The sequence below is a fragment of the Lactuca serriola genome, chromosome 1 (assembly GCF_051521515.1).
Source record: "Lactuca serriola cultivar US96UC23 chromosome 1, Lser_US96UC23_V15, whole genome shotgun sequence".
Classification (NCBI taxonomy): domain Eukaryota; kingdom Viridiplantae; phylum Streptophyta; class Magnoliopsida; order Asterales; family Asteraceae; genus Lactuca; species Lactuca serriola.
Genome location: NC_136408.1, coordinates 38,855,571 through 38,927,659, shown reverse-complemented (window position 1 = coordinate 38,927,659; position 72,089 = coordinate 38,855,571). Strand labels below are relative to the sequence as shown.

The 72,089-nt window shown below is 33.3% G+C and overlaps 5 protein-coding genes and 1 pseudogene across 9 annotated transcripts in view; all 6 read right to left on the bottom strand.

The window, feature by feature from the left end:
• LOC145084091 (early nodulin-like protein 17) overlaps nucleotides 1-5,510 on the bottom strand; it is a 5,925-nt gene extending 415 nt beyond the window's left edge. Inside the window, exons 1-3 of one of the 4 annotated variants that reach the window (XR_013698559.1) lie at nucleotides 5,291-5,510; nucleotides 4,832-5,213; nucleotides 3,028-3,340 (exon numbers count right to left, since the gene is read on the bottom strand). Coding sequence is in view for 1 of the 4 variants with exons in the window: in XM_079023424.1 (XP_078879550.1) it covers nucleotides 4,900-5,213; nucleotides 5,291-5,456 (480 nt within the window). In the remaining 3 variants the exon portion in view is untranslated. Of the gene's footprint in view, nucleotides 1-3,027; nucleotides 3,341-3,465; nucleotides 4,522-4,671; nucleotides 5,214-5,290 lie in introns of those variants that run through there. The other 3 variants (XR_013698571.1, XR_013698565.1, XM_079023424.1) reach the window with 3 other exon arrangements.
• A 1,033-nt stretch (nucleotides 5,511-6,543) lies between these two features.
• Nucleotides 6,544-9,753, bottom strand: LOC145084123 (magnesium transporter MRS2-1-like). 2 transcript variants are annotated; one of them, XM_079023425.1, is made up of 8 exons: nucleotides 9,515-9,753; nucleotides 9,313-9,402; nucleotides 9,033-9,146; nucleotides 8,024-8,636; nucleotides 7,795-7,923; nucleotides 7,204-7,545; nucleotides 7,054-7,101; nucleotides 6,544-6,921 (listed from the first exon to the last, which is right to left on the bottom strand). In XM_079023425.1, the coding sequence occupies exons 4-8, from the start codon at nucleotides 8,621-8,623 to the stop codon at nucleotides 6,691-6,693; spliced, it is 1,350 nt and encodes a 449-aa protein (XP_078879551.1). In that variant the 5' UTR covers nucleotides 8,624-8,636; nucleotides 9,033-9,146; nucleotides 9,313-9,402; nucleotides 9,515-9,753; the 3' UTR covers nucleotides 6,544-6,690. The 2 variants fall into 2 exon arrangements, with proteins under 2 accessions (XP_078879551.1, XP_078879552.1); XM_079023426.1 differs by lacking the exon at nucleotides 9,033-9,146.
• Nucleotides 9,754-39,883: 30,130 nt separating this feature from the next.
• LOC145084075 (chaperone protein dnaJ 8, chloroplastic-like) lies at nucleotides 39,884-42,916 on the bottom strand. Its single transcript, XM_079023423.1, has 4 exons — nucleotides 42,793-42,916; nucleotides 42,374-42,648; nucleotides 42,030-42,098; nucleotides 39,884-40,201 (listed from the first exon to the last, which is right to left on the bottom strand). The coding sequence occupies exons 2-4, from the start codon at nucleotides 42,614-42,616 to the stop codon at nucleotides 40,028-40,030; spliced, it is 486 nt and encodes a 161-aa protein (XP_078879549.1). The 5' UTR covers nucleotides 42,617-42,648; nucleotides 42,793-42,916; the 3' UTR covers nucleotides 39,884-40,027.
• Nucleotides 42,917-46,737: 3,821 nt separating this feature from the next.
• LOC145084059 (putative protein phosphatase 2C 60) lies at nucleotides 46,738-50,364 on the bottom strand. Its single transcript, XM_079023422.1, has 11 exons — nucleotides 50,248-50,364; nucleotides 49,456-49,585; nucleotides 49,187-49,250; nucleotides 48,914-49,022; nucleotides 48,667-48,820; nucleotides 48,399-48,524; nucleotides 48,189-48,312; nucleotides 48,003-48,079; nucleotides 47,850-47,902; nucleotides 47,458-47,512; nucleotides 46,738-47,092 (listed from the first exon to the last, which is right to left on the bottom strand). The coding sequence occupies exons 2-11, from the start codon at nucleotides 49,570-49,572 to the stop codon at nucleotides 46,883-46,885; spliced, it is 1,089 nt and encodes a 362-aa protein (XP_078879548.1). The 5' UTR covers nucleotides 49,573-49,585; nucleotides 50,248-50,364; the 3' UTR covers nucleotides 46,738-46,882.
• A 5,635-nt stretch (nucleotides 50,365-55,999) lies between these two features.
• LOC145053892 (tubby-like F-box protein 7) lies at nucleotides 56,000-57,928 on the bottom strand (annotated as a pseudogene).
• Nucleotides 57,929-62,115: 4,187 nt separating this feature from the next.
• On the bottom strand, nucleotides 62,116-63,740 carry LOC145084043 (uncharacterized). The gene is made up of 3 exons (XM_079023421.1): nucleotides 63,584-63,740; nucleotides 63,023-63,472; nucleotides 62,116-62,913 (listed from the first exon to the last, which is right to left on the bottom strand). The coding sequence occupies exons 1-3, from the start codon at nucleotides 63,684-63,686 to the stop codon at nucleotides 62,522-62,524; spliced, it is 945 nt and encodes a 314-aa protein (XP_078879547.1). The 5' UTR covers nucleotides 63,687-63,740; the 3' UTR covers nucleotides 62,116-62,521.
• Nucleotides 63,741-72,089: the final 8,349 nt, after the last annotated feature.

The window sequence follows — 72,089 nt, the reverse complement described above, 5'->3', positions numbered from 1 at the left end:
CTAATTATATATGACTAATATCGAACGGACAGTCAATTGGGTGATTCTGCCCTAAGCCCACAACCAAACAAGGAACAAGAAGTAAGGCAGAAATCACACATTCCACTGCCTATCGGATATTATTTATATATAACTCTAATGTATATGCTAAAGAATCATAGAATTAACAAGCAGGGTTCCTTTATGTTATACTAGTTTGTAAATAAGTGTTGAATCTTTCATAAAAACGCTCTTAGTTCTGCCTTTTCTATTGTAAAGCATTGTTTTTTGTAAGTAATTGTATCTGTTTTCAGGAAGTCAAATTGTAAACTGTTTACTTGTAAAATAATGATGTTTATCCTGTAAAATCTTGTATTTTTCCATGAAACCGGTTTGTAGTCATAAACGTTCCAAAACCGAAATGTACAAGTATAATTACCATACTTAATTTAATGATACCTAGTTTATTCATAAGTAAAACTAGTTGAAGTTGGGTTTTGTCATGAAATCTGAATGTAAAGTTAATATTCAAATAAAATTATTTGAAAATATATTATTCGTAAACAAGTCGTTGTTTTCTCCTTGTGAGTTCTTATAACCATACTAACACAGTCGGTTTGATCGCGACGTTTTTCAAACGTCAGAATGTTAACGACATTTGTCACCCCAGGTTTGTAGGCATGATTGTAGCTAAGAGTCGGGATGTGGGATTGTCAGTCTCAAATAGATCTATACACAAATATATCGCTCTCCCTACAAGAGACTCTGGTTATAAGTCAGGACTTTTACCAGTACTTAGATAAGTATACACATACATCTCACAAATTGCTTCAACGTTTTACGTGTAATAACTGAAAACCCTTTTTGTTTATATGTTAACTGAAAACCCTTTTTGTTTATATGTTAACTAAAAACCATTTTTGTTTATATGTTAACATTTACTTTGTAGAATAATATATTTATTCCATAAACTATACCTATTATAGTTTATAAGTTTGTTTCCGTGTTGTTGTAAAAATCGTTGCATCTTAACATGTTTTGTAAGTCATTTGTAAATTCAATAGTAACAATATTTTTCATATATAGTAAATTTCACGTTTAATTTCTTATTAAAGGTAAGAAAATATAAAAAGAAATTTATATTTTTAAACACAGGATTTCTTGTGTTTTACTTGTATCCCCCCCCCCCCCCCTAAAACAAATTTAAAAATTTTAAAAACGTTGGGGTATGAACTCACCTTTTTTGTAGTCGCGGTTTAGATGTTAAGATAGTAACGGTGACTTCGAGCCAGAACACGTATAATTTCCGAAATCCTGGTAATATTTAAACACATAATATTGTGTTCCAATTAGTTAATCTAATAATTTAAAGTGTTAAGTAACACTAGTTTTATAAATAAAACTTACCAAAACTTGTAAGAATTTGGAAACACAATGCCTCTTGAAGTAGTTTTTGTTCTTGAAATGAAAGGAATTTGAGAGAGCAATGTATGAAAATTTGTTTACTCGAAGTGTAAAAGTGTAGGATATTTTCGAAATGTGACTTAAATATGAAGGAAAAGGAGTTAGTTTTGGAGATTTCGGCAATGAAGTAGCTGATTTCGGCCGAGAACTCTACCCGAGAAGAGAGTATTCGGTCCAAGCTGTTTGCGGTCTAAGAGGATTGCGACCTCGCACGTTTGCGGCCGAGAACTCGTTTTTGGTCCGAGGCTAGTGGACCTGCGAGATTTCTCGGATCCAAAGTAAAGTATTTTCAGTATGGACTATTTGATTTCCTTAAATTTTACCCTAACGATGCAATAGAAAACCGCTTCCAAATAAACATGAATTCTTGTTTATTTGCTATTTCGCAACCAACGTTGGGTTTTATTTTTGATAATATTGTTTCTCAATCATTTTTATGGTGTAATGTTAGGGCTAGAAAAGTTATCAATTGGGTCGGGTGGCTTCAAAACCCAGAACTAGCTATTATGTGAGTCTTTGTTTTGTTGTCTAGCTTGTTGCTAGCTTTTTTATAATATTTTTCATTCGAAGTTATAAAAAAAATATTTAGATTAAAGGAAAAACTACACAAAAGATACTAAGTTTTCAACAAAATTCGATTTTGACACCACGCAATTTTTCTTACAATTAAGACACTAAGTTTTCACAATCCGACTTGACACTACATTTTCTAATTTGTTTCATTGGTGACCATTTAACCGGTCAAACCAACTGACGGCTATCATGGTATGGTGTTGTGTTAATTTCTGACGATGTGACATTCTTTGGTGACATCATTTTTAGGTGTCAAAATTGAAAAAAAAAAGAACCTAATTACTTATTTGAAAAAAAAAACACAATATTAAAATTGAAATTTTCTGTAAACTTAGTGTCATTTATTAAATTTGCACTTGTTATAACGTAATAATCATGACTTGCTTGACGCTTGGAGACCCTTTGTGGGGAAGTTTTTTGAGCAAAACAACAAAACAAAATTGGTGTCTACACATGTAGTGCCATGATCTCAATGTCATTAGTTTGCATTTCAATCTCCAACATCCTTGATGTTGATGTGGGATGCCTAAAATTAGTGGACGAAATTAATTCAATTTTTATGTGTCTATCTATTGAACTAAAGAATTCAATGCATTGTGGATGTCCTAAACTTATTGGATGAAATGAAAGGTTGTTGTTTCAAGCCGTGGATTTTGTAACAAGTCGAATATTAAGACATGAAGTTCCAATGACCACCATTTGAGACTACAAATTTATGCATTAATTGTTATCATAAATATGTAACAAACGAATAATCATAACTTTTTATTTTGAAAAGAAATGCAATTACCAAACCATAACAGCGGATGGATAGGAAACTAGAAGAACTCGTTCATACTTACAAATGCTTCCACAAAAAAAAGTCATGCCAACATTGTTACACAACAATGAGAATTTGAAATAAAACATTATCAACATCAAATAGAACCAATTTGAGAAATTAAACGTCATAGCAGCAAGAACGTGATCTATCTTTAACTTGAAGATTAAACCCCAACAAACATGGAGAAAGAAATATAAAAATGAGTGAAGATTTTATGAGTAATGGCATAGCCAAGTTCTGTGATTGGAACAATCTAAGCAAAGGTTTGACAATTGCACTAGAAAACATAGATGAAACAGAGTATATATAGTATTTGCGAGCTTCATGCGATATCCAAGGGTTGTGGCTGAATTTTGTAGAGGAAAGTCCAAGAGATAGAGATTTGAATGCAAACTAATAGTAACGAGATTATGGCGGTGGATATGTAGATTCTAATTTTGTTTTGTTGTTTTAATCCAAAAGTTTTCCTCAGAAAAGGCTCTAACCCTCCAACAAGTCTTACTATATCGTAAAGAAAAATAACGTGTTAATCGTAAGAAAAATAACATCATATCAAAATCAAATCTTTATAAAAAATTAATGTTTTTTTGTGTAATTTGCGGTAGCATTACTTATCCAATATCAAATGACAACAACTCAATATGTTTAGGTAAATAAATATTTTTAGGGTAAATGGCACAAAAAACACTATTTTTACACAGAAATTCGATTTTGACACCGTGTTATTTTTTGTGTCAATTTTGACATTGTGTTTTCCAATTCGTTACAATTCTGACCACTTGACCGGTTAACCAGGTTACATGCTGACGTAGCATGATGACGTGTCAGTTTTGATGACGTGGAATACTGACATGATATGCTGACGTGTCAAAATTGATTTTTTTTTCCACAAAAAACACTAAGTTTTCACTTTTTTTCGATTTTGACACTAAGTTTAATTTTTTATTTCAATTTTGACACTATGTTTTTTTTTTGTTCCAATCGAACATCATTTATCAAATTTTGTTCAATTTTGTCTATTTTCCATTTGAAAACCGTATAAATATATATTTTTTTATTACATTTTAAACCATATAAACATATTTTTTTCGTTTAAAAACCACATTTTTATTTAAATACAAGGTGTTTTTTTTTTTTTTTTTACATTCAAAGTATTAGTTATATCATGAGAATCAAACTAACCATAAACTTCAAATAAGATGTAAAAATTTGATGGGTTGCAAACTTGATATCCAAATTTTGATCAACTACACGCCTATAAACCTTCAAACACATTTTAAAGTTGCATATTAATGTAAAATACAATTTTTATATAGCTAATACATATTTATACATAAAAATATGGTTTGAGTGTAAAAAAATGTATTTATACAAAACTATGGTTTTTAAATGAAAAAAAAAACATATTTATACGGTTTAAATGTATTAAAAAAATATTTATACGGTTTCAAATAGAAAATTGTCAACATTGAACAAAATTGGAAAAAATGATGTTCGATTTGGAACAAAAAAAACACAGTGTCAAAGTTGAAAGAAAAAATTAAACATAGTGTCAAAATCGAAAAAAATGAAAACTTAGTGTTTTTTGTGAGAAAAAAATTCAATTTTGACACGTCAGCATATCATGTCAACATGCCACGTCATCAAAACTGACACGTCATCATGCCACGTCAACATGCAACCTGGTTAACCGGTCAAGTGGTCAGAATTGTAACAAATTGAAAAACACAGTGTCAAAATTGACACAAAAAAAACACAATGTCAAAATCGAATTTCTGTATAAAAAGAGTGTTTTTTGTGTCATTTACCCATATTTTTAATATTTCTGAACATTAAAATAAATTATATATGATTTGCAATATCACAATCCAAATAGTTAAACACCAATCTTCATCCGAATCACGCATAAAAAATATATATAAAAAAAAATGAATCGATGTTATCTCAAACTAAAACGCCAAAGCACGAAGAATCGGAGTAAACAGTACACACCTGATTGCAGAATTTTCAATACGGCTTTCAAACAATTTAGAAGTATAATGCATCGCGCCAAATCCACACTAAAACAATGAGGCGAGAACCATAAAGAATACGCCGAAGATGGATCTACAGACAGCGGTGGAAGCGGAGGAGTGATTGGAAGCAGCCACCGTGGAAGAGGGAGGAGAAGGAAGCGGAAGGACACGAATCGTGACTTTCATACCGTTAAAACAACCGCCGGTACCGCAGATGAAGTAGTAGCGCTGCGATTCGTTGAGAAGAATGAAATCCTTTCCACTGCTCCAGTTCCCTATGGCGCCGTCGAGAGTGCAGTTGTCGTAACCGGTTTTGTTCACCTCAATCACATTGTACTGCGTCTTCTGGTACCTAAATGCTACAGTTGAAAGTATCATCCATTAAACAGGCACAAATTTCAAAAATTACAAGCATCACTAGAAAAGTAATACATACAGATGAAATCTCCAACATAGAAAGTATGGTTGTTGGCCCAGAGAGTGTAGTTGATGCCAGGATTCCAACCACGGTTGGCGCCTACAATATGATCGGTGGCGGAGACGGTGGTTGCAGCGGCGGCGATAAGGAGGAGATAAATGATAAGGCGTGAGATGGACATCATTGAGTAATGCACGCACTCAGTGGTACCACTGCCAGCTATCGATTAAATGTGTTTTCTGTTTCTTCAAATATAGCAAAGCTGAGGGGTCCATTTCATAAATCTATCTACTTATTTTTCGTTATCCGTTTCTTTAAAATTTTAACTTTTCGTTTTAACATTCTAGTTTTAAACTTTTCGTTATCCGTTTTTGTTTAAAACCTTAAAATGTAAAACTTTAAAAAAAAAAAAAAAAAAAAAAAAAAAAAAAAAAAAAAGTTGCTATCCGTTTTTTGTTTAAAACTTCAACATGTAAAAACTAAAAAAACTAAAAAGATGTTATCTAACCTAAAAAAAAAACAGACAGACTTATTGAACAAATATCATCTTCAAATTCTTGTTGAAAACCTTAAAATATACTTCATATGTTTTATTTTTTATATTTACTGAATTGTTTCTGATAGGTGCTAAACGCATAAATGCAACCATTAAAATGAAATATTGGTGACAGAAATTTACAATTACCACCAAAAAAAAATTAGGTTTAACTTTTGGGTACTTTGGTGCTTAAAAAAATACAAAAGTGTAGTTAACTTCCCAATTGTTAGATATGTGACATAGAAATTTACAATTAGTTTATGCAATTTATATTTGCTTACAGCATTTAGTTATAACAGAAGTTTTTTTTATTACATAAAAAAATTTAACTAAAATATGATACTATATAAATATAAATTAATTTAAAAGAGAAAAATAGGTGCTTAGGCTTTAATAAAGTCCAAAAGGATTAGAATAAATAAAACATTTAACATGTGTTTTTCATAAAAAGAAATTAGAACATTGTTTAATGCATCAGGAAAGCTCTTTCTTTTGCATAATTGCTCACCCCCCCACTTAAAAAAAATGGTTAATTTAACAAATAACAGTGTCCCACTTGGATTACTTTCCTTTTCAATCATAAATGATTGATGTAATTCAAAAAAATATGTTCCATTGAACTCATTTACTTAAAATATTTGACTTTCCAAACATTTTAGAATTATTTTAGTTAAAAATCGACAAATTACAACATTATTAAACTGCTTAAAATCCCCCAAAAGAAGTCACAACAGTCAAAAAGAGATATTATGCATTGCAAGCTCACCAAGCAGAATTTTCTTTACAAGAGAGCTTTAGTTTAACTTGAAAAGATGTTCACAACAATTACACTTATGTGAATATATATATTTTCTTGTTCATAATCCCATTCATCAATCTTCTACAATGGCATCAATCTTTTGTACCTGAAAAACCATAAAAATGAGCAGAATATAATGATTCCAGTAACCCCTGTAATTGACAACACCCATGTAAAAGCCGATGGGTTATCAAACAATGGAATCATAAAATTCATCCCAAATATCCCCGCCACCACCCCAAAGATTGCCACAACAAAAGTTGCAGTTGTCAACAACAGCTCAAACTGTATCAGCTGGTTCCGCACATTATCCTGCAAATCCAAGGGTAAAATGGTCATTTACTCATATATATATGGGTGTTTCTTTTTTACTTAAGACAGAAAGAACGACTTAATAGAGAAAATCAGGGAAATAAAGTTTTCCCCATAAAAGAGGAAATATACCAGTTGGATGTTGATGAAGTCTTCAGTGTCATCAATGTATTCCTTCAGCTGGTAGAAGACAAAATAATGTCAAATATTTTTCAAACATCATCATCCAGACAACACTGGATGAAGTTAAAAAAAAAAAAAAAAAGGTTAATTGAATATTACTGATGTCAACTTATTGAGACTGCTATCAATGACGACAAAATAAGCTTCTAGAAGCATCTCCAATTCTTCAATGTTTTCTGTGCCACTTTCTGAACTCCTCATACTACTCCTTGCAAGGCTTCTTGCAAGGCTAACAGTTTTTTCAAGTCTTCGACTTTCTGGAGGTGAAGAAACTGGAGAAACTGGAGCAGAGATGGATTGTGTCCCATCATTTGACCTGTATCCAATCACAGACTGATCTCCAACACTGAATAATGAATCCATTCGCCTTTTCTTCTCAGTTAGATACATCTCAGCCATATCCCCATCATCATCCATTAGCTGCTCTATTTCATCTCTTACCTATAATTAATTGTATTGCATTCGACATAGTGTCAAAATAATCCCAAAAAGGTCGGATTGTCACAGACTGATGTCAATGAGACAAAAAATTGTAATTTTGTGTTCAACCCAAAAAGGTGAAAAAAGGTAGGACCCACACTTGCTATGTGCAAAAGACATAAATGCCCTTTTCATCCTGGTCATCAAAATTAGCCTTCATAATGCAACCTAATAGAAAAAAAAAGGGAGACAAAGACTAATATATAGCACCTTCTGGACCCTTCGAGTCAATGCAACAAGTCTGCTTTTCAGTCTACGAACACGTTCCAAGTTTAAAGTACTAATCTTTGATGTAAGTTCATCTAGCAATGGATATGCTTCAATTTCTAATTCTGCTGCCTGATGAGTGATGAATTCAAAGAAAGATTGTATCTTTTAGTTCTGAAATGCTTAATACTTATAAAATGTAACAATTGTTGGTTATAATTATAAGACAAACCTGTGTATCCAAAAATGTACAAGCAGCCTCAAGAGCAACTTCTAGAGCCCTAAACTCAAAGGGTAAGTAGTCAGGTGAAGTGTTACCAAACATGTCCCCTAAGGATCTGTTTGAATTTCCCATCCGTCTGTTCAACTCTGCCCCTTCTGATTGCCAAACCTCACCACCCCCTGCAGCTTTTAATCGTCTTTGTAATTCCACCACATATTGTAACACATAGCTATCAAGAGAATTCAAAAGTAGAACTTCATCTGCTGTTATAATGCAACGAATCTGTTCCAAATTTACAACTATAGCCTTCTCTCTTCCAAGAATCGTTGAAGGGTAGACAAATAATGGATCGAGTAAGCGAAGATCACGTGCAGGAAGATCACAACGTCTCATTATTGTGAACTTGTCGACTTCAATGACTTGGGAATCACCAGTTGCAGCATCAACACGGATCCATGAACGAAGACCTTGACCACGTTTTTTTAGGCCTAAAACATCTACACCTTGAAAAGGCTGGCGACCTGATGCAGATGGCCTGTATGATGCATCTCTAAGGTTTATAGCTGATGCAGGTTTTGGTGGGAGGAGACGCTCTTTTAGGTCTGCCATTAGAGAAGTCTAACTGCAGAAACATGTGTTTATAGCATAAGAGACAAAAGTTATCCAAGAAAAATGTGAATTCAAAATGTTTGTTAGCTGCTATATAAGTCCCTGATGCCCATAGAATTGGTAGAGTATCGGGGAATTTGTTTTCTTTGATAGGTGCACAAGATGTAACCAATAAGCATTGATTACAAAAAAAACTTAATTTTGTCTCTTCCATAAGAAGCAAAGAAAAGGGAAAAATACAATCCAGATTGGCGGAATCATTCTTAGAAGGATTGGGAAATTATGTAGTTACAGCAGCAAAATTTGGCAGTATTGGTCCAATTTGAAATTGATGCGTCACGTCGACTTACTACAAGAAGTAATCATTAATCAAACATTTTTTTTTCAATTGATTTGCAATAAATTTTACCTGATTTTGACTATTTGTACATGCTCATATATTCACTCAAGTTTTCCCTTTACGATTGTAGTCCAAATGCAAAGAATAGGTGATGAAACTTGAAGTAATATTCACAAACAGAAACTGTAAGAGGACTAAGATTGCATTAGCAGTTCTCCATATGTTCGATTTTGATTAAGCAGATATATCTATTTCAAGCCACTCAATGAAATGAACGATAAATCAACTCGAATCGAGAACAGAGAACATCTAATAAGAAAAATTGAAAGGAGAAGAAGAGATCACTTACTTCCCCCACTTCCCCCAACGAATAATTAGGGTTTCAATAATCAGAAAACTCAATTACAACACTTCACGCAGTTCACGGTAATCAATCAATCTGAAAAAGGAACATACAAAGAATTCAAATCAGAAGTTCAATCCAAAGAGCAATACATCCTGACATATATATACATACACAAACAAAAAAACATCAGTATTAATGGACTTACAGATGCATGTATCATTGTATTGTATTGAATGCAAATAGTCTTCGCGTCAAAGCAATAATCAATGGTATACTGAGAAGTACAGAAGGTCTGTTGCCGACTATAAATACACCTACATATACAGACTTTAGTGTGTGTATCTATGTGCGGAAGAAAGCTATGGTTGGAAGCTCCAAGCCCATTAATTTGGAGCGTGATATGCTTCGAACCATAACCAAACAGATTGCCCCCCGGATTTTTCTAAATGATAGCATGCCTGATTGCGTGTGATGGGGTTTGTTAAACGCCGTCGTACTAACGGTTCCACCAACCTTTTAGAATCGCTGCCAAAATAATTATTAATATTACCTCTGTAAAATCGAAAAACATGGTACAAAATATTTTCAGTGCTTAACATATGTTATACTCATTTAATGTTTATCATGCGATATAAAATTTAGGGATAAGGATTTAAAAGGATAATATATTTTTTGTTTTATATATATTTGGTTATTGAAAAAAAAATTCGTTCATATTTGCCACTTCAACTTATTTAACCGTATACATTCAATCCTTATTAGGGATGAGCATATGGACCGGGGAACCGGCCGGAACCGGTACCCGGAACCGGAACCGGAACCGGGACCCGATGGAACCGGTCGGGCCGGGACCGGGACGTTATTTTTGTGAATTTTTGGAACCGGGAACCGGTAGGAATCGGAACTGATATAACCAGAACCGGTAGAACCGGCAAAAACCGGTACCGTATGATGCTATTTTTTTAATACAGGTTCCAACATTTGAAGACACGACAAGAACCGGTAGGAACCGGGAACCGGTAGAACCGCCGGGCCGGTTCGGTTCTTGATTTTGGCCGATGCCGGTTCCCGGTTCCGGTCCGGTTCGGTCCTTTTGCTCATCCCTAATCCTTATGACTGACTACTCTAGTCCTTACTATATATATATATATATATATATATATATATATATATATATATATATATATATATATATATATATATATATATACTAGGTAAACCGGAAAAAATGACTTAAAATGGTAATATATTTTTCACTTTTTATACATTTATTCCTTAATATTTTTTTTATATTTAGTCCTTAATATATGTTTTTTTGTTGCAAAATAAATTTGTGTTGTTTTTATACACATTCAGTAGTTATGAACGGTTTCTTTAAGTTTTTCTCATGACATTCTACGTGGGACAATCATTAACGAGGTATTCGGGGTTGTTCATGTTTATGGTCATCGCGATCTCAGCTGCTTAATTGCTTGGGTTATGTGTTCTAAACGTTGTAACTTCATATGATCTCGGATTTTTACGATCTTAATATCCACACATTCGTAATTATTGTGATTTGAACGTCATAACTTCATCATATGATCCCAGATTTAACGATATTTATATTTATGCGTTCGTATTTGAGTATACTACAACTTTCGTTTAGATTATTCCCGTTAAAAAGTATTTTTAACGGGAATAATCTAAATGAAAGTTGTAGTAGATTTAAATACAAACGTGTGGAAAAAAGGATCGTTAAAATTTGAGATCATATGAAGAAGTTATGACGTTCAGAATATAATAAATACGAATGTGTGGATATAAAGATAGTAAAAATCTGAGATCTTATGAAGTTACGAAGTTCAAAACACAAAACTTAAGCAACCAAGCAGTTGAGGCCGTGGTGGTTATAAGCATGAATAGTCCCAAATACCTCATTAATGATTGTTTCATAAGATATCGTGAGAAAAACCTAAACAAACTATTTATAAGTACTTAATGTGTACAAAAATAACAAAGAGTTATTTTGCAAAAAAAAAAATATTAAGGATTAAATGTGCAAAAAAAAATATTAAGAATTAAATGTGTACATAATGAAAAATATATTACTTTATTAAATCATTTTTTCCGTTTTCCTTGAATTAACCAGTCATAAGTACTGAACGTGTACGGTTAAACAAATTGAAGGGACAAATGTGAACGAAAAAAAAAAACTCAGTGACCAAATATGTACAAATCGAAAAAAATATATTACCCTTTTAAATCATTATTCCTAAAATTTATGTAGAATGATAGCAAGTGATATCGGATAAGTTTGTCAAATAATATACAAACTATTTAATCACACTAAACTATCTAATTGCAACTTTAAAATACCAAATAACATTTAACATTTTTTAGATTGTAAAACTAAATGTTTTAAAAATTATATCGATATTAAGATCATTATTACTAATACATGGCTCGGTAAAATCTAAAAAAAATATTTATGGTCTCTACTAAAAAACCATTTATTCCTATATAATATGATTTATGATTATAGTTTTAATTATACGTTTGGGCTTTTTAACTGAGCAATGATAAAAAAAAATGTATAATTTAGTTAGTAATATTAACTTTAACAGAGTAAATTAGTAATTATGACTTGTAAAAGAGAACGTATGTGAAAAGAATAATAAGTGATATATTTTATGAGTGATGTGAACTTAATTGAAGGAGAACATATGTGAAAAGAATAATAGATGATGTATTTATCACTAATATAGAATATAAAATTAAAGAGATACCATACATTGGATTTTTTTTTCAAGTTAACTCAATATTATAATTTTTTTTTGTTGTTTTTAATCATTTTTATTGATAAATGACATGTTTGGTCATGACAATACATAAGTATAAGTTAAGTCGTAGTTAGGTTTTTTTTTTTCACAGCTTGAGTTGGGTTACATGGTAAGACATGTAGAAGGTATGATGAATAACCAATTGATCAATATCCAAATTATGGCACTATTCAATCCATGTGGTCATAAAAGTTCTTCTACGGTAACTCCAGAACATAAGACATAGTTTTATATTTACAACGGGAATTAGTCGATGCGTAAAAGACAGTTTGGTACTTTCGTTAAAGAAGTTTCCTTTCCAAAAAAAAGTACATGTTGGGTCTCTTGGTATTGATTCATCTGGTATTTAAGACTATCATTGTGGATATTAGGTTTAATAAAAGGTTTAGTGAAAGGTCATTATTTATGTTTGAGATTGTTTACTTACTTCACATCTTAAATGTTTTCATTGGTTGATTATTTTTTGTTAGATAATGACAACCTCAAAGATACAAGGCAATCTTTGAGCTTGAAGGCAAATCCAAATCTTACATTAGACACATGGAAGAAATCGAGAGCCTGATAAAAGACTCGTGAGGAGATGTTTAGACCCATGCTTTTAATCAATGGTTGGATTTCTCGGCCCCTTGTGAAGACCTGCTCAGTATCCATCATATGCTCCAGACTCATTTCTAACACTTGTACTTGCACCGGGTTAGGAAGAATTTTGTATGTTGTTTAGTGCAATGGTCGCTTTATCAGCGTCTATTAGATTTTGTTTTGAAGTTTTTTTTATGTATTGACTATTAGATCTTTTGTGTTTTGAAAAATGGAATTCAAATTATTTCCTACTGATTTAACATGTTTGTTTTGTTTCTTTACGTGACACCATTTTGCAAACACTATGCAAAACACCCTTGATCGTTTTCTTTCAGGTAACAATATTCACATAAAGAATTAGAACGGCATATTGTTGTGAGTATGTTTCTTCCTTGTTGTCTCCTTTATAAGTGTTAAAAGGTTTAAAGTTTTATATAACAAACTTAACATTAATATAACTAATAACAATCTTTTGTATAAAAACTTATAAAAAGGATAAGAACTAATATATCAGTATTGTTGTGGTATAGTTTTGTTAATTCTCTTTTACATGTTCAGACTGACATGCGGGTGCGTCGCTCCATAGGTCATTCTTTGACCCAGCCATTTATTCTAGTTGACATGTGGGTGTGTCACTCCATGGGTCCTTTTTTGACCCAACCATTTATTCTAGTTGTACCTTTTATTCGGTATAGATTTACATACATTATCATACATATTTTCTCTAGTCTCCTTTATAGATTTAGATTAAGGTTTCATAGTTTGTGTAAGGGTTTGTTGTATCGTCCGCAAGATAGGACTAAATGATTAAGACAATAATAAGATAATTATTCTTCACGGGAAAAAATAGGCGTTTTCAATAGACGATTATTTAGAGAAAATATTCTAAATGAAAGTCGTAGTAGTCGTAAAAGCGAACTTGGGAAAATAGAGAACATCCAAATCTTACTTTAAAAGGGGAAGTTATGATTTTTCGAAAGTTTTAGCTAGGGGTGTTTACGGGACGGTTCGGCTCGGATAGTAATAAAATTGTAAACCGTGACCATAGGGGCGGGTACCTAAGATGCACTAACCAAAACCGAACCGAATTATAAAAAAAATCGAACCAAACCGAACCGTGTCAAAGCGGGTAACCACGGTTCGGTTCACAGGTACCCGCTAAATACAAAAAAATTGAAACCATTAATCAAAAAATACAAACTATCAATAAGTCATCAAGTAGAAAATTTGTTGAAGTTCAAATTATATATTATGATTTATATAATAACTATAATAATAAAATTAAACTGTGATAAAAGTTCTATATTATGGATTGAGTTTTGTTTGGGTCATTGGAGTGTATGCGTATGATGGATGAATTAAAAAACAATGTTGGGTGCTATGAGCGAGGAACACCAGAGCATGGAGAAACGAGATATATATATATATATATATATATATATATATATATATATATATATATATATATATATATATATATATATATATATATATATATATATATATATATATATATATATATATAGGGTTAGGTTATTCTGTTTTCACTATCTATTGTGTGCATGTATGATTGATTCTGGACCAATCATTTTATTTATTTTAAGAAAGTAATTAATGCATATTACATGTTGAAGATATAATGTGTATTAATTATATCTTCGGCATTTAATATGCACTAATTACTTTCTTAAAATAACTAAAATGATTGGTCCCGAATCAATCATACATGCACACAATAGATAGTGAAAACATTTGAACCTAACTCTCTCTCTCTCTCTCTCTCTCTCTCTCTCTATATATATATATATATATATATATATATATATATATATATATATATATATAACCTATATGTTCAAGAGTTGCGTTCATGTCCACGTCGATGTGCCGCTTTCGTCCTCCAATAAAAAAGCTTGGAGGCCATTTTTAACGTATACGACCATTTGCAACTGCTCATCACCGCCTCATCGTCATCTTTGTCATACTTTTCTCATGCTGGCGTCTACATACCACCGCCTCACCATCATCTTTCCTGGCCTCATACTTCGTTGGGTTTTCTTCCTTCCCGACATTTCCTCCAAAGCTACTCGCCAGCTCTTGCTTGGTTTCAGGCGCCAAGTCAAAAAACGTGTTGATTTCTCAATAAGGTTGGGTGGCGATTCTTAACATATACGGTGGGAAGCTCCTTGCCTGCGTGCTTCCTTCTCCGGTTATCCTGACCTCACGCTGAGCAGAAGACTTCTAAGTTTATCTCACTTGTCGGTGGCGTTTCCTCCAAAGCTACTTGCCACCTGCTTCCTATTAAAGCCCGCACCCTCTATTTTACCCTCCACATTTCCTCCATCTCTTCCCCTTACCGTTCTCCTTCTTCCACCTCCTCTTTACTCAATTTCAAACCTTTTGCTGACTCCGACTCCATCTTTATTACGTATTTAAGGTATGTATTATTTCATATCTTTTATTTACAGTTTCCAAAACTTAGGTTTTCTATTGATTAATTTTCGTTCTCACTGTGAACGCTGGAGACTGAATTTATTTCTGAAGCCCTAAATCAATTATGGAGCTTTAAATAAAAGCCTTTCATTTGCATATATATTGAATCTCGAAATGGATTTGTGATTTACATCTCCAATTAGAAGTCGTTGTTCCCTCCTTTCTCTGACCTGATTTCGGGGTAGCTGGCATCCTGTTCTCATTCAAGCTTCATGCTTCAGTGAGTTGTATGCTTAAAATACGTGTACACAAGTAATTGACGCTTGATTGGAGGCTGAATCATGGTTCAGCCTTTTTCTTTTGACGACACATATGCTTTGTTTCAAGTGCATGCGCCCTAAAGCTCTTAACTCTATGGGTTTATAAACCATATCCAATGTAAATTTTGTCACCTTTCTGCATTATTTTGCTAATTAAATTGAAGATTTAATGATCACAGGTCTGAAGTTAACCCAGGTAAAGGGCTTATACCCCAATTTAATTCCTTCCTACCATGTTTCTACCACCATCAATATCCCTTCTTTCCACTCATTCTCAATCAAAACGAATCCCTCTACAAAAGTGTTTTCTAAAAATAGTACAGATACTCCACTTGATTAACAATTCCCCCTATTGATTATCACCTATAATAAGTTTGATGAAAAAAATGAAAGAAAGGAAAGATAATAAGTTTTATTTATTTGTTGCAGGAATATGGCAGTGTACAACAATGCAAGACTCAAGTATTTGTTTCTGGAATCAAGGTACCACATGCACCCTATATTAGGTAATGGTTGTAAGTAGTAATTGAAGATGGAATAATATATGTTTCTGATGTGATAGATCTTATCGGTTCATGTGTTTGATTAACTTAAATGGTTTGGTAGTAAAACAGTTTTCATTTTTCCTGATTTTCTTAATGGAGTGCAATTCTGGGAGATGTAATGTGAATTACATATTTAGCTTGTTCTTGGTTTCTATATTTGATTATGGGTTGAACATTTTTCTTTTCGTGAAATTTGAGGACTTATTTGCTCTGGGGCATTTAGTGTAGGGGTTTGGCCATATTAACAACCTCAAGTTGAAATGCAAATGAAGTAAATCTAAAATTTTATGACAATTGGAATTTTTATTTGATCTGTTGTTTAATTGCATGATATAGGGCGTTTCTTATATACTTAGGGATCAATTGTTTGTTCTATAATTTGGAATTTGTGATTCAGCTTTTGTTTTTAATTAACTTTAAATGCCTAATTGTTATCCTCCATTTAATTCGCTTCTGTTAGAATTCAGGTTGACGTTATTGGATACCATCAGAATAATACCATGTCCCTGGATCAAAATGTAAACCTTCTTGTGATACAAGGAATGATGCAGTCATGGCCCACATGGTAGTCTTAAGGTAAACTAATGGGCATCAACTAACTTAATTTATTTGAACTTCCTACCATAATATCTCCATAAAGTAGGGAGTTTCAATAAGTATCATTTTATACATATTAAATAGGTAAGTAAGTTGTGTTTTAATTGAGTTTAATGGTTGTGGAGATCATCTCATTAAATAAGTTTGTTGGTTTTTGCGTATACTCACATGAAATATTCTCAACACTGGTGCAACAGAAAGGGTAACATAACTTGTTAGATGTGCCATCTGTTATGTTATCTTGACAAATAAATGAATTCTTTTTTAATCTATCTTCAATTATTCTTGAGTAATGAATTGATCTTGGATTATCATGTCAGATGTATCAATTACCTTAGGAGTACCGTTACAAGAGAAGTCAATATGTTAGTAATCTTATATTCAACTTTACCAACCTATATATGTTGCTCTACCTCCTCAACACTGTGTGGTAGAAACCACCATAAAAATTGGGTAAAATTTTCTTCCTTATTTTTATAACATTTTGTTTTGGATTAAATGCTTGTATATGCTACAACTTCCAGTCTTTTGTCGACTTATGCAACAAAGTGCTTTTGTAGATGAAATATGTAACCACATTTTATTCCATGCCTAAAATATGTAAAATATGTAAAATATGTTTAACCGGATGAAATGTGGTTGCGTAATTAGCGTGATTTACATAGATTTGGATCTTTTTATGCTAATCATATTTTTAATAGTATATCATTCAATAAAACATACAAAAAAAAATAAAAACAAAGAATACAATGCATGCAGATTATCCTAATCGTAATAACATAATTGTTAGCATACAGAAGATACCTTAGTTATACATACTTTGTTTATTGGAACTAAAAACTATTATTACAACTGTTTTTTTTTTCAAAATGTATTATTTTAGGTAATTTCGACTAGAAAAAAAAATTCTTCCCAAATTTTTTTTATACTACTTGATCATTTATTAAAAATTTCCTTACCAACTAAAGTAAACGAGAGGTTATATTTTTTAATTCCGACTTACCTAGAACATGTCCAGTATTTGCGTTTACGCAATGAAAAATCTATGTTTTTCTGGTATGTAATCCAATGATGCAATCACATGTGAAATGAAAAATAGTTGATTTCACAAATGAACCAGACTTGGAATTTTATGCCATTAGATTGTAGTCGGGTACAATGGGTTTGGTATTCTAAAGGGGTGAAAACAATTCGGGGATTCCTCCATGACTAGATTTCATCCTTCACTAAGTGAGAATTTGAAGATTTTTTGTCTAATTGAATGATTAGAAAAATGAGTCACTTAATTCATGGGACAATTTTCAGCAAGATATAACAACACACCTTCTTCCTTTTAGTTAACTTTCTTAACATTTCTTAATCATAGTTTATTTTTTCATTAAAGCTTTGCACTTTGAAATTACAATTCTATAATTGCCTCTATTTTGAAAAAAACTCACCCAATTATAGAATTGTGCTTTCAGGCTTTGAGAGTACAATGCTTTTATAAGAAAATGCTTTTATAAGAAAAGTACTATAATTAACTTATAACTTAAATTAACTTATACAAATAGAGATTAAAGTAATTAATATTATATAATTGTACTTTCATCGTACAATAGTTTAATAAGAAGCGAATTAAAATAAAATTCTAAAAGTTAAAGAAATAGAATGAAAATAAGATGCTATATTAGACAAGCGAATGACAGTACATTGCTACTTTTTTGCATTTTGTCGATGCTTCTGGTGTGTTTGTTCTTTGATCTGTATAGCAATATCTTCATGCTTATTGATAAACTAAAAGACTATTGTGGGGACACAAAGCCGAGTTTGGGTTGATCAAGTATTCCCAAGTTTTCCCTCACATATTGATTCTTACACCTGGCTTGTGAAGTTCAAGAAATAAGAACAAAATGGTAATTAGCAGTATAGTTGTTTCACAACTATTGTAGTTAGGTCAAAGGTAAGGGGTTTTAATTTTAAAACTACCATTAGTAGCTTCATTACTCTTTAGTGTTTCTTGATATGATGTATTTTGTTGGTTTTAGGGGTCAAACCTGCACAAGGGTTGACTTAGATTCATGTGCATCGATAAAACTTAAGGAATAATATAAAAAATAAAGCCAAAAATATTGATATTAAGTTTGTCTTCCACACTTTGGTTTCAAGTTTTTCCTTTTAGCAGTAAAACTTGTGATTGGAGGATTTACTATAGGTGTTATTGTATGTGTTCTGCAATTTGTTTTGATGAGGGTAAATATGGAAATAAGTACTTCATTAACTTGAAGGTTGCTGTGGGATTTATCTTTGATCAAACTTAGCTTTGAAATCTGTATTTTTCTCATAATCACTTAAAACTAGCTTACTTACCAATTCTTTAGGGCCGTGATTATCACGGCCCCCTAAGTTTCCTAGTATATATATATATATATATATATATATATATATATATATATATATATATATATATATATAAAGTTCTCAAGAAAAGGAATAGTGAACTTATCATTTTTTTTGGCAGAATTGGTCTTTGTATTATTGTTAGGCTTTAAAGTTATGAATAATATATTTGGATGTTTTTTGTCAACTTTGCTCCTCATTCTTTACCCATTTTGATACTTTTGGTCCTTTCAATTAATAATTTTACATTTTTTAGGAACCTTTTAATATTTAAAGTTTGGCCACAAAACTTTAACGGTTTGACAAATTTGATCCATTTTCTAAAAGGTTGTTAATTCCTACCTCTTTAATTCTTTAGCCATTTTGACACTTTTGGTCCTTGCAGTCAAAACTTTTATATTTTTTCATTAAAACATGAAATAATCGGTCCGAGGCAAAGCTCGGGCTTTTCATCCTTGCACTTTCTACGTCTGTCATATTTATCGATTTGGAAATAACATTGAAAGCTTCTGGCCCCCGCGTAGCGGGGGTAACCTTTCTAGTTCTTATTATTATTTTTAATTTTATTTAGTTACTTTTATATTAACTAATATATACATACACACACACACACACACACACACATATATATATATATATATATATATATATATATAGAAAGAGAGAGAGAGAGAGAGAGAGAGAGAGAGCGGTAGGTTCAAATATGGATTGACATCTATTGTGTGAACACGTGGATAGTGTTATTGCATGAGAATGACAAATAAAATATGTTATTTGATAATATTAATACGTTCAATCTTACATAATTATTGTTATTATCACACATCCTCACTAATTAAATCGTTTATAAGGTTATTATAGACTTTTTATTATTATTCGCATTCTGTCAGAATGTTTATTGAATCGTATTCTGTAAAAATGAAAATGAGTGAAAAACGACGTGTGAGAACAAAAATGAATAAGAATTAGTAAGAATGCATAAAAATGATGATATTTGTGTGAGGGTGAAATATTCGCATTACTAAAAAATTTATTCTCTTAGTAATTATCATAGAATAACACTGTCCAGACGTCCGCACAATAGTTATCCGTCTACATTATAACCGAGCCCTATATATATATATATATATATATATATATATATATATATATATATATATATATATATATATATATATATATCAATGACGGTTCGTATCTGTGGATTTCGAAATATCAAAACCGAAACCGACCCACAGATAGTTGATTTTTTTGGTTTCGTATTTTTTTCGGTTTCAGATTGGCCGGATTGGCTCGGTTTTGCGGTTTTTTTGCACACCCTTAGTTTCAACATAGTTGTGTTAGCATAGAAACCAAAATTCAAATCGATCGATTATTAGGATCAACCTAACAATCTAAACGAAAGTTGAAGACCTCTTCAATACCAGTTCGTCGATATAAAGACAATCGAGAACAAATGTCGTATGGAAGAAATATGATTTGTACACAGACTTTAACAATTTAAGCCCATTAAAAATATAGCTTTAAAAATAAATTGAAAATTAGCCTACGAAGTCTAAACGAAGGTTGTAGATCTTATCGATAGCTATGCGTGGATATAAATAACGTTGAAATCAGAGTTCGCACGAAAAAGATATGATTTTCTGAAGTTTTATGAGAAGCGTCACTCTCAGGTAGGTTGCACGTTGTGCACCTTCTAGAAGGTGGGGGCGTGGACCACCATATTCGCGACACGCGGCAGAAAAACGAGATGATCAATGTCACAGGTGTGCGTGGTGCACATAGTCTGGGTGCAACGTGCATGTCTGATTTTGGCCCTATAAATAGCCAACCACCTTTATTTGTTTTCTACACTTCCCTTTCTTCTTCTTATCTCTCTTTCTCTCTCTCACTCTCGAGTTTCCTTCAATTTTTGCCTATATTCCCTTAGTTTTAGTATTCGAAAAATCCTTGTGATCCCTGAAGTAGTAGTATGTATCAAGTAGAAGCTCTGCCAATATAATTTCCAGACTTTTGTCAGCAAAATATCTGTAAGTTAATCTACACTCTAGAATTTTTAGTATAACTTAGATTTAGAGTCATAAGTCGTTATTATGGACCTGTAAATAAGATTTATCAGTGATTCTGAGTCATTATACTGCTTGATCTACTTACATGAATGATGTCTAGGCTGGATTTAGTGAGGTGTTTAAAGTAAGCTTTCTAAATAGTATACTTTGAATACCAACCACACCCTAACTCTGATATGATCCTACCTGGTTATTCCTTACTTGATAAATCTTGATGTAGACCTTGAGATTATTGAGGAATCTAGGCGATTATTTAAATAGTTGCCAGGATTGTGAAACTAGGCTAATACTTAGTGTTATTCATTTAGGTATTTAAAAAGTGTGAAGGCGAAGCGCTTCCCTAACTTTGAGTCACCTACATCTGTCATAGTTACTTTCGGCTTACACATAGATATGAAGTATTCTTAAATGCTATGCATGCTTATATCTGTTTTCTTGACATGTGTTTTGTATGTGATAAAGTGATATGATTTTACTTGTATAAATTAGGGTTAATGACATAAAAGCCCTTGAGTTTCCAAGAAATGTTTGGTTTTACCCTTTGAGATTTTTTAGGTTCATTAAAGCATGATATTTAGTTTTATTGTTGCATTTATAGCCTTTTAGGGGTTTTACCAGATAACTTCCGGTTAAATGGACAGGTGGCATGCCATGTGGGCGTTGATTGGGTGTCTTTTGATGACAAGGCGTCGATTCATTCCTTGATAGAAATCAACCGGTTCCCTTAACAAAGGGCACAAGCGCCTTACCACTGGGGTCGAAGTCATTTCGTGATTAAGAACCCGACTTCATTTATATAATGTAACACCCGTAAATCCGGGCTAGTTAATTTAGAGATAATAGGGGTCGAAAATGACTTTTCGACAAAAGATTATTTAGAATAATCTTAACCAAGTTGTAGAATACATGTCAAGGGTTCCGTACATATAAAGAACACCGAAATTCGAGTTATAAAGAAGAAGTTATGGTTTGTCGAAGTTTTACGGCAAAACCGGCAGTCTGGCACAACACTGGGAGATGTAAATAGTGAATTTATGATGGAGGACTTTTTGGCCTTAATAATCTAAACCAAAGTTGTAGTATACGTTAAATCGAGAGAATCCATAAAAAGAACGCCCAAATTTGACTTCGTATGAGGAAGTTATGAATATTCTAAGATTTGGCTTAGCAGTGCACAACCTGAAACTCGAATTTTAGATCAAGAGGTTTTTGGCCTACGCGACCTGAATGAGAATTGAAGATCTCATTAATAGGAACTCAACGGTAAAAAGACAGACGAAAACAAAGTCCATATGTAGAAGTTATGAATTTTACGCGGACATTTAACAGTATAATCTTCTCGTACTGTTAAATTTAAGATCGGTCGAGAATTAGCCGACAAAGTCAAAATGAAAGTTGCATATCTTATTTTTACCTACGCGTGGATATAAAGAACGTCAAAAACAGAGCTCGTATGTGAAAGTTACGGATTTTAGAAGTCGGAAGTGTGTTGTGCGACAATGGGTGATGTGGCACAATCTTGGCCATTGCTTTCTCCCCAAGTCTTGCCACTAGATGGTGACATGTGGCACCAAGTTCAGCCATTTTTCACCCTATAAATAGAACCTCTCTCACCCTCATTTTCTTCACACCTTTCTCATTCTTTCTTCTCTTTACTCTCTCTCTAGAACCTCTCTCTAGCCCCGAAACCCCCCGAAAAGCCTAGGGAACCTCCCTAGCACGAAGCGGAAGACCCGGAGTGCTCGATGGCTCCGAGAAGAAAAGATTTTCGGCTCGGGAACGCTGCTCCAAGCAAAGCCCGGTTTTCTATAAAAACCCGTTGTAAGTGAGCTATGCCTACGCTATTTTTAATATATCGTTTATTTAATTATAGTAACGTTATTAGGAACTTATAATAAGTACTTGGGCTATTATTATGAGTTATATAAGTATTGTTTAACGCTTATATAATAGTAATAATAACTAGACTATTAATTAGTCTCGGCGAATAATAGACTAAACTCTAGTGGTAATAATACTAGGTTTCGTTGAAGGAAATTATTTTTAAGAAGCGAAGCGCTGTCTGAGTTCGGTTTCACCACCTTTTCAAGTGAGTGCATGGTTCCTTTCATCTTACACAAAGATATGAAGTGTTTTATATAAATTCCATGCTACGTGTGCATATTATCTGAATACTTGTTGTCTATGATGGATGAATGATTTTATAATGTTTTAAATGATTTAAATATATATTTGTTTTATATCTACAAATATGTTGGGATAAAACATGGGTAGATGAAATAGTTGGTGTGTGATGAAATAAAATGATGAGAGATAGGTGATGATAATTAGGTGATGGATAGGTGATGATAATTAGGTGATGGATAGGTGATGATGAATCGGTGATGTAGGATGAAAGGTACTATAACCTTGTCCGGCAATTTGGAGATGTAGTAATCTACTAGAGTGATGGCGACCACGGACTATTCTAGACAACCCGTGGAAACACCAGCAGACTTATAAACTGTAGGTGATGAATTACGAGTCCAGGTGATGTTGTGACTGTATATTCATGTGATGATACTCTAACCATTACTATGAATTACGAGTTCATGCGACGTTGTAACTACGTATTCATGCATTAGGAACAAGCATATAAGGAAATGTGAGGTAAAAAGATGAGAGGTAAATATGATATAGAAGATGACCCTTAAGATAATTCTTTAAGGAATATTAAAGAAGATAACGGGGATGGGTAATTGGATGGATTGTTTGATGTTTAAATATAATAATTATATTATTGAAGGTTGAAAACCCTATGTACTCATTAGGTTTCCCAACCTGACCCACTCCAGCTTATTTGTATCACAGGTGTCGATACGAAGCACCTTTGCACTGAGAGATTTAAAAGAAATGTAAATCACTAGTGTAAATGAATGTAAGTTCTGTTTATGCTTATGTTTGTGTATTGACGATGACATCCCAAATGATTAAATGAATAAAAACACATTTCTTCGAAAATGCTTTGATAACGTATTTATCATGTTTTTTCTGGGAACAAATTCCGCAACATTTTTATTGAAAGAAGTACTCTGATTTTTATAAAGCATAAACAAAATCGGTCTTTTCTGGCCGTGAAAATGGGATGTCACATATAATGGGTTACACTGATATTAATTAATATTATTTGGTTATATTTATTTTGATTAATTATTACTATTATTATTATTATTATTATTATTATTATTATTATTTGAATATATATATATATATATATATATATATATATATATATATATATATATAATTTTAAAGCTAAAAAAATATGATTGTATATATACGTTTAAAAACATATTTATATATTTAAATATGTATTTTTATATTTGAAAGTATTTTTATATTATAAATTCATTATTATACATTTAAAAACGTATTAATGCTTTAAAAAAAGTATATATATATATATATATATATATATATATATATATATATATATATATATATATATATATATATTATATTTATATTTAGTAATATATATTTATTTCCTATAGAAATTATCATATATTTATATGAAAATACCTACGTATATGATTTATATCGTAAAAACCAATAATTATTATTATTATTATTATTATTATTATTATTGTTATTGAAAACATATATACACTTTGGAAAAACGTAATTATACATTTAAAAGTATATAAACTTGTTTAAACATGTTTAGCCTATTTATCTGTAACATTAAATACATAAACGTTTTTATATGTATATTATTATTATTATTGTTATTATTATTATTATTATTATTATTATTGATATTGATATATTTAAAAGCATATATACCCTTTGGAAAAACATATTTATACATTTAAAAGTATATAAACTTGTTTAAAGATACTTAGCCTATTTATCTGTAACATTGAGTACAAAAACATTTTTATACGTATAAAAAAATATAAAAATGTATTAATAAATTATATACAAATATGTATAAAAGCATTATGTATTAATACATATTATATGTCAATTTTATCATTTGAATATGTACTTTTCAAATAAAAATATTATACGTATAAAAAACATCATTTATATTTAAAAAAGCATATAAAGACTTATTTATACATTAAAAACATAATAATGCGTTTTTACACGTATTAAAAACATATTTATATGTATTTATATAACTTAAAAATATGTTTTTGTATTTTAACGTTTTAAAATCATATTTATATGTGTTTATGCATTTAAAAACATATTTATATTTATTTATACGTTTTTAAAATATATAAATTTGTATAAATATATTTTTCAGAAAATAATGTGTATAAATATATAAATACTCTTTTATAAAAATATATATAGTAATAAACATAATAATAATAATAAATTTTTATGTAACAGTTGTAGTATTAAACGATTATATGGTATATAAAATTATTTAGAACAAAAGTCTATGCTTGGCAGCATAGTGGTAAGCTCCTTCGATCTTGGATAAAGTCTTCCTAAGATGTCCAGAGTTCGAATCATGTTGTAGGTATCTTTTCTCCAATTCTAAAAGGGTAAAAATGCAACATGACGACCATTAACTATTCTAGGTAGTCCGGTGGAACACCGGTTAGTGGTGTTAATGATCATACTTTTAAGGGAAAGAAAAGATGTTCATTCAGGTACTTTAATCCCCCTCAGGGTTGCTTTATATATATATATATATATATATATATATATATATATATATATATATATATATATATATATATATATATATATATTGTCTACTCCCAGAGATCCTTTAGGACAGATCCAACAAGATCACCACCTTATGCTCAGAGAGTGAGAATAACAGGAATGAGTAAATTGGTTAATTGTGTAAAATAAAATATACAATTATATTATTGTGAGTTGAAAACCCTATGTATTGGAGATAAATCTCATACATAATTAGATTATTTTTTTACTTTAGTTAGCTTACAATATTCCATGTATATCTCCTATATTCTTGTTGTATTTTGTATAAGTACACGTTATTGATTAATATCAAATAAGGTGAACAATTATCACTTTCTCACATGGTATCAGCCATCTCACGTTCCTAACCCTAATCGCCCCTCCTCTCTTCTTGTTCCTCTCTAAAATCGACGATGGGCTCCTCTGAAAATACCTTCTCTCGTAATACCCTCATTCACATGCTGACCATCAAGCTAAATTCTTCTAATTACCTCCTCTGGAAGAATCAGATTACACCTCTTCTTCTTCATCAAAAATGGATGAGTCATGTCGATGGTTCCTCTACCATCCCGCCATCCACCACCATCGTTGACGGAAAAGCAGCTCCCAACCCAGCCCATGATGCTTGGGTGGAACTCGATCAAAAGGTTCTTTTGATCCTTCAATCGTCCCTCTCTGAAGAATCCATGGCAGAAGTTCTTGGTCTTTCCACCCCCCGTAAAGTGTGGACTACTTTGGAATCTGCCTATAGCCATGATTCCCAGGAACGATCCCAGAATCTTAAAGATTCTTTACGTCAACTTAAAAAGGGTAATCTCTCTGTCTCTAATTATGCTAAGCAATTTAAGAGTATCTGTGATCAGTTACAGGCCATTGGAAAACCTGTTTCTAATGATGATAAAAGTCACTGGTTCTTGTGTGGTTTGGGACCGACCTTCGAGACCTTTTCCATTGCCCATCGTGCTCTCCCTACGTGTCCTCTATTTCGTGATTTGGTCGCTCATGCTGAAGGCCACGAGCCCTTTCTCTCCTCCTTGCATGAATCGACACCTCCCCCTGCTGCTTTTACTGCAAATACCTCTCGTGGAAGGGGCCGATCAGGTCAATCAAACAACCGTGGCAACTCTTCAAATCGAGGTATAGGTCGGTCTGGTCGACGACCTCCTCACTGCCAGCTATGTTGCACGGATGGTCATTACGCGTGTAACGACCCAAAAATCACGACTAAAAATTTCTTTTAAAACATTACTAAAATCATATTTATAAAAACCGTATCATAAGTCATAACAAAATTTCTCGAGTATTAAATCAAAACATAACATCATTATCAGAGTCAAACGTTCCCAAGCTAACTGACTATGGTGTGTGCACTGCAATCTTCCCGAGCTCCTCTTTTGAAAACCGAGTACCTGAAACCAAAACTGAAAACCGTAAGCACGAAGCTTAGTGAGCTCCCCCAATCTACCACATACCACACAATAACATATAAAGCACATACTGGGCCTTTCCCACTGCATCGGACCGAAGTCCGGGCTAACTGGGGCCTTGCCCCCTACATCGGACCTAAGTCTGAAGCTGACTGGGACCTTGTCCCCTACATCGGACAGAAGTCCGAAGCTGACTGGGACCTTGTCCCCTACATCGGACCGAAGTCCGAAGCTGACTGAACATAGCATGAACATATCCACTAGCATGAACACACATATACTACATCGGGTCGTAGCCCGGATCACATAACACATAAATCCTGTCTGAGCCACGAAGGCATCAAACATGCTAACTACTGCATCGGACTGAAGTCCAGAAACTACGGCTAACTGAACGGGCCGGCATTGTGGCCTTAGACCCGTTCCTTCTGGAAGGAAACTCACCTGAGATTGCTGAACTGATGCTGCTAATCCTTTGACTGCTACTTGACCTCCGACTCCAAACAACTGCTCCACTAGCTCCTCGAGCTACCAATGCCAAGATAACACTTAGTCCAACTGACCTCCAAAAGGTCAACTAGGCCAACTCTAGTCAAGGTCAAAATCCTGGTCAAAGTCAACCTTCCAGGTCAACCCTACTCGCCGAGTCCACCTAATAACTCGCCGAGTTCATATGCTCAGGGTCCTTCTATTCGCGACTCGACTCGCCGAGTCAGTCCATGACTCGCCGAGTCAACTATTCCCGAGTCCTGACCTGTCCAACTCGCTGAGTCTCCACCCGACTCGCTGATTCAAATTTCAACTGGAAGGGTTTGGGGTTTTCGCGACCTGACTCGCCGAGTCCAAGAATAGATTCGCCGAGCCCAAGGAAATCTTCATCCAACTCGTCGAGTTGTTCATCCAACTCGCCGAGTTCATGCCTAACTTCATCCGACTCGACGAGCTGTTCATCCCACTCGTCGAGTTCCTCCTCATCTTCAAACTACTCGCCGAGTCCACTCGAAGGACTCGCCGAGTCTATCCAGTCCTTAATCCATGCAGTGGCTTTTCGAGCCAACCAGGGCTTCCAACTCATAGATCCATACTTCTAAGGCCTATCCCCTACATAAAGTGGCAAACTTTACGTGTAGATCAAGAGATCTAGGCTCAAAACACATTCAAACTAGGGTTTATGGCAAACATACTTCTTCAACATACCAAGGGTTGATACTTTAGGGGATTCTAGACCAAAACAAGCATGGATCTGAGGTAGCAACTTCAGATCTGGACCTCTAACTCGAAATGGTTACTTATCATGCCAAAAATGTCCAAAACTCACACATAAGAATAGATCTAGGTGCAAAGGGAGTCCAAGCAACAACTTATTACCTCCAATTGGTCTGAAATGTCTTCTCAATCCTGAATCTACAGTCCCTTCTTGCACCTCCAAGGCCTTTCTTCCTTCTCCAAGCTTTAGTGCACTCTTCAAGGCAAGATCTAGCTCAAAAACGAATATGGTGGCTAGGGTTTGGTGTTCTGGGGTGGAGAGGCAGTAAAGGAACCCTAGGGAGGAGAATGAGACGTTTAAATAGGCTCCAAGTCCGGATTTAGGGTTTTCCTTGCTCAGGCCTGACTCGCCGAGTCACCTTGGCCGACTCGCCGAGTCGGTCGCTTACACCTCAACCTGGATCCCGCTCGGACTCGCCGAGTCCCTCCTTGGACTCGCCGAGTCTCCCCTTAAAATTTGGGGTTTTCTTTCCTTTCTTGGCTTTCCAAACTTTGGGTGTTACAATGCGAGTGCCTGTCCAGATCTCAGCACCTATGCTCACCGGTCATCTCATTCTGCCGCCAACCTCGCTCAAGCCTTTCATGCAGATTGCAACATCAATGAATCTTCTGCGGATTGGTACGTAGATTCAGGTGCGACTGCCCACATGGCTCCTTCTTCGGCTAATCTTGACTCATTTGCTCCTTATCATGGCAAAGACAAGGTTGTTTTTGGAAACGGTAATATGCTTCCCATCTCTCATACTGGTACTTTATCGATTGCCCCACACTTAAAATTGCGCGATGTTCTTGTCATTCCCCATATGAAAAAGCAACTATTATCTGTCAGCAAATTAACTAATGATTACCCGGTTGATTTTCTATTGTCTCGGTCCTCCTTTGCTATTCAGGACAAAGTTACAAAAAAGATCTTGGCAACCGGCAAGCATAAGGATGGTCTATATGTGCTTCATTCCGCATCTCAAGCTCTGGTGGCATCCGTGGTCTCTTCTAATAAAGCGTATTTTGATTTATGGCATAAAAGACTTGGCCATGTTGCTTATGATATTGTTTTTCTTCTTAAAAACCATGGATATTTGAGTGTTACTTCTACTTTACCAAGTTCTAGTATTTGTTCTTCTTGTGCACTTTCCAAGCAACATCGTTTACCCTTTAAGTTGAATGAGAAACGCTCTTTACATGTTCTTGATTTAGTTCACTATGATTTATGGGGACCCGCTCCGGTTACTTCTGTTGATGGTTATAGATATTATGCCTTGTTTGTTGATGATTACTCTCGGTTTTCTTGGTTTTATCCGCTTAAAAAGAAATCTGACTTTTATGAGGTTTTAGTCACATTCTTAACATTTGTTCAAACCCAATTCTCTTGCAAGATGAAAACCTTTCAGAGTGACGGTGGTACAGAATTTCTTAATCATCGGGTTGCTAAATTATTTGCTGACAATGGCACTCACCATCAAATGTCATGTCCTTACATTCCTCAACAAAATGGTCGTGTCGAACGCAAGCATCGCCATCTCACTGAAACCGGACTCGCCATGTTATTTGGTGCTAATGCCCCTGCAGATCGTTGGTTAGAAGCTTTCACCTCTGCAACCTATGTCATAAATCGTTTGCCAACCAAGTTACTACTAAATAAATCCCCTTTCGAGATTCTCTACAAAGTCGTCCCTGACTACAACAACTTTAAGGCCTTTGGTTGTCGGGTTTTTCCTTACTTACGACCCTATGTGGAACATAAATTAGCACCACGAAGCATTGCATGCATCTTTCTCGGCTATTGCACACAGTACAAAGGATACAAGTGTTTTGATCCCATTACTACAAAAACTTTTATTACTCGGCATGCCAAGTTTAACAAAACCTTCTTCCCATTCGCTGGTGGTCCATCATCTACAGACGAGCTCACTTTATTTTTAAGTTCTTATTCGGATGACATACCTGCTACTGTACTCGATACACCAGAAGCACCCGTGTCCTCGCCATCATCAGCATCGAGTTCTTCTACAGCCCCATGTATTTCGTGCCTGCTTGATAATCCTATCACTGCTGCTGCTGCACCCCTGCCACCGCCCTCACCACAACCGTCTCCTGCTCCTGCGCCTCCGCCTCCACCGCAGCCCTCTCCACCGCAGGCATCACCACCAGCTCCTCATTCACCACCTGGGCATTCGATGATCACTCGCGGGAAAGCTGGCACTATTAAACCCCGCCATATTTTTGATCTTCTCGCAATTGCTCCGACATGTTTACATGCTGCCTTATTTGCTGCTAAAGAACCTAAGGGTTTTAAATCAGCATCCAAACATGATCATTGGTGTCGTGCCATGAATGAAGAAATTCGAGCTCTATGGGATAATCATACCTGGACTCTCGTACCACGGCCATCAAATGTCAATATTGTTGGATCTAAGTGGGTCTTTCGCACTAAATATCATGTTGATGGTTCTGTTGATCGGCATAAAGCTCGTCTAGTAGCACAAGGGTTCACCCAAATTCTGGGGTTTGATTTTTCCCACACTTTTAGTCCAGTTGTTAAGGCCACAACTGTTCGAATTGTTTTGTCCTTGGCTGTCACAAATCGATGGAATCTTCATCAACTTGATGTTAAAAATGCCTTTTTAAATGGTAATTTACGTGAAACAATATATATGGAGCAACCTCCAGGGTATGTTGATTCTAAGCATCCAAATCATGTGTGTCGTCTCAACAAGGCGTTATATGGCCTTCGTCAAGCTCCACGGGCTTGGTTTCAACGCCTTAGTTCTTTCCTAGTTGCTCAAGGCTTCAAATGTAGTCAAGCTGATACATCACTTTTTATTTTCCATCAAGGGCCATGCTTACTCTACCTCCTTGTTTATGTTGATGATATCATTCTAACTGGAAATCATTCCCCATCCATTGCACGCTTTATTAGTCGGTTGAAAACTGAATTTGCTATTAAGGATCTAGGCAAATTGAGTTATTTTCTTGGCCTTGAGGTTACCTATACTTCGAATGGTTTGTTTCTCAATCAAAGTAAATATGCTCATGACATCTTAAGTCGTGCAGGTCTTCTTGATTCCAAACCTGTTGGTACTCCTCTTGCCACTAATGATGTCTTTACTACTACTGGCACACCTTTTCATGACACTACCTTATATCGATCCTTTGTTGGAGCATTACAATACTTGACAATTACAAGGCCTGATCTTTCTTATGCTGTTAATCAAGCAAGTCAGTTCCTTCATGCTCCTACTGTTGACCATTTTACCCTTGTTAAAAGGATTTTACGCTATGTCAAAGGCACTATAACTCATGGTCTTCATTTTTCAGTTCCTACAAAGTCAATGCTCATTGGTTATTCGGATGCCGATTGGGCTCGTTGTATTGAAACCCGACGCTCCACTTATGGCTATTCCATCTTCTTTGGTGGTAATCTTGTTTCTTGGAGTGCCAAGAAACAACCTACTGTTTCCAGGTCAAGTTGTGAATCTGAGTATCGTGCCATGGCAAATACTGCAGCAGAATTGGTTTGGATTACACATCTGTTACGTGATCTGAATGCCTTGCCATCATCTCGCCCTACCTTGCTTTGTGACAACTTAAGTGCTATTTTCTTGAGTCAAAATCCTGTTGCACATAAGCGGGCAAAACATATAGACATTGATCATCATTTTATTAGGGAACTTGTTTTATCTGGCAAATTGCATACACAATTTGTTCCTACCAAGCTTCAAGTGGCTGACATCTTTACCAAACCTTTACCAAGATCGTTGTTTGAAAAGTTCCGTGATCAGCTTCGAGTTCGCCCACCACCTGTGCGCTTGAGGGGGGGGGGGGGGTATTGGAGATAAATCTCATACATAATTAGATTATTTGTTTACTTTAGTTAGCTTACAATATTCCATGTATATCTCCTATATTCTTGTTGTATTTTGTATAAGTACACGTTATTGATTAATAACAAATAAGGTGAACAATTATCACTTTCTCACACTATGTACTCATCAGGTTCTCCAACCTGACCCACTCAGTTTCTCTGTATCACAAGTAATGGTTTGAAGGTACATTATGTTGAGAGATTCAAGGAGTTTTAAGCCATTAGTATAAATAATGTAAGGTTTGTAAAGTTTATGCTTATGTTTTGTATTAGTTATGACATCCCAATATTTTATTAATAAAACATTTTCTTCAGAAAAAATTTTAGGGGAAAAATTCTACAACTTAATAAATACTTTGTTTTCAAATTAGCATAAATAAAAATATCTTTTTCACACTGTAAAAATAGGGATGCCATATTTGCTTTGTTCTTTAGCTTATTTCTGTAATATTGAGTGAGTGAATACTATAGTGAGGTTTCCTTCTAATTGTATGAAGTATAAACGATCTAATTCATAGTGAGTGAATTGATCAAGTTGGGAAATCCTGAGTTTCTTCTTTCTTTACATGGTATCGGAGTGGGGGGTTGCTCTAATTGCTATTTCTGGCTAAACGACATACTTCAAAGGTTCTTTGTAAAAGGTTAGAGTACTTGTTACTCATTTTTGTTTCCGCTTTCTTCTTTGTCTTTCGTGTTGTAAACCTTGTAGATCTGACACCGATTGTGTCAAATCTAGGGTTTGGTGTGAATCCTTTTTAATCGACACCTATTGTGTCGATCTAGGGTTTTTTGGTTCGACCTTCTCCTTGATCGCCTTTTTTTTTGTTAAGTTTTTCGCTATTGCGAGTTTCTTATTGTTGCAAGATTTGTCTTCATCCATGTTGGTGATAATCTATGGCCTCTTTGTGAAATTTGTATCTCGCTTTAAGTCGTTCAAGTCTAAAACTGTTTGGTTCCGATTAACTCTAATAAAGAACGAAACTATATGTTCCAATTAACTCTAAATAGAGAAAGGAACCTAATAAAATTGATTTGAAACATCGGTTCTATGGTAAAAGCCCTAATTGTGTCGGTAAACTTCAAAAGTGAGTATTAGACCTCTGTGAGCCCTTATAGTTCCCATTGTAGTTATAGGATATCACTGGTGTCTTGAGTACACCAGCTACTTTCTATTTGGTTATGTGCTTTTCTTTCCTAAGATATTGTTTGTTCTATTTGTTGTTGCTTAAGGTCTTATTTGATTGCTTTATTAGTTTACTACTTATTATTGTTTTCGACGTTGTAGTTGACTCATCTTGGGCATCCAACAAACTGCGGTGGCCATCTTGAAAATTTTGTCTTCACAGTAGTCTGTTCTTTTCTTTTTTGATTACTTTCTATAATGAATGGCCCAACTAATCCTGTTGGTAGTGGTAAAATATGACATAATTGATTTTGATGATATATTATATATTCATCCTTCTGATAACTCTATTACTACTATTGTTACAATTAAACTGACTAGAAATGAGAACTTCCGGTTGTGGCGTAGTTCAATGATTAAGGGTCTTAAAGCAAGAAATAAGTTAGGTTTTGTTGATGGAACTCTTAAAAAGGAAAGTGTTGAATCAATGGGAACGTGCTAATGTTGTGTGTTCATGGATTCTTGGTTTAATTTATGAGTCAATATATGTTGGTCATGCTTATTCTGAAGTAGAATAAGATATTTGGAAATAATTATTTGAAACTTATTATAAGGTTGTTGGTTTTGTTGTGTTTAATATCCATCAGCAAATTAATTCTTTAAATCAAAATGGATCTTCCCTTTTTTTTTTACTATTATAATAAACTAGGTGCTCTCTAGAAGGAATTTGATGGTTTTACTAGTCTTACTGAGTGCACTTGTATAGATGTTACTCGTTTGAATGATCACTCCAAACTCATGACACTCATGCAGTTTCTAAGTGGACTTGATGACTCCTATAATCAAGTGAAGAATCGCATTCTTTATATGGATCCGTTACAAAATGCTAAAACTGTTTTTTCAATCATTTCTCATGAAGAATCTCACCAAAAGAATGGTTCCTTTTCGACCTCTCAATCTTCCACTAAGACACAAAATAGTTCCTTTAAGAGTAGGTTTAATAACATGTTTAATAATAATAAAAGTAGGAATCAATGTATTCAATGCAAAAATTATGGTCGTAAAGGGCATACAATTGATAAATGTTACAAACTAATTGGTTACCCTAAAGATTTCAAACCAAAGAGTGATTCTAGGAATCGATCCATACCTTTGTCAAATAGTGAATGTCCCCTAAGACTTTGTAACACTCCAAAAAATAAAAGAAATTTAAAATGTTCAAAATCAACCATTAACCAACATTGTTTACAAAAAAGAGTCATTGTTTTAAAATCATTATTACAAAATCAGAGTTTTCCCAAGACCTAGTGACATAAAATAGGAAGATGTGCACAGTCACACCTTCGCTTTCCCACAATCATTTGAAGTACTTGAAACCATAAACTAAAAATGTAAGCCGAAACTTAGTGAGTTTCCCCAAAGTACCAACACACCACAAAAAAACAAGCATACAAATATGAGCAGCCAACCTGATTGGACCGCCTTGCAAGGCCTACAACCTATTCGAATCGCTCTACGGGACGCTGGCTTGACTGGACCGCCTTGTAGGGCCTACAACCTATTTGGCTGTCCCCGGGTGTCTTGGCCTACAACACAAAGCAGGACTGCCTCAAGCCAACACAATATGTCGACATATGAAACAAATATACATAAACACAAAGCCAACAAATACAAATAATCATACGGGTCTACTAAACACCTACAAACTAGCATAACACTATCCTAACCATGATAAGCACTCTAGTGGGCCAGCATTAGTGCATTCGAACCACAGGTACAGTGAAGAAACTCACCTCTTAGTTTGAATAAATCCCTGCTCCGACAACCGGCTCTACCCGACTCCTAAACATCAAAACATTTTCCCATTCTAAATTAATAACAACTTTCCCAAAATATCCTTGGTCAATACTGGACAAAATCAACAAAGCAACCGAGTCAACTAAGTCCTCGTACGCGGGGCGTACTTGTGACATCCCCAATTTCACGGCTAAAAAAGACCGATTTGTTTATGCTTTGTTTTATAAATCAGAGTGATCGTTTAAAGAAAACGGTTGCGGAATTTGTTCCCAAAATAAAATATGATAACCATTTATCAAAACATTTCTCAAAGAGAATGTATTTTCATTAAATAATAAAACCTCGGGATGTCATGTTCCGATACAGACCAAAAGCATAAACAATATAAAATAGACCTTACAACAGTTATTTATAACTATTGATCTATAATCCGAAATCTCTCATCAAGTCCACCAACTTATACTCTTGTGCCATTACCTGTATTGAAAAGAAAACTGAGTGGGTCAGGCTTTGGAGCCTGGTGAGCATATAGGGTTTTCAACCCACAATAATATAATTATTATAATTAATTATCAAACAACCAACTCAATTTCCCATCCCCATTATCTTCCTTACTCTTAAGGGTTTACCCTAAGAGTTATCTATTCGTTTACTCCGTATTAGGCACTAAGACAATAGTTGCCAAGGTTCCTTCGTAAAGCACTAATTTCATAGCTGCTGTGGTTCATTCATCGGGTACTAAATCCATAGCTACTAGTGTAGGTACTAAGTCCATAGCTACCAACGTTTATCTAACAGTACTATATCCATAGCTACCAACGTTCGTCTCTACGGTACTAAATCCATAGCTACCAAGATTTGTCTATACGGTACTAAATCCATAGCTACCAAGGTTTGTCTATACGGTACTAAATCCATAGCTACCAAGGTTTGTCTATACGGTACTAAATCCATAGCTACCAAGGTTTGTCTATACGTCTCATCCTCAAGCTCATCCGTCATCACACACCAACTAATCCGTCTACCCATGTTCTACCCAACGTATTTGTAGATATAACATACATATACAGTTTAGATCATTTAAAAACCTGTATAAAACAATCATTCAACAACCATCTCAAGTAAACCAACAACATATAAACACATAGCACGTATTTCATAGCAAATACTTTATATCTATGTGGTAGAAGAAAGTAACCACACACTCACACATATAAACAACAATATACTTAATATATTCAATCAATACTTGTATTATTATCGTGTTTATGAAAGGGACTATACACTCACTTGATCAGAAGATGATCGGACAACACTACAGCTCTAAGAGTAGTATTCTTCGGTGAAACCAGGATATCTTCACACACCAGGTTTCTCACGGACAGAGCTTCGGCTCGGAAACTCTTTTCTTCTCGGGATCTTCGGGCTTCGGGACTTGCTTCGGGTCTCGGGGTTGATATCGGGGCTTCCGGGGGTGGGGAGTTAAAATAGGGCTTAGAGGGTGTATCGGGAGTGAGAGAGAAGGGATGGAGCAACCATAGTCGGGTGGCCCTTCAAATGTATTTATAGGGCAAATTTGGCCCTTGCCACGTCGTGGCAACCTTTTTCCATGTCGTGGGCTTGGTCGTCATTGCATGCGTCATTGCAAGTTGCATCTGGGGGACTCCCGGAGGTGTCAGGAGACTTGCCACGTCGTGGTCTCTGACAGTTTTGGGGTTTCGCGCCCTGAACTTCAGAAATTCATAACTTTCGCATACGAACTCCGTTTTCGACGTTCTTTATATCGATGCGAAGGTAAGATTTTGCTCTACAACTCTCGTTTAGACTCCATTGGCTAATTTTGACTTTATTTTTAATATATTATAAATATATTACTTATATATTATCTTTAGTAGGCCGGGACAGGAAAACTCCGTTCGAAATTCATAACTCCTTCAACTGAACTCCGTTTTCGTCCGTCTTTCCGTCGTTGCACTACTATCGATGAGATCTTCAATTCTAATTTATATCACTAAGGATAGATATCTATCTACCTTAAATTCACTATTTACGTCGCGCTGGGTCACGCTAGGTCGTGTCGGTTCTGTCGCAAAACTTCGACAGGTCATAACTTCTTCGTTATAACTCGGATTTTGGCGTTCTTTATATGCACAGAAACCTTGTGACATATACTAAAACTTGGTTAAGGTTAATCCTTCTAAATAATCTTCCATAAAAAAATCATTTTTGATGCTTATCGTCTCTAAATTGACTAGCCCTGATCTACGGGCGTTACAGTACTTCGGATGTACGCGGGGCATACTCGTGGTCCGAGGCATCAAGGCTCCACCTGCTTACACGTAGCGTACCATTTGGTACGTCTAACATACGCAATGGTTTTCCATCTTAACCACTTAACAACTTAATACTTCGACTTTTTACGTCTAAATGCATATCCAAGGCCAAAATACCACTAGGAGTTATAAAGTTTCCAACTATATGACTTTGCATGCCCATTAAGTGCTTAATACAAACAATCCCAACTTCTTAACACTTAAAGACCTCCTAAAGCATGCATGGGGAAGAATTAAGCATCAAGATCTCATTTTTATGACTCAAGGCCCCTCACTGGGTCTGAAAGGACAACTTATTTGATCAAGAGCATGTCATGCTCAAGAATCACAAAGGTTGGGACCAAAAATGCCCTAAATGAAGGAATATCCAGATCTATAAGAAAGGATAATCAAGCTAGGAGCTTTTTACCTCCTAAAGGTTGCTAGCAAGGTGAGAATCCCATATCCAAACTTCTTCCAAGCTCCAATATCCTTCTACCACTTTTTTCTTCTTTAAGAACATCACCAAAACACACAAATGAGCTCAAGGTGCAATCTTCACACTTAGGGTTAGCTAGAGGGACAATTTTTAGGTGGGGGTTGATGAGGGTGAAGGTCTTAAGGCGATAAAGATTTTTAAATAGGGTCAAAACCCTATGTTTTAGGGTTTGAAACCCTCACACGTATACCCTACGTATGCAATGTACGCCGATCGTTCTACGCTCTCACATGTACGCCTTGCGTACGAAGCGTACACCCATTGTACTAAGCTTCGACTAAAATTACTAAAATGCCACCGCGGGCCATTTTGTAATCTTTATCATGCATATGGGCCCAAATGCGATATTTCTTCAAACATAGGGTTTAAATTGAAATTGTCTCATCATCGGGATGTTATAGACTTTGTGGACATGAAGCGAGAGAGCCTAAAACCACCTTACGGTATAAGAAAAATAACATGCCAACCAAATACTTTTGTATATTGTCAATGTACATTAACGTAAGTCCAACACACCCAAAAATCAATAACATTAGTGGTGCATAAATTTGTGTAAATAGGAAGACAATAACATTTTCTAGCCTTATATAAGACTTTACCCCCTTAATTATCAAATGGACAAAGTAATGAGTTAAACTCGACTTGGATTGTAGTGTTGGGCAAGCTGAATTAGATTTGGACTAGCTAAATTAGGTTTTGATTTAATATATTAATGGTCAAAGATACATGTTTTGGGTCTTAGGGTTTTTCTTGACTAATTAACATACATACATACATACATACATATATATATATATATATATATATATATAATTAAATCCAAAGCTAATTTTTGTAAATTAATCATTTAATATATTAATTGATGCTTAACAACTTTTGATAGTTTATCGGATAATTGAAATTGGTTGGTAGTTATTAAGTGCCTTTTGACAACATATAAATACATCAAAAAGAACATATTTGAAAGCCTATAATACATAATACACATGTCTTATATTGTTTTGTACATAATGAGAGCAGATCTCATTAGATATAATATTGTTTCTTGAATTTATTTTTGTATCCTCAAGATATACCCTTAAACAAACAATTTATGTCTTATGACAGTATAAAATACCCACCCTCAATCTCTGAACTTCATAAATAAGTTAAATTGTTACGATAAATGTAATAATAAATGAAACCCATCAAAATATTTCAATTCATATATCAAAACTTGTATTTTCATCATCACATAAGGCATCTCCAACCCACCCTCAAACTCTATTTATTTCCCCATTCTTCTTCAATTCTACCCCATTTTTACCTCAATTTTTGGAGATATGAATATGAGGGAATACTATTCATATCTCTAAAAATAGATGTGAAGTTTGGTTGCCAATTTTATTTTCTCTCATTTTTATTTTATACATTTCTAGTTTATTTTATCTACTAACTATAATTTAAATGCAATATTTAATATTTATAATATCATGTTATATACTAATTTATATTAATTAATCATAAATATAGAGTTTAATTAGTAGAGGTGTGTATTTGACAATATATATAAGTTATAAAAAATAAATATTCTAGGAATATACTTTTTGGAATAAAAAATAAGGTAGAAAATGGAATAGGATTGGAGATGAAACACTATTTATTCCATTTTTTATTCCATTTTTTATTCCAGGGGGAAAAATAGAAATGAGTTAAAGATGGTCTAATACAATGCCAAAAACACACATGAAAATTAATATATCACATTAGATTTTAATATATCCAAAAGTGGCTCCAATCATTCCAACCGTACACCATTTTTTGTACACAAAACCAACAATGTATCTAGGAATTATAATTACACATGTATATATATATTATCATAATGAATATAGCAAAATTTACAATTGTTTTCTAAATATATACATGCACATTTAGGTTCCCTTACACGAGAAGAAATAATGTGAAAGGAAATAACTTTAGGGAGATGAATTGAAAAAAATTAGATATAAGGGTTAATGTGTGAGGAGTAATCACGAATACCCGCTCCTTCCCAACCCATCCATTCCTCCCACATGTCCCAATCAGGGTCCTCCATTCCTCTCATCGTCTCATCTAACGGTTCATCCTGTGTTTCTTCTACACTCATTTCACCCTTTAAACTACTCATTACTATCTGCTCATATGTAAAATATTATTAAAATACAAAAAACGATATTGTTGTCTATCATAGTTTAAACTAATGGGATGACATACATGTTGCCATGAGCTTATTAATCTTATAGCGTAAGTTACTAAAATCGTCCTTATGGTTTGGTTAGTTTGGTCTATAACCATTTTTTTGCATTTGGATCATCCATATGGTTTGATTTTATTGCGTTTTTCGTCCTTTACATACATAAAATTAGGGACCAAATGTACAAATTTGACCAAACTATGGGGACGAAAAACACAACAAAATCAAACATCAGGGACGATCCGGACGATCAAAAGTAGGGACAAAACGTGTAATTTTGACCAAACCATAAGGACGATTTCAGTAATTTACTCAATCTTATATTCTCAGCATAAATTTTCAAATGATATCTTATATATAGACCATTTCTATAAATTAGTTATTAGAAAGTAACGATTTCTATAATTTTATAAAATGTCAGGACAATTTATGTATATTTGCTTATGGTTAAGGACTATTTTTGTATTTTTTGCAAAAAGCAGGGCATGTTTTTATAATTTTGTGAAACATAGGGACCAATAATGTAAATTTGATAATAGGCAGAAACCATTTCTGCAGTTTTATGAAACATAAGAACCATTTCTATAAATTTACTAATAGGCAAGGACCATTTCTGTAAATTTGTAAAACAAAACGACCATATCTGTAAAATACAATTCTGCATAGGGACTTTTTGGTATATTAGAGGATCATTTTTGTAATTTGTTTTGACCATTTCTATGATTTTCTATTATATGGACTATTTTTTTAAAAAGAAAAATTGTATGCACTGTTAGGTTAAATATCTCAAAAAAACATAAAAATATATAGAATTAAAAACTTGAACAAAAACTTATTTATCATGTTTTAATCAATCATATCAATTGACAATCACTAAAAGGTGAAAAAAGAAAGTACTATGTCTATTGTCTTGATTGTTAAAAAAATCCTTGGACAAAATAAATTGTTAATGTTACATCTGCCATTTTTATTATTTATAAAAGGTGAAATAAACCAAAAAAAAAGCCATTAGTGTTGTTTTAACATTTTTAATCGAATATTTGAACAAAGTAAATTATTGATCATGTCAAACAAAAACTGGTAACGAAATAAAAAAATTAAATTACAACTTAATTATTTGATTACGAATTTATAACACATTTCAAACTATTGACATTAAATAAAGGACCTGATAATCAATAAATAAAATTTCGAATAATAAGTCCTTTTTTTTTATTATAAACTTAAACTTAAAATATATGTTTAAATGGACTAAAAGACATGATCATTATAAAAGAAATAATATATACTTTATATGTTGCTTATTTGATTATAAATATATAAGCTTGTAATGTATCTTGAAACGTAGATACCAAATAAAAGAACGATCTCTTAAATATTTATTTGAAAATACGTTCCTAAAAAATGTACATAACTAAAATTTCTAAGGTAATACAATCATTTCAAGACAAATTTCAAAATGATAAGTTGATAACTGAAATGTGCAATAATTTTAGCATATGAGATAATGATAAGAATATGCCTTCTGATATCCATATTCGATTACTAGTATTTCTGCAATAATTTGTTACCATTTTTATTTAACAGAAACTTATATAAAATAAAACTAGATTGAGAAATTGGGTGCAAAACATTTTGAACTTTCTGATTTGATTTTTCATATTTATAGTTTCAAATTGTATGGGTTATATTGCAGAGTTTTTGAAACAACAGTACATATTTCTAATTTTCAATGTTTAATAAAGTGTGGAATCAAGAGTAAACTTACATCATATGCTTCGTTAATTTCTTGAAATTGGATTCCACAATCGCTTCCTTTGCAAACGTCCGGATGATACTAGAACAATAAGAGTTTCGATCAAAGAGAATAGCAATTTGAAAAGATTCATAATTTAATTGAGCGAAAATCATACTAAAATCTGCACCGAAAAAAACGGCAACTCCAATTTTAAATCCTTGAGTTGTGATAGTATTTTTGTGTGATCAGTGCAATTGATAAACTAAAATTAGCATCTATTCGGTCAATAAACTACTGCCTTCAAAAAATTAGGAAGAGGAAGATCTATCAATCGGAAGGTTCTGCAATCACTAGTAGAAGAAAGTAATTAATACCTTCAAAGCAAGCTGTCTGAAAGCTTTTTTGATCTCAGATTCAGAAGCACCAGGATGAATCCTCAATATTTTATATGGATCTGAAGCTAGAGAATTCGTAAAAGCACAGCTAACTCGAAACCTCTTACCAGCACTCGTCGTCGTCGTCATCTTCTCGTGAGATTTCTTCAGTTTTCCCCACGACGATGAAGATGAAGTGGAAGATGAAACGCAACCGTTGATAACTCCAGCCACAGACGCCATTAGCACTTTATTATATCTATTGTAAAGCTAAGCTAACTTCAAAGGAAATCAAATTAGTCCTTTGTGAAATAGATACGAAATCAAGCTCTGTAGATCGATCTATATATATAATTAATAGTTGGTACGCGCGTATGTGAAATGTGTATGGGAAACTATGAAATAGAGATCAAACTTGCCACGTGTTAAAAGTCGCCATATGAATTTTGTAATCGTGTGTGAAGGAAGTCGATTGTTGAGTGAAGAAATGGTCATCAATGGAGAAGACAAAGCATCTTTTCAATGTATATAGAGACATAATAGAGGCATTCCATTTATATATTCAAGTATAATAGAGAGAGATAGGCTGCTTGGGACTTGGGAGGTCATTATCCATCGACCATCGTGGTCAGATTAGAGATGCTTAAGGATGACGTGTCTATTCGTGATTGGTGGTTTGAAGTAGCGTACTGATGTATATTTGTATTGCCATATATTTTGTTAAAAGATAAGGTGTAACAATTAACAAGTAATCGTATATGCTTTTTCATCTAGCTTGTTATTGTTTCTTTCTGTTAAAAATGGTAAGTCGTAGGTCAAGATGCTAGAGGTGCGTTTTTGACAAATCCAATCTGGATTTTAATTGATCCGGTTCAAATGATGTCACATAGAATCCGATCCGGGTTGAATTCAATTTTGGGTATGATTTTGGATTTGGATTCTCCATAAAACTGGTTTACGATTCGGGTGTCAATCCAATTTTTGGGTCAGGATTCATGATCCAGTTAGGATCTCGTGGATAAGAGTATCTAATCCGGTTGGGTCAAATCCGGTTTTGAACTTTGATATATAGTTTTTATGTGCACTTCTACTAGACGATCATGTCAAACCCATTTAAGGTACATCACTAGATGATAAAGCATTGTTCAAATATTAACCGAACATTAACAATATTTTGGAAATGCTAAAGTTTGAATATTATATCTTTTTATTTTGGATAAACAATTTTATGGAATTTTGTTGTCAAATAGATCATACGATAATCAAATCCATGTAAACGACCAAAATACCCCTTGATTTCCTTTGTGAAACGGTAATAAACCCATTAATTTATTGATCAATGAACATTATTATCAGAAAACATCATAAAAGCATTGAATTGATGGAGGTTTAAAAGTTATCTTGTTTATTCTTTGCAAAATATAATCATAATATAACTTATAAAGGGCACAATGTGAGACAAATTTTTGATATGAAATGAAATTTCTAATGGTTCTGATTTATTTATTTATTTATTATTTTTTTTTTGAAAAAGAATCGTATATTGCGAAAAAATGATAATTTTATTAAAAACGTTTCTTTTTTTTTTTTTTTTTTTTTTCAGGTGGAAACCATAAGTGATAACCAATTTTCAATGAGCCTTCTGGTGTGCTGATTATAATGGTCACTTTGGTTACGATTTTACATGTTTAAGTGTTACAATATAGTTCTAAACACGAATCAACCATTTTGATTATCAAATACTTAAATAAAATATGATACCATTTTACTAGTTATAATACTATACTTTCACATATAGCAACATACTTCCGATATGTGATTTTATTTCATGTTCATGTTAACATCACTTTACTAGTGTATAATATAATAATAATCACTAACTGTTTGTTATATCGCCAAGACACCAAAACTATAACTCCAATTTAGGCATCAATGTTCATATTTTATATAAACAACTTCATACACAAATACAATACATATTTATAGATATATACTCTAACTGCAAATCTTAACCCAAGCTCATAAATAATAACAACTAGGTTAAGATTTTATGAAATTATCAACATATTATTTGTTAAATATCATTACCAAATAATGATATTATACGTGTTTTACATTTATAACAAATTCCCAAATTCATCAAGCCCTAAACACAATTTAGGATCAAATAAAGGTAAATGATGAAACTGTATCTTAATATATGACTTGTCACTTTGGAAAGAAGCAATACCGAAGAAAACTGTATCAACTTTTTATATTTTTAGTGTTGGTTCGACAAAGAAAAAAAAGAAGGGGGAATGTGTTTAGCAAACATAAAGAGCTGGTCAACAAAAGGCAACATATGAGGGTGATGCGGCTTCCCCCCGTGATAGGAAGTCATGGCCACATTACATTGCAAGATCATTTTTCAATCAAATCAAGAAAAGCTTTCACACCAAAATCTAACATCTTTTATGCATCAGCATTAACAAACACAACTTACACACAATAAACAACACCTCCTTCAAACCCAACATAGTTCTTTTATTTATTTATTTATTTTTGCAAAACAACGTATCAACAAATATATGAAAGGCTCAAATTTTGTTAAACATTGTCTTGTTTAAACCAATTTATTGAGTTTTGACCGAATCATGCACAACCTCACATAACATATAAAACTAGAAACATTAAGAAACTTTAACTTCTTCCATCCATTAAAACTATTAGCATAAATTTTGCATGGTTTATGGTATATTTTGCATAGTTTTAAGTTTAGCATTTATTTAGCTATATAAGTTTAGGGCAATGTACATAAAAGTCACTATATCAAGACCATTTTTCCTTTTAGTCACTATATTTTATTTCAGTCAATGAAAGTTACACATTTAAAAATAAATTTCAACTACAACCACTATGCCCACCTATTTTCGGTTTAGCATATGTTAAAACTTGTATGACTTATCGTTTATCTACATGACATCATGTGTACTTAATGAAAGAACATATCTCCTGAGTTGAATTCTCATTTGCTAGTTTAGGAGGTTATACACATACAATGTAGGTAAATAATAATCATTTTTAGAAAGTTAGATGTTATTTTAGAAGTACAAATGATGTCAAGTGTGAGGATAGTAAGGTGGACTTGTGGTTGAACTTTGCTGGATAGGATACCGAATGGAGTTATAAAGAACTCATTAACTGAGGGAAGGATGTTTGAGATGGTTTGGACATGTCATAAGAAGGTTACCTTCGGTGACAATAAGGAGGGTAGAGTCATTTAGGATCGATGGTTCGAAGGAAGAGAGAACGTCTGAGAAGGAAATAAGGGGATAATGTGAGGTTTGACATGAAGAAACTTGTTTTTACCAAGGACATGACCTCATATAGGAAGGTTTGGAAGTCAAACATTAGTGTTGATGAATAGTCTCTCCACCTTGTATGTCTTTGTTTTTTGATTTTTATTTGTTGATGACGATTTCTTGCACTTATGTTACTTGATTATTAATGTATTGTTGCACTGCTCTCTATCACTTACTCCTCGTTGCCCTTTTGTAGGTTTACGTTGTGCACATGTCGGAGATCATCTTAGTGACACAATCGATCTACCATCCAAGGAGACTTGACTGTTGATTTATGCATTGCCCCTACTCCATTCTAATGGGATATGCATGGTCTGTTTTTGTATGATGTCAAGTAGGTATATATGTAGGTATATGAAAACTCATATAACTAATAGGGGTCACCATTGACGTAGTGGGAATTTCTTTGAAAAATGGGTAGTTTTCATCGACCAGGAATAAAATATTGCGGTTAAACCGAAAAAATGGCAAAATGTAATGGCTTTAATATTATACTGCTCTCAAGTTTATGAGTAGTTTAGTCATTTCTTAGATATGTTTTACCCTACTTGTTTCTTATATATAGTTTCCTTTTTTCTTTCATTGTATGTTGTAAGTAAGCTTTTCTATGATAGTAAAACCTTGGTCATGTTTTGGCACCAATCTTCATGGTACCAGTGCACACATCAATTCACAGTTTTTCGATTTGTTGATTGAAGAAGGTTTCATGTTGAGCAACAGTTTCACATGTACCCATTTGCCAACTGTTCTCTAGTCATGTATTTGATTGTTGATTGCATTTTGCATCCAACTCCTACTAGCTATCTACTCTGGCTTGGGGTTTTTATTTGTTTTTTTTTTATTGTCAATATGGCTGGTAGCAAACATGATTCTCTTGGGTCAATTAGTACTCAACTAGATGCAAAATATATATGCTAGCAAACACATCTAGCAACAACCATTTTGTGAAATACAAGCGTAGAATTTGAACTCGAGGCTGTCACATTATCTGTGATTATCATGAGCAAAATTCAAATCAACAAATGGTGTCTCAAATACCATGGGCCAATTCAATAAGAAGAAAACAATCTGTACATGAATAGAGCGATGTTTCCTATGGATATAAAAGAATATTATGTATTTCTATGAAACGGTTGTGATGAATTAAAAAAAAAAAAAAGTATTACCGCTAGTTTGAACCAGGTTTGTCTTTGCAGTCAGATGAGACAGAGTCTTGATCAGGGGACGTCTGTTGAGAAGTAGATGGACCCGGGCCGGGCTTTGGGCAAGTTTTAAACTGCACCAAAACCATTGTCATGTTGTCACATCCTTCACCACCAGAGGTAGGTGCCAGACACCTGTCGAATACCTTCTCACACACCACCGATAGCTTACTTTCCTGTGTATCAATTTAGTCTTGTTAGGTTTACCATTATCAAGATTCATGAGGGCGTTTCCGTCTTTTTTCACGAGAGTCTAATGCTATCTTCGATAATCATCATGAAAATGGTATTTACGTCTTTTGCAAGGGACGGGACTGGTCAAGCTTTTTAAGGCAAATTTTGATGAAGAGGGCATTTACGTCTTTTGCACAAACAAATCAAGAGCAAAACGAATCCTGTTTGGGTGACATCAGTCTAATACATGTCAAACACAATACAAGACTGTCATGTTCTATTCTGTTTTGTCCTGTGTAACAGAGGGGCCCCACAAGATTGTAGGATCAATAATAAACTGTCAAGTGTGAGGTAGAAATGGACGTACAGATTTTATTTGCTCGCGTACAAAATCCACTAGTTGTTGGCTTGACATGCAATCCCTGTAAAAAGAGAAAAAAAAATCTCCGCATTCTAGAGTAAATTACAAAAATGGTCCTTGTGCTTTCTAATTTTTACCATGTTTAGTCCAAAGTTAAAATGGGTTTTCAAAATTTGTCCTTATTTCAAGGTTCCAGGGACCAAAACAGAAAAAGGTTTCAATTTTTGAACTAAACACAGTTAAAATTAAAAAACACATGTACCATTTTTGTAATTTATCTTAGATTAGATATATCTCCAGTCACATGACATATAATGTAAGCCAGTCATATTTAGTTAAAACTGTAATCTCATTCTAGCGCATTATATAATGACCAAAAGCAAGATTGAAAAACTTACCATATTCCATCACAAGCAATAACAAGAAAATCATCATCCTCACAAAGCTCAACCTAATCAAAGGAAATCAACAAGCAACTTATAAAATTCCAGAAAAAATGTAAATAAGGAATATTAGATAAAAAAAAAAGCATTTAAAATGCTTTTACGCACTATGTTTATATCAGGATTAGCAGTAAGAATTTGTTTTTCAGCAGGCAGTGATTTATCCTTCTTCAGTTCCATGTCCCCTGAACATATGATGAAGTAAGAACCACAAAGACCAATACAGGATACAATCATACAATTACTCTTTTAGGAAATAATTATAAAAAATAAAAATCGACGTATGAAAAGTACCAATAGCCCTAGTTAAGTTTAGAGTCCCATTAACTCGACCACAATGAATAAAACCACCAGCTTTTGATATCCTTTCTTTTTCAGCATCAAGATCAGGCTTATGGTCTTTTGACAAATTATATGCCTGTATATAAGATTAAACCCATGCTTATCCACAAGTTCCATGATTCATATATTTAAAAAAAAAATACAAATATATAAATTAATTACCTGACCCTTACGAGATATCACACAACGAGAATCACCAGAATTAGCTACAACAAGTTGGTTGTTACGGATGATTGCCACACAAGCAGTGCTACCACATTGTGGCCCTTCATAGTTAGAGTGTGGCCCCTGAATCATTAGAAAAACAATATATGACCTATAATAGCAACATACTATAAAAACAGTAAAATTTATCTACCATGGTTAAATATTTTAAGATTATAATAACATGTTGGTTTTAATGGATTCAGTATTTGAACTTTTAAAGTACCTCCTCAACAGGCCAATCATCATGTTGACTTTTTGCTTCACCACTTTTAGGTGAACAAATTAACCCTTCCATCCTCCCGCTTAATTGATCTTTTTTGTCTCCCAAAACAGATAACTCTCTCCAGCCACGTTGCCCACACATCATCTCATCCATTCTACATAAAGATGCAAACTTGTTTTCATATATAGACATGATGTGTAACAGTGTAAGTGTAACAGCTATTGATATTACAAAAAAAATAGGTAACCTGAGGAAAGCTTTTTGGGCAGCAGTTCCAATATCACCACTAGAATAAGCTTCATGTTTCATCAGTTGTTGGTGAAGATACTTTGCACAGAACTTAGAGACAGACTGACCTGCAAACTACAAGGCTTAGTACAGAAATTTCCCAAAAAAAACAACACAATGATTAGATTCGTTGAAATACTAGTATACTACAACTCTGTTAATGTAGTAAAGATGTTATCAAATCAAGAATTATAAAATAAGTATACATGGGTGTTAAAGCTTGTAGTCATACCTCCATGGCCATCATAAACGCCAAAGAAAGATGTTGAACAGTCCAAATCAAGATAAGCAGCATGCTACCGAACACCTCATACCAAGAAGGCAGACAAAATTCTGAGTGATCCATATGAATAAACAAATTTTACATTGCCCAAAAAATACAGAATGACATTTGAGTATCCAAAACATTCCATCATCTTAGAGACTTTATGATCTCCAATAGTCCAACATGAAGAATAGTTTTACATAACTAGAACATCATAGTGCATACTAGCTACTTACAGCATCTTCCATTGATGTACGCCATCCCTGCATGGATGACACCCCATATTTCAGGTTATCATTCTCACCATCCTGAGAAAGCTTGTCAGTTTTAGGCGTGCTTAGGTATATTCCCATTCTATCTATTTTCCTGTTGAAGGTTGCAATATCACCAAAAATACGAATAAAAATGAAAATCAGATATGAAACAGAATGCTGAGAGTATAAAATTTGATCGTATCTTGTCTCAATTAAGAATCAGAAACTAACACAGTCTAAATGCACAGATAAAAGCACATATACCACAGGGACAGAAATAACGATTTAAACCAAACGCACAACATCAATTAATACACTCGAATTGGTAAACAAAATCACAGATTCAAACACTGTCCATTAGAATTTTACGCCTAATCGAAACTGTAAACTGAAACAACCAGATTTCATGTAATACACTCGAATTCTTTTAATTGAATCAACAAATTGTGTAATGAAGACAGTTAACCACATCACACGTCACTCAACATCACCCATTCAACAAACAATAAGAAATCATAAATGCGTTGCATGGTTGACGAAACAATAACCGAACTACACGTAGTCCCAATCACAAATAAAAAAAAATCGTGTAGAAAAAACCCTAACGATAACTGATGGATCAATGATTGGAAAATAAAATTAAAACATTGAGAGATGGATAACGAGCATGATTATATCATGCGAACCGAAAATCAAATCATGATATTAGATTTGAGAATCGCTTCTTCGAACAATGAATGAAAGGTACTGAGAGAGATTTAGAGATAGACTTACGGTTTGCAGAAATTTGGATCATCCGTAGACAGTGTTCCGATGGGCGCCGGTGGTGGTTTGGGGGTGGGGTAGGGGGAGCATAGATAGTTACAAATGTATTTTTATAGTTCGAAAATTTGTTATAATGAAATCGTTGACGCGGCATTAATATGGAATGTATTCGGCCGGGTGGAATGAATGTATTGGGCCTAATTACCTTACTCCAATAAGTGAATAAGTATGTGCATTTTATTGCTATTTAGAAATTTATGCAATGGGAAAAAAAACAAACCAAAAAATAAAAATGCCAGAAATTTATAGATTTTTTTTTGCTAATATATATTGCCATTCATCAAAATTTTCTTCTATGTTCTCATGGATTTGTCCGACTTCAACAAGTCCATATTATAATTTTTATTTTTACCAAAATTTGATCTCCTCAAATATTTTTTATGAAATGACTTCAATTAAATATATATTTAATCGTTAATTTTATTGTTCAAAGCAATTGGAAATCTGGAAAAGAAAACTAAACAAAAAGCTGTAAAATTACAAAATTTTAAATATCAAAACAGAAACAATGAAAATTATATATATATATATATATATATATATATATATATATATATATATATATATATATATATATATATATATATATATATGAGTTTAAATGAGACTATGAGATTTTGTGACACATGACGAAGAAATCTTATTTATTCATTTTGAAAATTAAAAAAAAAAAATTCTAAAAAACAAAACAAATAGAAAAATTCGTAAAAAAGGTATTATGTTCATTACTTTTTATTAAAAAATAAAACACAATTACCTTGTATGGAAAATTTTAGAATTTTTAGAATATTTTAATATTCTATTACATATTATATTATAAATATTCAAATAGAATTATATAATATTCTAAGATTCTTGTAGAATTGTTAGATTATTTTAATATTCTATTAGAATTGTTAAAATATGTTATATATTCTACTAGAAATATACATTTAAAATTCTGTTAGAATATTTCACATATATTTAAAAAAATGTAAACTTTTTTTCTATTTTTTTTAAAATGAAGAAATTAATATTTTTAAAATTCAAAAAAAATCATTTATTTTGCATTTTAGAATTTCTTTTTTGTTTTTTGATCTTGAAAACAAGTTGATATATAACGTCCCATTTTTCACAACCATATATTTCATTTTTAGATTAAGTAAAAAACATTGTTTCCATATGCATCAAAATAGAGTCATCCTAAAAATCAGAGCATCATAAAATGCAGAATCACAAAAACTGCTGATGAGTGTGTGTATAACTAAGCATTCGCATTTCCACGATCATCTCAAGCTCTTGAAACACATTTAAATCTACATTTGTAAGCACGAATCTTAGTGAGTCCCAAAATGTCACATACAACATAGCATAATAAACAACATGTGTTATCAGCAACCATGGGACTATCAGCAGTCATGTGGTCTCACAAGTCACAACAACCCTATCGGTTATCAGCAACCCTGTGGACTATCAACGGTCCTAGATTTATCAGCAACTCGATAAATACACATAAAAACAATCAACAAATAAGACTCAGCTAGTCGAGCATGCACACCACTATGACATAGGTAATATAGTGAGAAGACTCACATCGCAAACAACAAACAAACACAATAGCTCTATGACAGTGAAGACTGGTACTAAGAATCACTTAACCAACAATATAAAAGTACCCTCTAATTCTACACCCTAAAAACCCTCAAGTTGACGAAAAGTCAACTTGAGGGTCAAAAAGTCAATGATGAAAGTCAACAACTAACTATCATGTCGTAACCACCCACTAGCTACATCGTGGCAGCTCCATAACAGAATAGTCACGACCTGATAGATGTCATTATATGCATCTTTTATAATAGTTTTTATTTGCATTTTGTATCATATTTTAGGCATTTGTGTGTGAATTAGTTTAAATGATGTTCAACTCATGTATTTTATCAAAATTCACGTACTACTCATGTTTTTATGTCATTTTTAGATATTTTAAGTGGAGCGGTACTTTAGAAGCAATCGGATGTATATTTGGAAGTTAAATGAGCTAAAACACCTGAGGAAGCTGGAAGTTGGATTAGATTTGCTGAAACTGAAGAGTTTGCGTATGAAACGTGTATTTTTGAGTTTACACAATCGTGTTTTTAATCGTGCTTCTCTTATGCAACCTTTTTAAGCTCAAAATCAATTTTCAAGAGTTCGAAAGGACATACGTGATCAGGCTTTTGATTTTCCATAAAGCATGATTGTGTGTTTGAGAAAAGTGTCCAAAATAGCATCGCACTTCGTTAAACGCGAAAAACGGGGATTTTTGGGACTTTTGTGCAATGTTTTAAAAACCGGTTTTTTAGTTGAACCGGTATGGTGACCGGTTCCTGGTTCAACCGGTTTAACCGGTTTGACCGCCGGCAGGGGCGTGTCTAAGAAGGAAGAAGGTAGGTCCTAGGACCTACCTAAACTTTCAATTTCATTTATAATATATGTATCACAAAAATTAGGAACTACCTTAGAAAAAGTAGAGGACCTACCTTGAGTTTGTTTTTTACAAAAATATTGATGGGATGTCAAGCCTACCAAGCAAATTACACCATTTTGCTTGCAAATAAAACGTAATATAATGGTAAAAAGGGGTATCGATCCTCGGGGAAATGGTTGTATTCAATCATCAATGCAATCTAAAAGAACTATCGTAAATAAACTAACTAACTACAATTAAACTAAAAGGGGGGTGTTTGATTACTTGAAAACTAAAAGACTTGAATAACTAAAAACTTGCAATTAAGCAAGATAGTGAGATGCTCAAATATTGGAGAGAGTTGGTTAACTAAGGCAATTCAACACAGTGAACATTTGTGTGTTTATCATTAGGATTCAACATGAAGCTTATCATTCATCCCAAATTGGTTATAGCAATCATGAAGCATGATATGCCAAGATTCCTCTTAGGTAGTATGGAGGTTGGGGAAGCCCACAACACACCTTCTTAATCAACATCAAGGGTTTAATTGAAGCAATTAAACCCAAGAAGTTAATTAGCCTTAAGAAAGAAGGAATCCCCAATTCCTAGAGGGTGTCAATGCTTACACATCCATAAAGGAGTTACGATTCATAAACTAGAGATGATTTTTACCATCATAAAGCCCTTGTTCTAAGTTAATTCAATGATTCAATGCAAAACCAAAGAAATAAACTAACAATAGCTCGTTCAAATGCCAAGCTCATGATCAAAGCATTAACCAAGCATAAGAAATATGATCTAGAACCATAAACATAAGATAATTGATAATCTAGCATGAATCCTTAAAAAACCCACAAACATTCAAAGGTTTTAACCAAAGTTAACCAATATAGAGAGTTTAGTCACTCATGGCAATAGAAAAACAATCACAAAAGTCTAATTGCATAAAGAAACTACCAATATCTTGGAAAGATAAAAAAAAAATGAGTCTTCAAGCTCCAAAATTGCCTCCTCCAGGTCTCTAATGGTGAAAAATCGAGAATGTAGCTGATAGATCTGATCCCCCAAGGTAATGGCAAGCCAAATGACCAAAATGCCCAAACTGGGCAGTTGCACGGGTACCCGTGCGACGAAAATTCCACCCGCGCAAGTGTTGTTGTAATGCTATTGGCTCCTCATTCCTCCACTCCACCCTTCCACTACCAAAGATTCCTTTGGTCCCCTCCATATCCATGTGATTTAAACTAACCAATCATCATTTAGCTTCAAATATGGATGCTCCAAGTCCAAATTAATTATCCATGATCCATCTTCACAAGCCCACTTCATCCAAGCCTTTATCTTTTTAAGCCCAAATCTCCTTTTATGGATCTGCCAAGTCCAATAGCGCCTCGAGAGCCCACAAGTCCGTCTTCACTCTAATCCACAATTGCGATAAGCTCCAAAACCGTGCGCTAAAAATCTAAAATAAACTAATAAAAATAAGAAAATAAAATAAGCTAACAAATATCCTAAAAAACCATTTTAAAAGGAGAAAAAATAAGTTACAATGGGCAATTATGTTGTTAAATATATAGGGTTAAATATAATATATAGTTTTTATCAAAGAATAAGGTATCAATGTACTAATAATCAACTAGTTTTTCATCAAATCATTTAGTTTTTTCAGTTATATTTTAATCGTTTTTTTTTTTAATTTTAATCGATGGTGGCTGATCGGTTTTTTCAGTTATATTTCATTGAATCATACACGACCCGATCCGACCTCCACAAGTGTTGATTTTTTCATCGGCTTCACTAAATTTAGGAACCACGTGATATTTTGTTCTAGATTCGCCACTGACCGCCGGATGAACCGGTTTTTATATTTTTCATGTTTTTTTTTTCTATTTTCCTACTCATACATACATGTAGAAATTATAAATTTGATGTTTACAAGTTCAAACATTAAAAATACACATTAAAATAAGTTGTAGATGAATCCAAATACATTAAAATAACACATAACCATAAGTTTTAGTGTTTTAATCAATCCACATATGTAAAAAAAATATATAATACCGAAACGAAATATAGTTTTTGATGAATACAAACATATCAAAAGAATTTATAACATTTACCATATGTTTTTATTTAGAGATAACTAAATAGATTTGAAAAAAATCACCAAAGTTTATTATGTGAATGATTCTTTTTCATGTGTTTTTATTCGGTTTAACCAGTTTATTTTGACCGGTCCAACCGGTTTTTTCTAAAACCGGCCGGTTCAATCCGGTTCAGAAATCAATGTAAACCCGATGATAGTTGAACCGCTCCCTCTCTCGATTCCCGGTCCAACTGTTTCGACCGGCCGGTTCAAACCAGTTTTTAAAACATTGCTTTTGTGCAAGAACACGATTGTGTTTTTCCTTAAAACACTATCATGTTTTTGAAAAATTGTGTTTTTGTTGTTGGCTCGTATATAAAGACTCCCTATTTAATCAGTTTAAACCCTAGACGTTCACAAACGACCAAAGACGACTTTTGGATGTGATTTCTGCACTTTTTCATCAATTCCTGAAGATCTGAAGGTTGTAGATCATCTTATTCAATTAATTTAGTAAGATTAGTCATTTAATTTATCTTTTCATTGTTCTAGATCATATTTTAACTAGTGTTATAAAAATCTCGACTAAGTCCCAATTAATCTTCGATTAATCCGTAGGCTCTAGTCGACCGATTAGAGGGCGCTTAGCGATTAATTCCTATATACATAATGAGTAAAATAATAGAACCAGATGAAATTTTAACACCTTGAAGAAGTTATATGTAAACAGAAACTATTTGTGATATGATTAGAGTTGTAATAATCATATTAATCAATTTTGTTATGGTAATAGTGGTATTTACAACTTTTATATGATAATAGTCATATTTAATTTTTTAAAATTCAACAAATTAGCAATTAATGATCCTCGATTAACCCCCCCCCCCCCAACTGATTAATCACTTATCCCCAGTCCATCGACTAGCTAATGTCGAACGCTTTTTACAACCTTGATATATATATATATATATATATATATATATATATATATATATATATATATACTAGGTTTAAAACCCGTGGAAACCACAGATTAAAAAGAAAAAAGAAAAATAACAAAAAGAACACTTTGTAATTTGGAATCATAATGACTACTCAAATATATGACAAAAAAACTATATGCAAACAATTATTTTATTCTCTAAATTTTTTTATTAAAACATTATACTTTGAAAACTTTGAACTATTTATTTATAGTTATAATCCATGGTGAACATATCAACACCAACTTTTCCAAACTGAAGCTAAACCGTTTCACCATCACTTTTCCCACCTGGTTGACTCGGGTCCAATGTTGCCACCAACTGAAAATTCTTAACCTATTCAACTGTCACCCACCCATGGAAATTCAAGCACCAACACTGCCAATGTTCATGCCACCTTGGAGCTTTGTTTCTCAAAAGGATTTGAGTTTGACCAGAGTCATACTGTTGATTTGTTGATCTGGTGATGTTGATGTGGATGTTAGAGAACACATTATTCTTCTTGGACCCCTTGATTTCAAAAGATTAAATTTGTACGAAGTTTCTTCAATCTCAAAGTTGCTTCATGGAACTTGTGGGCTTATTTGTTTGCTTGCAATTTGACTCACGAATTTGCTACTTAAGTGTTTTGCACCATTGTGTCGTGGTTGGCTGTCATATATTGTGAAGTTTGTGCCAAGAAAATCTGACCTATGAAGGGTAAAATAGTCATTATGTCCATATTATGTCATAAAGAAGCATCAATGCATAGGTGTATAGATTAAGTGCTTAACCCATTAAGCTCATTAAGTACAAAAAAGAAATAGTCACTTACCTTAATTTGCCAACATAAGCATTACTTCCTTGAGATGAATCATCTGGATTAAGTGATATTATGTATTCCATGTGAGCACCATGTCTATATCTTCTTACAGCTAAAAGAAACTTACCCTTGTTTGTAAATGCTGCAAAAATGGAATCCAAATGATTAATACTTCAATTACAAGTTACCAGAAATATATTTTCTGGCATGTCTGGTTGTATAATACATGATTCACAAACAGAATAAAGTTATCAATGATGCTTACATGGAGTAGCAGCAAGATAGAGGTAAAACATTGAGTTCTTCTTGTTTTTTGTAATCAGGCATTGAATTGGAGAATCACCTGAACCAGGCTGCAAAGACATGGAAATTCGTTAGATAAGTCAAGCATGTTCATCTATTAACAACATTGATAAATTTCAAGGATCTATTATAGCGTAATAAGTGAATAATGGAAACCTAGAAGGTAACAATTTGCAAAAATTATATACGAAGCATCATTAGGCATATATTCCCTAATTTACCATGTGGATTCGACGATGAAGTAAGCAATATTATAATGAACGACGTGGTTACTGGAGAATACCTCAAAATAAGACCAAGTCAAAATTGGCAACCATGACCACAGGTGAGCATCTATCAAACTGTTCCTAATCATTATCACAATAGAATTGACTTTATGGACTTTTGACTTCTGCGGCTTGCTTTCAGTTGTGTGAGCTAATCAAAAGCTTCTCCATAACAAACCAGATAATCATCTGTCTAAACATAAGAATCTAAAGCAATTTAACAAAAAATTGAAAAAAATAAACTAACTACATTTAATTCATTGATTCAAGCCTCTGTGGAATCAACGACATAAAAATTAAGGTATATAGCTTGAAACAAATAAAATCAGATAATATACAGCCATATCGTACCTGCTTAAGACAAAGAAAGGAATGTGATCTTCCCACTGTGAATAGGAGGCTTTACGATATCTCTCGTAACTTCTCTCCAACTTTTACAAACACATCCACAAGCAATCAAATTTCGACGGAGCGGCCACCCGTCATCACTCGTTTCCACTCGTTTGATTATCTCACCTAAGAGCTCTGGCAACAAATTAGACCACGAACCTCTTCCATTATTCTTGCCGAAGTTCTGTTCACCAACGACGTCATCGTCTTCGGGAACAACAACAATGTTAATTTCCAGCGGTTTTGATAAGGGCGTTAGTTGCTTAATCGAATTCGACCGGCCGCTGGTTCGACGTGATAGGAACGATTGTTGACACCAATAAAGAAAATAAAATGATTGTTGGCATTACAGGGAGAAACATACCCCCTCATATTGGAACTCTCATTTTTGTAATCAAGAAGAGGATTACTGCTGTTGTTGCTTGCTAGAGTTTATGTATGAAGTGGTTAGGGCAAAACAGAGTGTAAGTGATAGGAACAGTTACAAAGATGTGAGAACCGGATGAGTGTATTGGGATGAGAGAGACAAAGGTGAGGGAGATGGTTTCGATGGAGATGTATATGAAATACATAGCGAGTATGCATTAGATATATGCAGCTTGAAGCCCTAGCCAATGGATTTTAAATTTTAAGAAGATTAAGTATTTATTGTATGTTACATCGTTCTCAAATGGAATTTAGAAAGGAAACAAAATCCCTGATTATTTGGGATACCAGTTACTCAGGATTTGAAATTGAATCATTAAAAGTCCGTGATTATTTTTGGACGTGATTTTATGATAATCAGAGTGTAAAGGAGCAGAGGGGTAAAATCATAATTTCACTTTGTAAATTTGAGCGGGAAAAAAACATTCGGAAGAGCTGAGAAAATGACACCTGGCACAAAGTACTGTTTTATTAGAACAGAGTATATATATATATATATATATATATATATATATATATATATATATATATATATATATCCTCTGCAATGCATTGTCGTTTGCTTCCTCTTTCTTCGACATGCTGACATTGAGGGACAGTGTACGCCGAGCAAATGCTGACCAACATGTTGAGCCACTCCGCTTGGTCTAATCAAACAATTCAACTATCAAAAATTGTAATCATTATCAGAACTTGAGTTTAACCATAAAATAGCATAAAATTCAAAATTATTAAGAGAATTGACTTATCAGGATAATTACATTTTCGTTTTGTTCATATCTGGATATCTTTTTTTTTATGTACACATATAAGTAACGAACTTTTTAGAAGTGTTCACATGCGACCATTGTGACCGGTTGTTACAACCGATCATAATGGTCATATGTACACACACCAACAAGTTCATTACTTAATTGTGTAAAAAAAAACGAAGTTACCGCATGTGAACAAAACAAAAAGGTAATTACCCTTTTAACTCAATTTCACTCTTTATTAAAACGCTCGATCATAATATCTGCAATATTAATATGTTCAGTTAAATTTCCTTGAGACAATATTTATGACCATTTATGAGCATTTAAATTGACCGCGACATGTTGGGGTTCGATTTTTGTAACATCTATATATATATATATATATATATATATATATATATATATATATATATATATATATATATATATATAAGACAAAAGTAATGTTGTCGATGTAGATAAAAGATACTTTTATTTTTTGTATTTTAAATTCATGTAATACGTGGAGCAAATTTCATTGAAGATGACCGTTCTATTTAATGTTATTGGTCTCCATCTCTTTTACTTTTATTATCTACTAAATTTTAATTTTTATATATTGAATATCTTAAATAATAAAATTCTATAAAATAACGATGTGTTTTTTTCCGTCAAATTTGAAGGGTTTTTTTTTGCCAAAATAATGTATTTTAAAAAGATATTTACTAAAATAGTATGGTATTAAAAATATTTAGCATTTATGTTAAATTTAGAAGTACAAAAAAGCAAATTGAATTCTAGGGTAATTATCTTTTTGTTCACATCTTGGTAAGTTTGTTTTTTGTGTAGATCTAGGTAAAAATTTTATTGGAAGTGTTCATATACAAGGCGATTTGAACACATATTGGGCCCGGGGCGATAAGAAAAAAGGCCCCAAGTGTCAAATATCTCAATGCCAAATATGATAAAATTTTGAAAAAAAATATCATTTATAATAATAATCAATAATATCATCCAAACCATAAATATAGTCATAGTATTTACAAAAACACCACTAATATTTACAAATTACAATAAATTTCTAGCTTTATTAGATACAAAACTAATAAGATCAATTTAATCTAGCATTTTTTTCTCTATACAGAACATAATATTGCCAATATCTTTCTCTGTACATCTATACATAATATTCACCTAAAGTGATTCTTCAATAACTTTAGCTAGCTTTGAACAACTTCAAAGTAAACTTCTCTCTATAGATGCCTATTGACCTTAGGTAATTTTAAGTTTTTGAAAACTTCTAACTTCTTTATACAGTTGTAGAGATGCATCTACAAATACAAGTTGTTAAATAAAACCACTATGTAACAAAAGTCATAAAAATGATAACTAAAATAAAATAAAAAATCTGATAAACAGCTCCTCTAATTACAATATTAGAAAATTCGGAACTCTGAAAAAATAAAGTCATAAGAAAAACAGTAGAAAAATTGGAACATAAAACTTCTCTTTATAAAATTATATACAAATATCTAGAAACATAATACCTAATTGAGTGGAAATTCTTAAACCTAAAACATTGATTATCAAAATTTTCTAAATAAATCAACTTCAGAAATCTGATATAACATAGAATGACCAGAAAAAATCAGGAAAAAAATGATACACAAGCCTATAAGCTTTGAGAAACGAAAAATCTGAAAGAAAAATCATACCTTCTCAAATTCTTATCTAATATCACGCAAGTCGCAAGGATTTGAAATCAACATAGAGAATCGAGAGTACGAATCATAATGAAATTGTGAGAGTTTGAGAGAAATAGGGGTTAGAAGTGGGGAAGTCGATTGTGACTGTAAGAGGGAACAGAGCGAGTTGGAAAGATGCGTGCGACTCATTTGATTAATTCTTGAATCCGTTTTTTAGAGGTATGTCGATTCATGATGTCAAGGTGGAGATGTCGATTAAGTTATCGAGTATGTCGATTCGATTAATGATTCATAAGACGCTCTAATTGGCTAATTCTTGTCTCCTTCGGTCTTTCCCATTCCCACAGACACATTCAAATAGAAGCAAAGTAATTTGTTTTGTTGGGCTAAATTGAGTTTAGGCCAACATTGGGCCCTAAAAACATGTACATAACTCAAATTTACATATATACACTACATGCCTAGAAATTTTGGGCCCACTAGAGGCGTGGGCCATGGGCGGTCGCCCGGGTCGATCACAGTCTGGACCGGCCATATTCATACGTGACCATTATGACCGACTATAATTTGTTATAACCGATTATAATGGTCATACATAGAGGCGGAGTGAATAGGGGGGCTGCCGGATGCTTGGCCACCCCCAATCACTTTTAAAATTGTAGCAATATTGTCGATAAAAAGAGTTATTGATCACTAAACTTTGGCCCACATTGAATAGTTAGTAACACTTAGCCCCTTCCAATTATTTAAAAAAAACAATTATCATATATTAAAAAACATTTTGTTAATGAAGTTGGTATGAGAATTGTCTAAACTTAAGGCCCAGTTTCACTTTAATTATTTAAAACAATTGTATCACCCAATTTATTTTATTTTTAATTGACTATTTTGATTAATATCCCATTTATATCAATCCGTAGTAGTTATATTATCCCCATTTGTTATAGCTATATTACCACCATTTATTTATAAATAGTGTGGGTTAATCGACGATTATTAAGAGTCTAAGCGTAGCTATTTTTATTCGTCGAATTGGTTAGCTTTCAGTTAACAGATTGTTTTCGTCTACACTGAAACGATTTCAATTCTTTAATTAAAAAGGTAAATTTTATTTCTTATTGCATATGCTATTTAATAATACTTGTAAATAATAATTTAATTATAATTTGATAATTTGATTTATTATAATTATAGGGTAAATTACGAGCAAGAAAAGAACCATCGATTCTTTTTTCAAACGAATAGAGGATATATGTGAGCCTCAATTGCATCCGGTTAGTGATAATACTAAATAGGATATTCATAATGCACACCCACAACCTCATAGGAATACTAACATGGAAGAGTACAATAATATTGAACCAGAATAAAATGATATTCCAGATATAGGAGGGGTAAAATTAGATTTTTTGATTCGTAATAAAGGAAAACGACATTCAATCTTAAGCTATCCAACTATCCAAGTAACCAACATGAAAAGATTAGACGATTATGTACTAAACTTAGACCATAGCAACTTCAAAAATTAAAGTATCCATTAGTGGCCCTATGGATCTATGCGCAACCCCCGTTATTCTTAAATCCTGGCTTCAACCCTGGTCATACAGTTCCAAAAAATTTTACCTAAATATTTAAAAAATACTAAATTACCTAGACGAAGAAAACAAAAAAATAATTATCGTGATAAGTCAAATTCTCAAAACTATTCGATAGGTATTTATAAATCTTTTCTCAGTTTTCATATCGATACATATTAGACTTTACATAGCCGTCCCTTTATTCATATCCATACGTATTACACGTTACATAATAATCTCCCCTTGAAATCGTGTCTCTATTAAAATTTTGAAGCGACGTTACATAGTCGCCCTTTAATTCGTGTCTCTATTAAATTTATAAAGAAACGAATACGAACATATATTCTATTATTCTATTTTGTTTAACAAAACTATTTTAGTCAAATACACAAAAAAATAAAAATAAAAGGTTACATCTGTCAAATAATTAAATTCCACGTCAGCACCAATTATTAAATATTCTAGTGGTGTAAAGAGGCAATAGAGAGCAACTGATCATCTTGTTTTATTTGAATGTCACAACTAAACGCCAGAGCTCGAAGCGAATTTCCATTCCTCCCGCCTCCCGCCATCGACTAACATCGGCCGTGTTGGGTCAGCTGGTTGTGGAGGGGTTGGTACACTCGGGGCAACTCTACCATACATTCCTTGGTTTTCTGGATCATTTGGGTCCGGAATCGGTGGTGTTGTTGGGTCATCACGGCCGTATGTTGACCGGTCCTTTGCACTATCTGGTTTTAATGACGGCGGAGCTCCCCGACACGGCGCTACCGGTGGTGGTGGTGCTTTCGGGTTATCTCTACCGTAAACCGCGTCACCCTCACTCGGTCCTCCTTTAGGTGATGGCCGAGCGTTTAGATAATCCCGGCCGTATACAATCTCATCGTATGACGGAATTATTTGAGCTAGAAAATCTGTGGAAATGATAAAGTTTACAAATTCATTAGGATTTTTATTGTTAGTTGGTCGAAAATTTTAAACTAATAATTTGATATAAACGTAAAAGATCGTATACATATATACCTGCTAGCCTCTTCTTGGCTCCACCATATATGGTCGGACTGTTTGAGTTTGGATTCTCTCCGCCGTAAGTCGATTGACCCCGAGACGGTGCTACTTTTGGTGGCGGTGGTGCTTTTGGGTTAGTTCTACCATGATTTGTCTGGCCTTCAGGCGATGGTCCTACAGGTGAAGGTGATCCTTCCAGTTTGTCACCGCCGTATACAGTCTGGCCTTCCGACGGTAATCTTGCTTCTGGGTTATCTCCGCCGTAAATCGTTTGGCCATCAGACGGTGGTATTTTAGGTGAAGGGCGTCCTTCCAGATTGTCTCGGCTGTAATTGGTCTGTTCCTGTGACGATGAAAGTGGAGGAGGTGGTGGTGACTGGGGTTCTTCTTCACCGGTTACCATCTGAATTATCTCCGACGTCTTAGCAGGTGGTCGTCCATTAAAGCTATGGTATACACATCCATCTGAGAACAAATTAGCAAAACCACCACAATTAATACAGAAACTAGCTAGCTATAGAGGTTAATTAAGTAATGAAGCTATGAATTCGAAAAATGAGTCAATTAATTGAATACCATGTAAATGACGAGCATTGTAAGCTCCAAGAAGAGTATAGAGAGTGAAGAAGAAGAAGAAAGCGAGCTTCATCACTGCCCTTTTTGTCTCCTGTAAGCTCATGCAATAAAAGAAGAAAGCACGAATGCTGAGGAGTGTATCGATCGCTCTATATATACATAGACATAAATACATATGTAGAATTTATTCAACGCATTTCAACATATAGATTTGACTAGAAGTGAGAATCAGTGACACACCCGCGTGTTTGAAAAGTTAATTGGAATGGTGGAATCTTTCCTATTTAAAAGAGTCAAGTGGATGTAACTAACATTTTTAGTTAAAAAAATAAATACATGTGTAGATTAGATGTAACATAAAATACAAAACAATAACAAAATAACGTTCACATATCCACCTAATCTAGCCTCATATGTTTTAAGTTTTAACATGCTAATATATCATGGTCCGTTTTTGCTAACTCTAAACTCTACTCAAATTGTAACATAATTTCCGAGAGGAAGAAAAGTTTGCTAACTTCACATCTAGAGAGGCATTTACCCTTGGAAAAAAAAAGTTTTGTCCATTTTGAACATAAATTATGGACCTTGCATAATCTAAAAATAGCTAAATAGTTATGTATTTGTGTTCTCATTTGTATCATCGTCCTTTTGATATATAGAACGTTCAAAACAGTTCTATGAGTGGTGATTGAAAAAGATGTTTAAGTGATTGAATGGGTTTAAATTTGTCTCGTATTTGTTGGAGTGAAAAGAAAATGTATTTATATGTATAAAGATTTCTAAAGATTACAAGAGCAAACAACACCAAACTCTCTTTTGTACGTGCTTAATAAAAAAAGTTCTAGTATTTTTTATGAAAATTTGATAACATTTTTAGTTTTAATTAAAAATGGAATTAAATACAAATTTTTGTTTCAGTATTTTGTTCCATTTTCGATCAGTTACGTTTGATTCAACAAGACTAGTTACAAATTTTATTATATAAATACAACTTCCCTGTAACTATTTTTACTCATCAAAAAACGATTTTACTCTCTTTTCTTCTCCCTCTGCTACTGTGTTTCCTTGTTGTTGCTAAGGTAAAGTTCATGCATGGTTTGGTTCAAGCATTCTATAAAGATTGTTGTAGCTGTTTTATCTAAGAAACAAACGTTTTGATAATGGGACAACTTTGTTTTAAAGACCCTATGTGCAACACATCATGTCTCAACTTCTTTCTATTTGTCTAATGTTCTTTCATATATTTCTACTACACCTTCCTACAATGACTTGCCGCAAAAAAATAAGGGTGTTTGTTTGAGAAAGTTCAAAGTGTTGGAAGGATATATAACTGGATTTCATTACAATATGTTTGGCTTATTTATTTTTCCAATTCAAGTCTAATGATTAAAACTTCAACTTGTATCTTTGACTTATACAATTTCATTTCATTTTTCATGTCATTATTCACGATTTCGATATCATCATTTTGGTGGATTTCATCTCTTGTAGAGTACTTATGCTATTCATTAGGAAGCTAGGGTTAATCGAACTCAAAACCTGGCTTTTCCTACTTAAATATTGTATAATGAAACAAATTAAGTTGTAGCTTTCTATCAAACAAATGTATATCATAAATTACTTAATATGAAGTTAAGGCACACTCTAAATCAGCTACTTAGGTTGAGATACGATGTTGTTCGAACTTATAGATTTGTTAGAATTTACAAGTTCGGATTATTACAAAGTTTGTCATCATCAAATTCTAAAAATTAGACTGTAACATTTGTATCAATCTCGACTAGGGTTACTCATGAGGATTCAAATATCTAGGACGATTCAGAAAAAAAAAAAAAATCCCTTAGACTTTAACGTGTAATGAATTAAATTATATAAACTGAAAGATTTTTAAAACGACGATAAACTTTATAGCAATAAACATAGCAAAATCATAGTATTTTAAACCAAAGTTTAATTAGTTTCCATAAAACTAACAAAGATAAGAAGATATAATTATTTCATTTTTGAACTTAAAGAATGAGTTATCAGTAAGAACTAGATTATGATCCGTGTTAAACGCGGGGGAACGTATAAATAAAATATAAATGTATATAGATATTGCAAAATAATTAAAAAAAAAACAGGGTTAGTGGTATTATTGAAATGTATAAAAAATACATTGAAATCGGTAAATATATATAATTGTTGAAAAACTTCTTTGTAGACAATATTTTTTTTATTAGTTGAACGATCGTCTTCGTCACAAAGTAACTTCAGACCATTTTTACTTGTGACACGGGAAACAACTACATATAGCTTACCATGCGCGAAAACGGGTCTACACAAGTATAATCCAGCATTTGACGACGTACTTTTAAAATACATTGTTATTTTATGGCTATATTGCGAAATATAATTGTTTATTTCGAAAAATAGCAACTTATTTATGTTCATTCGAAATGAACCACATAAACCCCCCACAATATTAAATATAAAGAAACTCTAACAAATAAATATAAAAATAGTTATGTTTGCTCGATTTAATTATTGTTCGTGACTCATTGAAAATGTCAAAATACATAATTAACACACAACTTACTTGTTATTATGATACAAATTAAACAATTTAAACACATGAGGATATCTTTTTTTTTTTTTTATTTTATGATAATAATAAAATAATGGAAAAAAGAATGTTTACTTCAAGACATATGTGGACGTTTGAGTAAGGTATGTGGTCTTAACTGCTGAGTATTCATATCTTTTAGATATAGCTATTAAATGGTTATCCAGGATGAATTAAAAGTTCATTGCTGTTTCTTGTCGGTTTAGAAGTATGTTTCAACCACTTTTGCATCAGATAAAAAACATATAGGTTATTTTAGTATTACCGCAATCTTACTTTCATATAAAATTATTTTTTTCGCATCGGACCAAACTCGGTGTTTTTTAGCATTATTATCATCCTATATTATACATTCTTGATAGTTTTGAAAAATTCATTGCAATTTCTCATTTCTTTTTGAAAGTTCGTTGTTATTTCTTGTTACTTTTAGAAATAAGTTTTAGACAATTTTTTGTATCAGACCAAATTTGAAGGTTATTTTCGCATTATTACCATCGTATATGTTCCATTTCATTTTTATTATTTGAATATAGCTTTTGTAGTTCAAAATCGATACGAATACAAAAATATTAACTATATATTAACCGGCTCCCTATAATGTATAATTAAAAATCAAGACAGTGTAATCATAATTTATTGATGTTAGTTAAAATGTAATTTATTTGGGGAAGATGTTAGTTTTTGGTTATTTATTTGGGAAACATAATATATATTTTGCATTAGAAGTACTTACCTTTTGAATTTATCATTTGTTACTTTAGAATTTTATCTTGGTTTGACATAGCCATGAACATCCTATATTTAACACTTTGCTCTTTTTGCACCTTTACTACCTGGTGATTTGTTTTCATTAAATCAAGATTTAACATGTTTTTAAAAACAAATATAGACAACAAACTTTTAAACTCAATGGATACGCTAAAAGAGACATGACACTTGCCTTTTGTGAGATCAATAATACCAAATTAGACCACTTTCTGCAAAATAATTTAAGAACCGAAGAAAACATGATTGCTCAAATATCTAATATCAATATTTAAGTCATAACCCGTTATATGCCGAAAAATTGAAATTTTCAACCAAAACTCTGTTACATGTCATCAAAGTTGAAAAAAGATCCTTTAAAGTTAGATAAATGTATTAATTTAAAAAATCGTCATTCACTTTTTTGTTGGATGTATTTTTTTGATGACAGGAACAGTTATCAGGCCAAACATCCGTAAAACTCATCCTAGCCAAATCATAGAACGCTTAATCAACAAAATAGAAGACCACAATCATAGATGGTAATCCGGTTAGAACATCTTTTTCTAAAAGATCAAGAAATGGACAATTTATTATAATCTTATCATGTTGATAAAAGTCATAACAAAATGCAATAGATTGAATCGATAATTTACATTACATATAAAAAATGAAGCCTCAGAGATATAAAAACCTAAGGACGAGACAAAAAAAAGCATGCAACACTACAAAGTTGCAAACAACAAAAACACATGATGCTAAAAATCTAGAAAAAAATAAAACCAAAATTTATACAAGGTTGTGAGGTGAGCGTAAAGAACTTTTGTCAAATTCTGTGAGACATTTCGTCAAACGCCTAAGGTGCCTGTTCTAATAACTCATCTTTTGAATATAACATGACAAATAAAGTCCAATGTTATAGGAAAGTGTAGGAAATAAACTAAATTAACATATATTTAGATTATGCGAATTATTTTGAACAATTTTCCTTCAAAAATATATTTATAATTGTTTCATATCTACATATAAAGTTTAATAAAAAATGTTAATTGTAATTATGCAATTTGATTCTACCATATAAATACGACCACATATAAAGCTTAAGAATCAAATAAAAAATTTGTCTATAATACCGTAAATTTGATATTCAAGGAAATAAGATAATTCATAATTTAGATTCTAACTTCTTAGTCTACTTTTGATATGGTTCATGTATTAATATTCAGAGAAACCGGTAGTCAAGGATGTTGTGTAACAACGTAAATTTCAAAACAAAATTTTCATTTTTCATCAACCAAATTCAGGTAAAAACATTCTCAAATATTTCCAATATTAGTTTTTGAAACAAAAAATATCCCAAGATCACAAAATCAAAATCTCTCTCTCTAGTGTGTATGAATCACGACGGCGCCTTTCCACGGTCCTTGCTAGTACCTGAAACACATAACACAGCAACTGTAAGCATAAATGCTTAGTGAGTTTCCCAAAATACCACATACAACACATACGCCACTTGAGGCTACTGTACGACCCTCCGGTCGATGTGTCTCAGCGGAACCCTCCAAACCATAGCTCGTTGGACCCTCTGGTCCGCTCATAGCTCGTTGGACCCTCCGGTCCGGTCTATATCATCATACAACATACATATATCACATAGCACATAATCTCATACGTAACATATAAGACCCTCCAGTCTGCACATAGATACCACTCTAGGTAATGTATAGTGAGAAGACTCACCTCAGGTGTCTCGGTAAGTCTTTGACTCGGTAGAACTGTGATCTAGCCTCCGCCTAATCACAAAAGTAAATACTCTCATAAATAGAACTATACTCAAACCTTTCTTAACACCCTCAGAAGGGTAAAAGACCATTTTACCCCTCTCTTGGCTTAAAGGCCTCACTGTTGACCAAACCCTAAAAGTCAACAAAAGTCAACGGTCAAACTTTGACCCGACTCGTCGAGTGCACTTGGGCGACTCGGCGAGTCTACACGTGTCCACTGACTCTCTTAGTCCCTCTCTTGGCACGTCGAGTCCTTCCCCTTACTCGACGAGTTACACCTGGCATGAATCACAGGGCCACCCCGACTCAACTCGCCGAGTCTCAAGAACAACTCGGCGAGTTCCGCCTTGAACTCCAGTCCCCTAACTCTCCCTGACTCACCGAGTTATTTCCCCAACTCGGTAAGTCTACTCACTGAGTGATTTACGGGAAACCCTCATCCTACTCGCCGAGTCTGATCTTTGGACTCAGCGAGTTCATGCCATGCACAAACTCCATAGACCTCCTGAGGTCAGATCTGTTCCTCAAATTCATAGATATGGCCTTCCCAAGCATGATAATCACGTAAAGTTCAGACCTTGACACTCATATAACATCTAAATGGTCTAACTTGGTGATTTAGCCCCAAAAATGGCATTCCAAGCTCATGGCTCCCAAAATAACTCATAAAGCTCCAAGGGTTAAGGTCTCTGGACCTCTTTGGGTCCAGATCCAAAGCATAGACCCGAGAAGGTACCAATTGCTCCACTTATCCATCCTCTAAAGGGGTTAGAAAACCCTAACTCTAAGAATCAACACCAAAACTGAAGAAGGTCCGAACAAATACCTCAATATGATCTCTATGAACTCAGAATTCACCAAAATCGCACCTCCTTCAGCCTCATCTTGCCTTGGTCACCTCCTACTTTCAAATACACCAACAAAAGGATCAAGAATGACCTCTCCTTCCTCACAAACGCTCTAGATCTCTTAGGGTTTCTCTCTGGGGTTTGGTAGCCGCAAATGACGGCCCTAAGGGCCTTTAAATAGCTCCCAAACCCAAGAAATTAGGGATTTATTAAACAGTATGGACTCACCGAGTCCACTCATGGACTCGCCAAGTCCGGCTGTGAACCCGGATACGAATCCGTGACCATACTCGGCGAGTTTAAACACCAACTCACCGAGTCTCCTCACAACTTCCAAAAATAAAGGACTAAAATATTATACATGGGAATCCGGATGTTACATGTTGATATCAAGTGTTTTATATTGTTGTTACCGTTAAAAAACTAAGTTTTATTTTAAAATTAAAGTTTTTTCTTCATGGTAAGTATGTTGCTATAATTTGTAAAATAAAACCACAGCTATTGTAGTTTATAGAGGTTGTTGAGGATCGAGTCAAAGTTAATAGGTTAAGCATTTAATATGAAAAGTTATACATTGTTGTTTTGTTTGACTTAATCAAGAGTGAATGATGTAATGTGTTAAGCCAAAAAACCTTATGTAATGTTTTATGAGATTTCAAAAATAGAAACATAATTTTGTTAGTCATAGAAAGCAATCTTTGAATGGTTGTATTTACTGTATAGAAATATATACAAATTAGAATAATTATAGTTTAACCTTTTCTAGATTAAATTGTTTATAAAATCTATCCACTTAATAGTGAATAAAAGATAAATTAAAAGTGACATTTAAAACATGAAAAAATCACAACAGGTTACTCTTAAAAATGATATAACAATGTATTTTAAAAGTACATTCCTAAAAATGATATAATATGAAGTTAGTATAGTCGACAATAAGGTTAGAAACAGTAACCAAGTCGAGATAATCAAACAAACAGAAATAGTAGCAACAACCGATTTGATCCATTTTTAAATTAAATTACTGATTTACCCTTCTGATGAACATTGTCCATACTAAATTAATGATTTAGCCTTCGGAGAAAAATGGAAGTATCATGCAAAAAGAATCATTTTAGTACACATGTCATCTCAATATCTATTGTTGAATTGTTTTTCCAGCCCAATGCTTTTCTAGTTTCCTAAGTCGAATTACCCTTTTACCCTTATGTTTCTTTACTTAAAGGTTTCATGCATCTAATTGTAATCAAATTAAAATAAATCACATAAATTTAGGAGTTTATTGATACCTTCAAAAGGTAAATTCGAATCTTCCTTCTTTATTTTATCCCAAATAAAATTACATTTCTGCCCCTAAACCTTAAAATCATACTTAACATTTAAAAAAAATCCATCCAACAATATCAATAACCTTTAGTTATGATTTCAATTTAAAGTTAAAAATGTTGTAATTCAACCATCATATTAAGATATTAATTTACATTCAAACACTAAAATAATATATCTTTATTCCTGTTATACCCTTATCCTCCATTTTCCATTCGGTGTTACCATATATTTATTGTAACGTCCGTAGATCAGGGCTAGTCAATTTAGAGACGATAAGCGTCAAAAATGATTTTTTGATAGAAGATTATTTATAATGAATAATCTTAACTAAGTTGTAGTATATGTTACAAGGATTTCGTACATATAAAGAATGCCGAAATCCGAGTTATAACGAAGAAGTTATAACATGTCAAAGTTTCGCGACAGAACCGGCACGACACAACGCGACGTAAATAGTGAATTTACGTTAGAGCGATATTTAGCCTTAGCGATCTAAACGAAAGTCGTAGATTTCGTTAAACCGTGAGCGTGCATAAAAAGAATGTCAAAATCTGACTTCGTATAAAGAAGTTATGGTTTTTCTAAGTTTTGACTTAGCGGTATGCAGCCCGAATACTCGATTTGAGATCGAGCGGTTTTTTTTGGCCAAAACAATCTAAACGAGAATCGAAGATCTTGTTGATAGTAGTGCAACGGTAAAAAGAAAGACGAAAACGGACGTCAGATGAAGAAGTTATGAATTTATAACGGAATTTTCTTGTCCCGGCCTACTAAAAGTAAATAATAAAAATAAATTCAAAATTAGCCGACGGAGTCTTAACGAAAGTTGTAGAGAGTAGTCTCACCTACGCGTGGATATAAAGAACGTCGAAAACGGAGTTCGTATGAGGAAGATATGAATTTCTGAAGTTTTTAAATAATTAATATTTATTAATTAATCTTTAAATCGGATAGATATCCGAATGAGTCATTGATCTTATCCGAAGTACGCCTAGCGTACCCCGGTGCATGAACCACCTCGGACTTTAGTGCTCCGATACGCCCCGCGTACTGAGCGTTACGTCCAGCGTAATGCGAGGGTTCAGGCCCTATATAAAGCATGCGAGGACAACCAGCCTTTGTGCTCATTTTCTCTTCTCTCTCTCTCTCTCTATCTCTCTCTCTCCTGTTTTACCTCGTTTTTTGTGCAAGAA

What these genes read in the sequence shown, in the direction of transcription:
- LOC145084123 (XM_079023425.1), bottom strand. Translation starts at nt 8,623, where the DNA reads ATGGCAGACCTAAAAGAGCGTCTCCTCCCACCAAAACCTGCATCAGCT. An exon ending in TGACTCGAAGGGTCCAGAAG is followed by an intron (nt 7,546 to 7,794) that starts GTGCTATATATT and finishes AATTAATTATAG; the next exon opens with GTAAGAGATGAAATAGAGCA. An exon ending in ACTTCATCAACATCCAACTG is followed by an intron (nt 6,922 to 7,053) that starts GTATATTTCCTC and finishes TTGGATTTGCAG; the next exon opens with GATAATGTGCGGAACCAGCT.
- LOC145084075 (XM_079023423.1), bottom strand. Translation starts at nt 42,616, where the DNA reads ATGGCGTCTGTGGCTGGAGTTATCAACGGTTGCGTTTCATCTTCCACT. An exon ending in TCAGACAGCTTGCTTTGAAG is followed by an intron (nt 42,099 to 42,373) that starts GTATTAATTACT and finishes TTATTGTTCTAG; the next exon opens with TATCATCCGGACGTTTGCAA. An exon ending in AAATTAACGAAGCATATGAT is followed by an intron (nt 40,202 to 42,029) that starts GTAAGTTTACTC and finishes ACATATGAGCAG; the next exon opens with ATAGTAATGAGTAGTTTAAA.
- LOC145084059 (XM_079023422.1), bottom strand. Translation starts at nt 49,572, where the DNA reads ATGGGAATATACCTAAGCACGCCTAAAACTGACAAGCTTTCTCAGGAT. An exon ending in TGATATCTCGTAAGGGTCAG is followed by an intron (nt 48,313 to 48,398) that starts GTAATTAATTTA and finishes TCTTATATACAG; the next exon opens with GCATATAATTTGTCAAAAGA. An exon ending in CTAATCCTGATATAAACATA is followed by an intron (nt 47,903 to 48,002) that starts GTGCGTAAAAGC and finishes TCCTTTGATTAG; the next exon opens with GTTGAGCTTTGTGAGGATGA.
- LOC145084043 (XM_079023421.1), bottom strand. Translation starts at nt 63,686, where the DNA reads ATGAGCTTACAGGAGACAAAAAGGGCAGTGATGAAGCTCGCTTTCTTC. An exon ending in CAATGCTCGTCATTTACATG is followed by an intron (nt 63,473 to 63,583) that starts GTATTCAATTAA and finishes ATTTGTTCTCAG; the next exon opens with ATGGATGTGTATACCATAGC. An exon ending in AGCCAAGAAGAGGCTAGCAG is followed by an intron (nt 62,914 to 63,022) that starts GTATATATGTAT and finishes TCATTTCCACAG; the next exon opens with ATTTTCTAGCTCAAATAATT.